This window comes from Nuphar pumila, chromosome 14 (assembly GCF_984573655.1).
Source record: "Nuphar pumila chromosome 14, dmNupPumi1.hap1.1, whole genome shotgun sequence".
NCBI classification, from domain to species: Eukaryota; Viridiplantae; Streptophyta; class Magnoliopsida; order Nymphaeales; family Nymphaeaceae; genus Nuphar; species Nuphar pumila.
The window spans coordinates 90,069,513-90,141,601 of NC_143262.1; the positions used below are offsets into that span (position 1 = coordinate 90,069,513).

Here is a 72,089-nt window from a genome sequence, read left to right on the forward strand (position 1 = left end):
CACTTTTTCTTGTATCAGTTGGTGCAACCAAGCACCCCGTTTGAGGTGATTTCCATTTCCGTGCCCGTTGATTGAAGATTATGATATGCAAGCAATCCAAAAGGCCGAAATAGCAACCACAGATCAAGGAATTGACAAATGTTTCGACGGGCGCATGAGCAGCAAAATAAAAGTCCACCGTACCATAAGCTTTTCTATTTTTTAGTCGGTTTTTACTCAAAGAGTTGTTGCCCTGGTTTTCCTTGTCATTTGGACAAACTACTGTTTTGAATCCACAAAGGATCAAGGGTGTTCGTTTCCCATCTTCCAAGTATTACCCTTCACTAATTTTCTTCTGTACTTTTTTTTCTGCATTCTCATTTTATTGCTCATTATCTCAAAATTCAATTCCGGAACCTTGTTTGCCTTTGTCCTTGCACACTCTCGCAAAGAACCAAATTCAAAGTTGAAATAAAATCTCTGTCAATTCCTCTTTCATTTTTATAGCAAAAAAAAAAAAAAACTGACAGGAAAATAAATCGTAACATTGAGATGAGCAAAAGGCTCCTTGAACAAAGATTACAAACATAACCAACATTCTTCAACTAGACATCCCTCCAGCCAGGGCCTCCACAGAGATGCATGAACATGCCTGAAAAGAATTATATTACAGTGATGACTGAGAAATAGTTGTAATACCAAATTTTGTAGCAGCTGAAGCCTATGTAGCAGAGAAGACTTTCATAAATGCAAGATGGATGAATACATGGCAAAGTTGACTTCCCTCATTTCTAAGCTCAATTTTGTTCAAGCGCAACCGACAAATGCACATATCTCACTCCTCAATTATGTCAGATGGAGATGATCAAAGATGTGACAAAGGCATCATGGTGAAGGTTGAACTGCAAATAGTATCAGGGGATGAGGACAGTAGTGAAGATGGGTATCTGTGGGACATAGCTCCTTAGTAACCTTACATTAAAATTTAGGCCAAAATTGTTACAATTTCCAAGATGATTGGTCTTGAGATGCAACACAGCTCTCTTCATTCACGGGACAGAAGCTGCTGCCATCAAAAAAGGATGGTGAGGAGGTTACATGTTTTATTGCATTTCAACTGCAAATCACAGAAACAAGCAAACAATATTAAGAGAAAAAAGATTACCACATGACAAAAACCTTGAAAAAGGAAAGAGATACTTGGGACTAACAAGATATCCCATACAATCCCGATTAGTTACCCTATCCTCTCTGTATCACGCTGGGTGGTGGCTCTTCCTCTGGAACCTGAGGAAATATCACAATGACACCAAATATGTAAGTAAGCATTTAGCATATTGATAGTCACAAGTGAATGAAGCAAATGAGCCAAGTGGTATCATTGCTCTCAATAGCAGAGCCCCCACATCCGCTTTATGGAAATCTAAAATTGATACTCACACTAATATATTTCCAATAATTGAGAACATGTTTTAGAATTTGACCAATGTAGCATCACTAGGTACCTTCTGATATTTAAGACAAATATTCTTGCGTGGGTTCCCAAGAGGTCTTCCTTTCCAAGACGTGTGTTTATATTCACTTGTTTAAATGGAAAGAAGAAAACAAAAATGCATGCTTGAATAATTAATAAAAGAATCATTAGATTGAATAAATCTCAGTTTTTGAAGTATGAACTAGTTTGCCAGAAGATTGAACAAGAGCTTTTTTATCACTTCAATAACCAAAGTACAGGTTGTCCAGTTAAGTGATGTCCAAATAGACAAAATACCACTTATTCTAGAAATATGAAAATATGATTGCACACATTAAGAAAGCATATCAAAGGCAAGAAATGACATTTTCGATGTATTTTCATATTTCTTTTATTCTGTTATTTAACTATGGTTCTTCTATTCTTCCTTTCTTTCCTACATTTTGATAATCATTCTACCTTTTGAATTATTCTGAAATTTTCCTTTTCCAAAAGCTGAGATTTTCCCTAGATTTGTCTATAAAATAAAAATTATCCCAATAAATTGCCTCACTGACACATTGCCAAGATAATACTGGTGACTGATCCAAACACCTGTGTTACCCATGTATGACAGATACACTTGCAATTCAGAATTCCATTAACACATTTTTTTCCTGTTGCTGAGAAAACTGATAGGAAGCACACTGAGCTAAAACAGTGTTCATTTTAGCAATCAAGCATTCAAGCTACTAATCTACAAACATATTTACCTCTCCAACTTCCCAGTCCTCCTTTAACCAAATACTCAAATCCCTAGAAACAGTCGCCATGTCTTGGCTTCCGCTGCAGATAGAATCAGTGAAAAATAGTCACAAGTGCAGAAAGCTCTTCCATTCCATGTAAACTAAAATTCAGGTCATGTAGATATACATGCAACAATAACAGGAATAGTAAAAATGACAAAAACAGTACTAGATTTATAACTTACGAAGATGAAAATTTTGGAGTTGCTTGCCTAAAGTCAGCAAATCCATTATTAGCGATGGATATCCCATTGCCGGAAAATGGTGATGAAATTGAAGGAAATGGGCCACTGGTAGGTAAGGTTGATGCACTTCCAAATGGCTGAGTTGGACTTTGAGTTACAAATGGTCCTGCAGTAGCAAAAATAAGTATCTGGAAGACACATTTCCATATTCAAATTCTAAATCCCAAACTTGATGTTAAACAGCACAAAGATGGCCAGAATGATAATGTTAATCATCAACATAACAAAATGTGAAAGAAGCAGAAAAAAGAAAAGTAGGCGCCAGAAATTCCTGTCTATACCTCATCTCATATACCAGAAGCCAGTCACAAATAACAACTCATGAGGATACTTTTTTACATCTAACAATAGGGAGCCAGTCCAGTGGATAAATAATAGAGAAACTACCTGAGAGATGGCAGGTGCAGCAATACTTTCCCTTTTCTACATGCATTTTGATATTCAAGCTTAGGACAGCTCCCAGCTGGATTTAAACCCGAGACCTGTCAATTAAGATACTGCCCCTCTTATCTGGTCCAGTTATCTTATTAGACATGGTACTTTACAAAACTCCAATTAAATATGGCTATCCATCCCCTTATTTGTTGCGCTATTAGGAGCTGGTGGTTCAGAGTGAAGGGGGAAAACAGTAGGGATGGATCAGAGAGAGAGAGAGAGATGGAACTTGTTAATGGAGGGTGGTTGAAACATGTGTCTTCTCTTTTAGTAGGAGAGAAGAATCCTCTCACAATTCTTCAGAATTCTTCTTGACAAAAAGAAAATAACAGACCCTCCCCTCTCCCTTAATTAGACCAATCCCTAACTAGCCTTAAGACCCCCAAACCAAACTGATGTGAGCTGGGCCTAACTTGCACAAGCTTATTCGACTAAACTCAACCCATTTGCAATAGAAGTAGCTCCCATGAGCTGCCTTAATCCCAAGACTATACCCTTCTTCTTTTGGGAGGGGGGTGAGTTGGAAATGATTATTTAGTCAACTTGACAATAAAAAATATCTAGGCTTAATATATCAAACCATAAAACCTATTTGAAATAAATAGAAGAGGTTCCCTTGCAAAATTACCAACTTGCAAATACATGCTATGTTGAGAACCAACAATTTAAGTCCAAGATCTAGTCCCTTCAAGTCTGCAAGTTTCACACCATTATTAGGTTCAGCACAAAATTTGTACTGAGCTTCTGTTTGATTCATGAAGAATGCTTAGCTTCAATCTTAACCATCCTTTGGTTGTTCTAATCAAGTACAAGCTTGTAATAAAATTAATAATAGCAACTAGGGTGAACAAATTCTTTTGAGCTTTCTACTAAGGGTAGCTTAACCTAAGCATTCTCTGAAGTTGCAGCACTAAGAATTTATCCGACCATAAAACACCAGCCAGCTTTCATGTTATGGCAGTACCAGCTAAATAGAGAAATTGGATGGCTCAACCTATGATTTATATGGTTAAAGCTGCCATAATTAGCCATACAAAATTCTTACTGATTGATTGTCGCTTTAAATACAAAATATCTATGACAACACAGCTATCAAAACACATGGTGGCAAGTCTTCCATATCATGGCAATTCCAGCTGAATAAAGAAAACAAATAACTTGATCGACAATTTTTCTATAGCCAAAAGCACCATCATCAACAACACATTTTAAATAGCCGTGGATCAAACAATGGGAAACCAACTATGTTTGACTTGAAATATGCAGAAAACTGAAACTTCAATCATCAGCCTCATGTCATAAAAACAAGCACTGGTGGTGTCAACAGTATGGTTGTTAATGTAAAGTAGAGACTTCAAACAATAACGTTAACAAATGTACAAAGAGCCACTATGGGCACACTCACAAAGACCACTAAGGGCACACACCAAAGAAGGCTCACAATATAAAAATAATAATATTTTTATTAATTCACAAAAGTATGCAAGATGAATACTTACAAGGAGGGGGAGATCCCCTATATATACTACAAGAGAGAGGGACTACTAGCCGTTGGAGCTTGTCCAATGGCTAGATTATCCAGCCGTTGGACTAGCTCCAATGGCTAGTTAACTTTGAGTTTACCAAAATAAAAAATAACAAAGATAAAAAATTACAAGAATACAAAATATATACAATATATATAATGTATATATGTATACATGTACATGTATACACATAAGTATGTATACATATAGATACACATATATAGTATATATACATTATATATGTACATTTTAACAGTTCAATGTACCAAACCAATATTACCTGATGCTGTATTACTCATATTGAAACCAAAAGATGTTTGAGCAGAAATGCCAAATGGACTAGGTTGAACAAACATGTTACTTCCCATGATCCTGCCAAATGGAAAAACAAATTATGAAAATGTTAAAATGATGAAGCAACTAAAGAACCCATAATCTAAATGAGCATCCTCTAAAGCAATGTTGCAATCATAGTCACAGATATCGGCTCTATTTTCAAAATATCGCGATATTATCACGTTCTAAATTCAGCAAACGATAATATAGGTAAAATATAGTGATATTTTGAAAATATCGCCAAATTGATATTATTGCAATATTATCAATTAGTTTTACTTTTCTTATTTATTTTTTACATTTTAAATATGCTTTTCTTTTTTTCTTTTGCATTTTTTACTTATTTCATTTATTATTTATGTATTTTTTGTCTAAACAATATATTTTCTTATTTTTGTTATTTTTAAATTTTTTAAGCCCTAAGATTTTTCCGAGATTTATCACAAAACCTATAATATCACGAGAAATAGCCTCGCCGAGATATAGCAGATATCGATATTTGTGACTATGGTTGCAATTATCGTATCGGAACCCATACAAGAAAGGTTGGTGCTATGGGTGCATCATACTGTATTGTATCGTATCGTAAGATACGAAAAAAGCCTCCATTTAAAAAATCAAAAAATAAAAAAGTACACCAAAATCAGAATTCTTCTCAAAAAACAAATAATTTTGGACAAAATCATAGAATGAAATAGAAAGAAAAAAAAATCAAATTTAAGCATTATGAACAGTTAAACATAAACATGTACTACTATAACATGTGAAATGATATTGTAACAAACTAACTAACAAAACAAAAGATTTACTATTAAAACTGACATTAGATAATAAACAAAAGAAAAAGGTTTTGAATAAACAAACTATAACAATCACATAATTCAAATTTAAAATAACTATAAAAATTAAAAATATGACCACAAAGAGAAATAAAATACATTTAAGTAGTCAAAATTGATCATGAATAAATATATAACAATTTTCAAATATAAAAGCTATAATTACGATGTTATAACATTATATCCATTACATATATCAAAAGAGTCTAAAATTAAACATTAAAAAGTACAAAAAGAAGTAATGTCATTTCATTAGTAAGCATTAAAAAAAAGTTTCATAAGTTGGGTGTACGGCAGTGGGCAGGGGGGACCTCAAGGGTTTTACCTAGGGGTGGTAATCGGGTCGGGTTGGCGGGTCGTGTCGGCGGGTTGGCGGGTCAGCATACCTCAACACGAACCCGACCCGTTTATTAAACGGGTCGGCTGTGGCAAACACGAACCCGACCCATTTATTAAACGGTTAACCCGTTTCATAAATGGGTCGGGTCGGGTAAACAGGTTGGCGGGCGGGTCGGGTACGAGTAAACGGACGGGTCGGGGTCGGGTAAACGGGTTGGCGGGGCGGGTTTAGGTAAACGGGTTGACCCGCCCGCCTAACCCGTTTATTAAACGGGTCAGCCGGGTTGGCGGGTTGGCATACCCCTAACACGAACTCGACCCGTTTAATAAACTGGTTAGGCAGGTCGACTCGTTTACGACACAAACCCGTTTAAGCCAAACCCGAACCCGGCTAAGAAGCGGGTTGGCGGGTCGTGTCAGATTTTGCCACCCCTAGTTTTACCAACCGGAGGCCAGCCAATGTGAGGTTGGTGATGGGGGGTTTTCCCCTTGGATTATCCAAAAAAATAATAATAACCAAAATAAGCACAAAAGTTGAATAATGTGTGTTCTTCCATAATAATACTTCTCTCATTTCTTGACTTCACTAATCACAACAAATAAAAAAATATCTTTTTGTTCCCATAGGTTATGAAATAAGTGAATAGGACTCTACTAAAGCCTTATTTATATAAAAAGATGTCACTAAAAGTGAAAAGAAACCAAAATAAATTACCCAAAAAATTTTGACAAAAAAATATGAAAAAGGTTGTATTTTACAATATGGCATGTATCATATGATTGAAAAGAAGTCGTCATTATGTATATGCAGGACCCGACCCGATCTATATACTGGATCGGGTCCAGACCCAATCAATGTATAATGTAAATTACAATGTTATTAAGGGGTATTTTTGTACCCTAGAATTACATACTCAATATATTAATAGATTCACAAGGTCTGACGCCCTCTCTCTCTCTCTCTCTCTCTCTCTCTCTCTCTCTCTCTCTCTCTCTCTCTCTCTCGATGACAGGTCTCTGTAGAGATCAAGGACCCCTTTCTCACATGGTATCAGAGCAGCGTGACGTCTGGGAGTGAAGAGCTGCCTCGTTTTCATCCCATCAACATGAAAGTCGATAGGCGCGTGGATCTGACTAAGTCTGGGTGTGAAAAGCTCAATTTTGGTTTCACGGTGACAGGCACGTGAATATGTGAAAAACTCGACCTCCTGTGTTTCTCGGTCACAGGTCGTTCTTCTCTCTTTGTCAACTTATTCACCTTTAATCTGAAATCATACCTCTGTTTTTACTTCGGATCATTGTGGTTCTTATGTTTTTCTACAATCTGTGCTTCTGAAATCTCTGATAACCTCTACTGTTTCGTGGGTTCTGAAATCACTTTTGATCGCATTTTCTGAAATCGCATTATTCTTTTTCTGTTTTTCTCTTTCTGTTTGCCGAGTACAACCACGTGAAATTGATCCAACACGTGAACTTGTTTCTCCTGCTTTTTTGTTAGCCGAGACATGCTTCTACTATATGTTAGTCGAGTGCTCTGTTAGCCGAATCCAGCCACGTGAAATTGATTCTTTCTGTTAGCGAAGCCCAGCCACGTGATTTTGATCAAACACGTGAAGCTGATTAGCCGAGCCCTCTATTTTGTCTCTCATACCTAAGTGTCAATTCAGGTTTTCTCTCAAATGGATTTCACTCATGTGCAGTCATGTCTGTCCTCCAGCTTTCTCGATCAACTAGTCTCTGAAAAACAGAATAACTCAAATTTCTTAACCTGGAAAGGACAGATCATCCCATTTATAAAGAGTCAGGACCTCTCTGGTCATCTAGATGGATCGGTTCCACCGCCTCCAGAATTCATTTCGCAGGAAAAAGCGGACGATAAAGGAGAACAATCTATTGTTCTTCATAAGAATCCAAAATATGTTGCTTGGATGAAGAGGGATCAATCGCTAGTGGCATACATCACTTCAACTCTCTCACATAAGGTCCTTGTTGCCCTTCCTGATGATTGTTCGGCCAAAGAACTGTGGGACAAGTTAGTTCAAACATATTCACAAATTTCTGAGGCAAGAATTATGTTTCTTAAGCGAGAATTTCAAATGCTGAAGAAAGATTTCATGTCTATTATGGAATACCTGAACAAAATGAAAGGCATCACAGACCAGCTGGCTATTGTTGGGTGTCTTGTCAGTGAAAAATATAAAGTGCAACAAACCTTGAGTGGATTAGGGTCAAACCATCATGTTATGACGACAACCTTACTATGTTTACCAGAACTTCCAAAGTTTAAAAATCTTCGTGCGAAATTATTACAATATGAAATGACTTAAAGGATCTTCTGAAGATTCTCATGGACATTCAGGAACCCAAGATGTGCTAGTTACGGGAATGAGTTATGGTCAAGGACGAGGAAGTTTCTTTCGAGGAAAGGAAGGCCAAGGGAGAAATACCTATGGAGGTCGTGGTATACTTCCAACACCCAATATACAAGGACAAAGACCCATTCCCACCTATTTTCTATGCAACAAGAAAGGGCACATTAAAGCAAATTGCTGGTTTAATCCTCAAAACAAAGGGAAAGCCCTACAAGCAAAGACTAGGAAGGATGGAGAAGTAAAGGAGTTGTTGGCAGCCTTGGCAGTATTGAATATGAAGCAAAATGACAAAGGCATTTGGTATGTAGACTCCGGAGCAGCTACTCATGTCACGGGTGATGTAGGTAAACTCTTGACTCTTACACCTTATGTTGGTAAGAATAGCATAGTCACAGGAGATGGATCTCATCACTCTATCTCACATATTGGAAATGCCATTATACCCATGTCAAAGTCCTCTCTTAATCTTCCAAGTGTCATCCATGCACCTAATATTCAAAAGAACATTGTTTCTGTCTCAAAACTTGTTGTTGATGTTAATGCTTCAGTTGAATTTAATCCCTCTTCTGTTTATGTCAAGGATCTTCGCACGAGGAAGACATTTGCTAAAGGAAAACGATGGGGCAACATGTACATCTTTCAAGAAGATCCTTCCTCTGTTCATTCCGACTATTCATCCTTGAAGTCTCACCAACGTCAATTCTTTGATCCTGATTTTGTGTTTACTATTTCTGAATGTAATAGGCCAAGACTTTGGCACAGTCGTCTTGGCCATTGTGGTCGCCATTTTATTGAAAAACTTGTCTTGAATAATCTCATTCCTAAGTCCATTCTGAGTTCAGAGGTCATTGATACAAAGTGTTCTAGTTGTCATTTATGTAAGAGTCATGTTTTACCATTCGCTTCCATTAATAAAAGAGCTTCAAGGCCATTTGAGGTCATTTGTTCAGATGTCTGGGGTCCTGCCCCAATTACTTCTCTTTCTGGTAGTAAATATTATCTTATTTTCATTGATAGTTACTCGCGTTATACTTTGATATTTTTTATGAAGCACAAATCAGAAGTCTTTGGATTGTTCCAGAGATTTCATTCTTTTGTTCAAAATCATTTCTCTACCAACATTCTCAATTTCCAGTGTGATGGAGGAGGTGAATTCTCCTCGAATGACTTTGTTAGTTTCCTTCAACATAATGGGATAAAGAGAAGAGTGTCTTGCCCGCATACACCTCAACAAAATGGGATTGCTGAGAGGAAGCATCGACATATTGTTGAGACTGCAATGAGCATGATGCACGGGAACAATCTCCATGTATCATTATGGACTGAGGCTTTTCACTCCACAGTTCATGTGATAAATCGACTGCCCATGAGTATCTTAGAAAATAAGTCACCATATTTATCTCTATTTGGCATACAAACTGATTATCATGAATTACGTGTGTTTGGGTTTGTTTGCTATGTTCACATTGACAGCTCACTAAGGCACAAGTTCAAAGATACAGCCTTAAAATGCAGGTTTATAGGATATGCAGAAGACTACAAAGGGTACAGGTGCTATGATCCCCTGAGTAAGAGTGCCAAAATATCGAGAAATGCTATGTCACATGGGTGCGGGTGCGGGTGCGGGTGCGGGTGCGGGTGCGACACGGGTGCGGCGCAATTCCAAAAAATTTGGACACGGGGACTCGGCTATATATATATATATATATATTAAAAAATATATATTATAAATATATATATTTTAAATATTATAATTATATATATAACAATAAATTAACACATAAAGATTGTAAATTTTAAAGCAAAAAAAAAGCAATTCTTAACAACACAAACTTACCAAAATATAACACATAAAGAAGCTTGTGAGTGTGATAAACAACAAAACTTATCATAAATCTGCCTCATCGTCTGAATTAGAAGGAAGAACAGGATCGAGGTAGTCCATGTTGAGAGTATGTAAATTATGTTCTCCCTCCAAGTCAAAATCTTCTGGATTTACATCCCAATTCTTGGATGGTCCACAACTGCATCAAAAAATCACTATATTAGTATCTAACTTAAAACTTTGAATACAAATATGAAATATTTAAATACAAACTTTGAATACAAAGAAAAAAAAGTACCTATACTCTTCTTTGGTGCGGCGAGAAATTAATCGTAGATTTGAGTGAACATATACCAAATCCTCTGCTCTTTTACTAGTGAGTTTGTTTCTTTTAATGTTGTGAATTTGAGCATATGTACTCCAATTTCTTTCACAACAAGATGATGTAGCAGGTTGGGATAACAACTTCATTGCAAGACGTTGCAGATTTGGTGTCTCTGATCCATATGTTGCCCAACAATTAAGGGGATCTTCCTCGTCCCTTGCCACAAGTGCTGCTAAAGAATCAAATCTTCCAGTAGAAAACTTGTCAAACTCACTATTTACAACCTTAAACATGTGAGGATCATTAAAAACTCTTCCCAAATATATCATTCTATTTCTTGATATCTCAGGATCTTCATTTGGAGAAACACGACCAACACCTGCTGTCAACCATTTTTTTGCATAGTATTTTGGATTGAGAGAATGTGCCATGCAAGGGTGTATTGCTTTTATCCCATCTTCTCACTAAAACTGAATGTACATGATTGTAAAATTCTGAATCATCAAGTGCAATATCTTTCTTCTCATGTTTAAAAATGATACTTTGAACTTTTTCAATCATATTGTCCCACATTTCATAAATTCTATGAAGCATGGGTACATCTCTGTCAACTTCTCTCAGCATTTCCCAAATAGGCTCTGTAAATTCAACAAAATATGTAATTTTATCCCACCAAAAATCATCACAGATGCATTTTTTGATAGCTTGAGCCTTGACATCATCTTCAGTACGATAAAAATCCCAATCTTGATCAGCCTTGACATCATCTTGTATTGTTTTATTGCTTTCCATCTTTCTTTTCTTTAAAAGCTCTTCTTGTGTATCACTAGCAGTAGGAAAAGACAAATTAATCGAATCGCTTTTCATCTCTGCAATTTTCTTCTTTTCAGCTTCCTCTTGTTCTTTTTTTAATTGCTTTAACATGTCTTTGTCAACCCCAGAACATGCCCTAATTCCTTGACCACGAATATGCAAAAGATGTGCTTTCACACGCGTATAAGAACCTGTGAAAACAGTCTTACATAGATTACAATGAAACTGCACATTCCCACCACCACCACTACTAGCTTTTATCCCTTTTGTCACAAGTCTCCAAAGTGGTTGAGAAACATCTAATTCAGGGTTAGAACTTGAACCAAATGTATTGACACTACCGCTAGAACTCGCCATTATATCTGAAAAGTGAAAACTGAAAAGAAAATAATTAAATAAGTAAATAAAATAAAGTTAATAAAACAGGGAATATTGGAGGGGCCGAGCCCCTCTTCTGCGAGCAGAGGGTGCAGGGAGGGGGGGCGAGCCCCTCCTCTGCGAGCAGAGGGTGCAGGGAGGGGCCGAGCCCCTCCTCTGCGAGCAGAGGGTGCAGGGAGGGGCCGAGCCCCTCCCCTGCGAGCAGAGGGTGCAGGGAGGGGGGCCGAGCCCCTCTTCTGCGTGCAAAGGGTGCAGGGAGGGGGGCCGAGCCCCTCCTCTGCGAGCAGATGGTGCAGGGAGGGGCCGAGCCCCTCCCCTGCGAGCAGAGGGTGCAGGGAGGGGCCGAGCCCCTTCCCTGCGAGCAGAGGGTGCAGGGAGGGGCCGAGCCCCTCCCCTGCGAGCCGAGGGTGCAGGGAGGGGGGCCGAGCCCCTCCCCTGCGAGCAGATGGTGCAGGGAGGGGAGCCGAGCCCCTCCTCTGCGAGCAGATGGTGCAGGGAGGGGCCGAGCCCCTCCCCTGCGAGCAGAGGGTGCAGGGAGGGGCCGAGCCCCTCCCCTGCGAGCAGAGGATGCAGGGAGGGGGGCCGAGCCCCTCCCCTGCGAATCGAGGGTGCAGGGAGGGGGGCCGAGCCCCTCCCCTGCGAGCAGAGGCTGCAGGGAGGGGCCGAGCCCCTCCCCTGCGAGCAGAGGGTGCAGGGAGGGGCCGAGCCCCTCCCCTGCGAGCCGAGGGTGCAGGGAGGGGGGCCGAGCCCCTCCCCTGCGAGCAGATGGTGCAGGGAGGGGGGCCGAGCCCCTCCTCTGCGAGCAGATGGTGCAGGGAGGGGCCGAGCCCCTCCCCTGCGAGCAGAGGGTGCAGGGAGGGGGGCCGAGCCCCTCCCCTGCGAATCGAGGGTGCAGGGAGGGGGGCCGAGCCCCTCCCCTGCGAGCAGAGGGTGCAGGGAGGGGCCGAGCCCCTCCCCTGCGAGCAGAGGGTGCAGGAAGGGGGGCCGAGCCCCTCCTCTGCGAGCAGAGGGTGCAGGGAGGGAGGCTACGAGCAGGGTCGACATACCTGACGGAGGAGGAACCGGTGGCTGCCTGTCGCCGGAGTTCGGATCGCCGGCGTGGTTGCAGGAGAAAGCTGCAGGGGCTGAGGGGGAGAGGCAAAATCGAGAGGGTAAGCCCCTCTCCCTGTCGATAAACCCCTTTTAGGGTTCGGCTGCCAAAAAAAAATTGGATCTGGGTCGGGTTTGGACCCGACCCGACCCGGATCCAAAACAAAATTGAAAACTCGAACTGGACAATTTTGGACTCGGTCAAAGTTGACCGAGTCCAAAATGTGGTCGGACTCGGCCCGGACTCGTTGACCGAGTCCGGGCCGAGTCCAAAGCCGCACCCGAGTCCGTGCGTGTCGACGCGGGTGCGGCAACCCTTTAGCCGAGTCCGTGTGACATAGGAGAAATGTAGTTTTCGATGAAATGAACTTTGATGAGCAACCTGCTAATTCAAGCCTTCATGTTGATAACTCAAGCCCCATCGTTGAGGTATACTACCCATGGTTAAATTCAGAACTCTTTTCCAATGGTAAAGCAGACTGACCAACAAACTGCAGTCAGAAGGAGACACATGAGGAATCAGGCAATGAAACTCAAACGGAAGAGACTGTTACACAAGACTTGGAGCCAACAAGGTATAAGGGTGTTGTGTACACTCGGCGAGACAAAGAGCCCTCATTCATTCCTTGTACAACTACAAATCCATCTAATCCCGCTTCACAGATGATGGATATCAGAAGATCCTCACGGATTTGACATTCGCTTGACAGGTGGGTAAGTTATAAAAAAATTTCATTGGATTTTCAATTATTCTTGACATCCATAAGTAAAGAGGATGAGCCCCTCATGTTCTATCAAGCTGCGAGCTCTAGAAGATGGGTAGAAGCAATGAATGAAGAAATGGAGGCCTTACATGAATGTGGGACATGGGAGATTGTACCTAGACCACTAAACAGAAATGTTGTTGGGTCAAAATGGGTGTACAAGATAAAGTATAAACCAGATGGGAGCATCGAAAGGTACAAGGCTAGACTTGTAGCAAAGGGATTCACACAAGAGGAAGGACAGGACTTTGATTAAACTTTTAGTCCTGTAGATAAAATGGGGACCATTCGCATCGTGTTGAGTCTAGCCATTGAACATGGATGGACATCGAGCCAGATGGATGTAAAAAATGCATTTCTGCACGGGGATTTAAAAGAGGAGGTCTACATGGAACAACCTACTAGATATGCAGAACGAGACACCAAAAAATATGTATGAAAGTTAAAGAGAGCACGCTATAGTTTAAAACAAGCTTCTCGTTCCTGGTTCGACAACTTTTCTCTAGAGATACAAAAGCATGGCTTCTCTCGATCCCTTCTAGATCACTCATTATTTATTCACAATGAACAAGGCGTCACTATTCTTCTATTGATATATGTAGATGACATCATCATCACAGGGAACTGTAAAAGTCACATTGAGCAGGTGAAGAAGTTATTAAATCAAAGATTTAAGATGAAAGATTTGGGAGAGCTGCGATATTTTCTTGGGGTAGAAGTTGATAAAAGAAGTGATGCACTCACACTTACTCAACACAAATACACGTTGGACATTCTCAGCAGAGCAGGCATGACAGATTGTAAGCCGTTAACAACTCCAAGTGTCATTCATCAGAAACTGAGTTCAAAAGAAGGGGATATATATGGAGATCCCACTAAGTATCGCAGCTTAGTTGGCATGTTGCAATACCTGACTTTTACTAGACCTGATATAGTGTACTCGGTTAATCAGGTATCCCAGTTTATGCATGAACCTCGTATGTCACATATGGAGGCAGTCAAACGAATACTTCATTACCTGAAGGGTACAGTTGGTGATGGGCTGGTATACAAGAAAAGAGAATTAGATCCAGGCGGGGGCCATGAGATCGTCATTTATGTTAATGCTGATTGGGCGGGTGATCCAGATGAACGACGATCAATATCTGGTTATTGCAGCTTCATTGGATCAAACTTGGTATCCTGGAACAGTAGAAAACAAAAGGCGGTTGCTAGGTCAAGCACTGAGGCTGAATACAGATCGATGGTTGCTGCCACGGCTGAGGCTACATGGATAAGACATCTCCTAACAAAAATGGGAGAACTGATTGTTCAGTCACTGCTATTGTGTGACAATCAAAGTGCCATCAACATGTTCTTCAATCCCATCCATCATAGTCGAGCAAAGCATATTGAAATAGATCAACATTTTATTAGGAAAAAGGTTGAAGATAAAGAGATTGAGCCCATGTATGTGCCAACTGAAGAACAAGTTGTTGACATTCTCACTAAAGGGTTGACAAATGACAGATTTTGGTTTCTGAAAGGCAAGTTGTTCATGGTTCAGAACCATGCACAACTTGAGGGGGGCTGAAAAGAAGACGTCATTATGTATATGTAGGACCCGACCTGATCTATATACTGGATCGGGTCCAGACCCAATCAATGTATATGTTATTAAGGGGTATTTATGTACCCTAGAATTACATACTCAATATATTAATAGACTGAAAGGCGCAGCCACAAGGTCTCTCTCTCTCTCTCTCTCTCTCAGGTCTGTGTAGAGATCAAGGACCCCTTTCTCACAATGATATGGTACGATAATTGTGATACGGTCTAATACATTGTGTTTTTTATTAGGGGGTATCATAAGTGTTGAGAAATGTAATACATGTATCACTATTGTGCGTGATACCTCTCTCTCATGTACGCTTTATTATTTATAGGGTATTCTTGTGAATAATCCTTGCAAACAGTCAAGTTTTCAAATAACTTGATACTTCAAATACTCAAGACACAAAATAAATGAACAGTGTTTATAAGCTTTACACAACAAAAGAAGTGCAATAAATGCACAATGTTTATAAGCTTCACACCACAAAAGAAGTGCAATAAATGCATAGTGTATATAAGCTTAAGGAGACAACTCCTTACAGAAATACATTCCTTGAATGAGCTCACATAGCCCTTATTTATAAGCACTTAAAGAGACGTTGGGCTATTTCCAACGGCTCTTATTAGAGACACTGGGAATTAGCCCAACATCTACCTTTGAAACTGTGTACGACAGTCCACTCTGACTGTGTACAGAAGTATTACATAAAAGAACAAAAATAAGAAATGAAAAAAATTACAAAAATAAGAAAAAATAAAGAGGAATTACAATCATATTCAAAAACATGAATATGCATAAAATGTAAAAATGACTAAAATACCCCTACAAGTATCTTCTTTTATATATATAAAATATATATAAAAAATACATTGTCTTATGAATTACAATTTAACACCCCCCCCCCTCAAACTTAGGGCAAGATGACCGAAAGTTTGCCAAGGAGGAAATTGAACTGCGGAGCACACAAAGCTTTGGTGAAGAAATCTGCCAACTGATATTCTGAAGTTACAAATGGAAGATCTCTAACTCCTTTCAGATACACTTCCCGAACATAGTGACAGTCCATCTCAATGTGTTTAATCCGCTCATGAAAAGTATGATTTTTTGCAATGTATATTGCACTCTTGTTATCACAGTATAGCTTGGTGGGCCCTTCTATTGAGATCCTCATGTCTTCTAATAGTTGATGAATCCATACAATTTTCATGGTAGTAGTCGTCATGGCACGATATTCAGCTTATGTTGAGGATAGAGACACTTTTTGTTGCTTCTTATATCTCCAAAAATCAGTGAGTCTCCTAAAAACACACAAAAACCAGTGATGGAGTGACGGTTATTTGTGTCACCTCCCCAGTCAGAGTCAGTATAAGCAATTAATTTTAATTCAGAAGAAGAGGATAAGCATACTCCCTTGTTTAGTGTGCCCTTTATGTATCTCACAATCCGCAAGATGGCACTCATGTGAACTGATGTTGTTGCATGTTGGAACTGACTTATAGTATGAACTGCATGAGAGATATCTGGTCTAGTAATACTCAGATACATCAAAGATCCCACAAGCTGTCTGTAGGGGTTGGGATCGGAGAGAGGAATACCATCATCAATCTTCATTTTGGCTCCTACTATAGCAGGAGTTTCACAAACCTTATCATCCATAATACCTGACCTGTCAATAATCTCAGAAGCAAGCTTAGTTTGAGATAAAAAATACCCTCTATGAGTATGCTACTTCAATGCCCAAAAAATAAGTTAGAAATCCCAAATCAGACATTTCAAACCTGATTTTATGTTTTTAACCTCTTTAGAATAACTTTCGGTTATAAACATATCATCCACATATAAGAGCAGAATGACAATCCCTGCATTAGTTTTTCTAACAAATAAGGCAGTGTCAGTGAAACAGAAAGAAAAACCATTTTCTAACATTTCGGAGTTAAATCTATCATACCAAGCCTTGGGGGCTTGTTTTAAACCATAAAGTGTTTTTCGAAGGCGAAGCACTTTCCCTTTAGGAGTCTTCATTCCTAGTGGAGCATCTATATACACATCTTCATTCAGATCACCATTTAGGAAGGCGTTTTTAACATCCATTTGATAGATGTTCCATTTGTTGATTGAGACAATGGTAATGAGACATCGGACAGTGACCATTCGGGCCACAGGGGCAAAAGTTTCTTCATAGTCAATCTCGTATTCTTGACTATATCACTTTGCAACTAATCGAGCCTTATATCTCTCAAGAGATCCATCGCTCTTAGTTTTTACCTTAAATACCCATCTACACCCTATTGTTTTCTTACCCTTAGGAAGATCTTGGAACTCCCTGTTAATATATATATATATATATATATATATATATATATATATATATATATATATATATATATATATATATACATTCGTATATATATAAGTATATATATACATATATGTATATATATACATATTCCTTTTAGTAAAATACCCGATAGGGGTATTCTTGTAAAACTGCAAAATGTACTTTTTATATTTTTGCTTTTTCTTTTTCCTTTTTTCCTTTTTTTCTTTTTCTTTTTTGCTTTTTGTTTGAACCACAAGGGGCCCCACTCTTGTAGTTGTTGGGGCCCCAACGGTCAGATTTCTGACCGTTGGGGGCTCCCAACGACTACAAGAGTGGGCCCCCTTGTGTTCCCTTCTTGTGCTCTCCTCCTCTATAAATAGAGGAGGTGTTCCCCTCTTGAATGTATGGGTTTTTACACCCTTCTCTTCCTTTCTTCAATAAATCCAACTTATGACTTTAAGTCATTTTCTATATTTGTGAGTTGTGTGTGTGCACATTTGGTGTTTGTGTTCTTGGCTCTAGTAGTCACTCTTAAAGAGTGACCTTTTGCTCTATTGGTGCTTCCGCCTCTTGTCATTACACTCCCAAGTCTTTGCCCTGTTAAGAGCTGAAAGCTCACATTCCATTGCTTTCAGTCATTCATCATTCTTTTTGGCTTCTTCGAAGTTTCTGGGTTCTATATAGGAATGAATGGCGCTAAGGCAGGCTCTATGTTTAGGAGTAAACGAATCATATGAAATAAACCTAGAAGGCATCTTTCTACTTCTCTCAGTTCTTCGTAGGTTTTCATCATTTGTTGAATTGGACCCACTAGGTTCACTGAATTTTTCAATTGCACTCCTAAAATTGTTTCAACTCCGCCTGTGTAGTTATACACTGCCGGTCCCAAGCCCGGATAAAGGAGGAGGGTTGCGGTAGGCCTGTGACAGCCAGCATAAAAACTTTGTCATATCCTATGAAAATGAACCAATATGAGAATTTCGTTGGGGCGTTCCCTACTGAGCGACGCGCTGTACTCTCTAGGCCCGGAGGCAGTGATAAATGTGCAAGGGTTGCTAGGTCGTCGCCCAGAAGCGACGCGTCACACCGGCGCCCGGGTGTGGTGTCAAATAGGCAAGGGTTCCCTCACTTTGTTGGACGGGTGGGGGTAAAGAAGTTAGTCCAAGACCATAAAATTAGGTTAGCCACTTGGAACATAGGGTCTTTAACTGGTAAGTTGGTAGAGTTAGTAGATGTTATGTGTAGGAGAAAGATTGATATTTTATGTCTTCAAGAGACCAAATGGGTAGGTGAGAAAGCTAAAGTGATAGAACCTTGGGGATATAAGATTTGGTATACAGGAATAAATAGGAATAGGAATGGAGTAGGGATTGTTATGAGTCGTCAGTTTATAGATAATGTAGTTGAGGTCCGTAGGAAGGGTGATAGAATTTTACTTATTAAATTAGTATTAGGTACGGATATTATTAATATTATTAGTGTTTATGCACCTCAAGTAGGTTTAGATGATTCCATTAAGCATCAATTTTGGGAAGATTTAGATGGAGTAGTACAAGAGACATCCTATGGAGAAAAGCTTTTCATCGGCGGTGACCTTAATGGACATGTAGGCATTAGTAGGGATGGATTTGAGAATATCCATGGAGGCTATGGTATAGGAGAAAGAAATGAAAATGGAGAAAGGATTTTAGATTTTTGTTTGTCCTATGATATGATCTTGGAGACTTCTCCATTCCTTTTCATGAGATAAATCGTGACTTCATGCGCAAGATTCAAAAGAAAGAAATTGCAGAGGCTTTGAAGAAAATGAAATCAAGAAGGGCAGTTGGCCCAGATGGTATACCTATCGAGGCTTGGAAATGCTTGGGAGAGAAAGGTTTAGAATGGTTGACAAATCTTTTTAACTTGATTTGGCGAACAAATAAGATGCCTAATGAGTGGAGGAAGAGTACTTTGGTGCCTTTATATAAGAATAAGGGTGATATACAAGATTGCACAAACTATCGTGGTATAAAACTCATGAGTCATACTATGAAACTTTGGGAGAGGGTGATTGAGTCTAGGTTGAGGAAGGTTGTCATGATATCGGAGAATCAATTTGGTTTTATGCCTGGAAGATCAACTATGGAAGCTATACATCTTCTTAGACAACTTATTGAAAGATATAGAGAGAGGAACAAAGATTTGCATATGGTTTTTATTGATTTAGAGAAGGCATACGATAGAGTACCTAGGGACGTTCTCTGGTGGACAATGATGAAGAAAGGTGTTTCTCTCAAGTACATTAGTATAATTAAAGATATGTATGAAGGAGTAGTAACCAATGTCCGCACTTGTGGAGGGGTGACAACCAATTTTCCGATAACGGTTGGGTTACATCAAGGATCTGCTTTAAGCCCTTTCCTATTTGCGATAGTGATCGATGAGCTTACGAGATCAATTCAAGAAAATGTACCGTGGTGTATGTTGTTTGCTGATGATATTGTTTTGATTGATGAGTCTAGAGCTGGGGTTAATGCTAAGTTAGAATTATGGAGACAGACATTGGAAGCTAGAGGTTTTAAGTTGAGTAAGAGTAAGACTGAATATATGGAATGTCGGTTTAGTAAGCAACGAAGTAGTGATGGGAGTGTAGTGAAGCTTGGTGAGCAAGATATACCGGTGAATGATTATTTCAAATATTTGGGATCCATCATTCAAAAGTATGGAGAAATTGATGGAGATGTAAATCATAGGATAAAGGTTGGGTGGATGAAATGGAAAAGTGCTACTGGAGTGCTGTGCGATCGTAGAATGCCATTGCGGTTGAAGGGAAAGTTTCATAGGACGACTATTAGACCCGCTTTACTATATGGTACGGAATGTTGGGCTGCCAAGAGACATCATATTCAAAAAATGAGTGTAGCTGAGATGCGGATGCTTAGATGGATGTGTGGAAATACAATAAAAGATAAGATTCGGAACGAAGAGATACGTAAGAAGGTAGGTGTTGCACCCATTGAAAATAAGATGCGAGAGAATCGTTTACGGTGGTTTGGACATATTCGGCGAAGGCCTAATGATGCTCCAGTTAGAAGGTTGGAGAAATGGGAAAATATATTAGTTAAAAGAGGTCGGGGTAGGCCTAGGAAGACTTGGATGGAGATGATAGAAAAGGATATGAATGCTTTGAACCTCACCGAGGACATGGCGTTGGATAGAAATGATTGGAGGAAAAGGATTCATGTGGAAGACCCAAAATGAATTTCTTTTTTGGTTCATATCGCTGACCCCAATTGTTTTGGGATGAAGGCGTAGTTGTTGTTGTTGTTGTTGTACTCCTAAAATTGTTTCTATCTCTATGGGTACATATTATAGGATCTCTCAATGCTCCTTCATTTCTATGTTGGGAGATAGGTAGATGGAAAGAGCCATCTTCTTTATCATTGACGTCATTATGAATGAAATGGGCATCACTATCATCATGTGCTAACATTTCAAATAAAAAAGAGTAATCCATGTTTTATTCAAAGCGTTCACTCCTTTCAAAACCATTAACATTTTTCAGAAAACTCACATTTCTGTAAACATATAGCTTGTCATTCTTAATATCATAACGAAACCCTTTTGGGGTTTCAGAATATCCAAGAAAAGCGCAGGCAATGGCTTTTGGTGAAAGCTTGTCGTTCTTATCAGTAAGAACGAAACATTTACAACCGAAAATTCTCAACCAACTATAGTCAGGCTCTTTGGTATACAATTTTTCAAAAAGCAAGATATTGTTCAAGTTTTTAGAAGGTAGCTGATTTATCAGATAGACAGATGCTAAAGCCGCTTCAGCCCAAAAACCTTTTGGGATGTTTTGAGAAACAAGTAATATTCGAGTTGTCTCAATTGCTTCCTTTCGGCTAATCCATTTTGTTGAGAGGTTTTCGGACAAGATCTTTGGTGAAGAATGCCATGACTTTCAAGATAATTTTTAAATTCACTTGAAAGGTATTCTCCACCAGAGTCAGTTCTAAAAATTTTTAGATTCTCGTTAAATTGATTTTTAATCATTATATGATAGGTTTTAAAAATCGAAAAAACTGCATATTTGTGTTTAAGAAAATAAATCCAACAATATCTCGTGTAGTCGTCAACAAAAATGACATAATATGCAAAGCCTCCTTTTGATAGGACGGGTGCAGGTCTCATAGATCCGAATGGATAATTTCAAAAGGTCTTGTTGTAAACATAGATCTTTGACAAAGAGGCTTTTTTTATTTTCCCAAGAATACAGTCGTTACAAGTGAAATCACTTTACATAGACTTTTAACAAAAGGTAAATAAGAAATTTTTGCAATATTTGGATGTCCAAGTCTCTTGTGCCACACATTAATATCCTTTTGTTGGACAACATTACAAAACAGGTTCTTTGGAATTTGAAGGGAATCGACATAGTATAGATCGCCCTTCCTAGAGCCTTCCCCAATCAATCTCCCGGGCCGGCGATCATGTATCCAACATTTGTTAGATGAAAACTTTATATCACACCCATGATCCGAGAGTTGAGAAACGAAAAGCAAATTTAAGTTTAATTTGGGTATAAATCTAATTTTTGGAATAAAGAACCCTTGTTTTTCAAAATTTTCTATTCCTTTTACTTCAAGAGATGTTTCATCCGCGGTTGAAACAAAAGATGGAGAGGGAGTTTTTGAGTATTCGGAAAAAGAACTAAAACTTGGGGTCATATGAAAAGAAGCACCCGAATCTAAAAGCCAAGAGGTCTTACCGGGAGGAGAAGAGGTTGACACGGCGGCTCCGAAAATAGCCCCTTTTAGAAGAGGTTTAAGTGCATCCACGATTTGTTGCAATGATAGAGCTCCATTTGAAAATGACGAGCACTCTTCCTTTTGAGGTTGGGATGTAGTAGCCACAGCAAGTAACTTTTTTCACTTTGGGCAAATAGGCTTGATACGCCCCGATTCCTTATAAAAATGGCATAAAAGCTTGCTATAATCCTTCTTCCCTCCTTGACCACTTGAGTTTTGATTCTTGAAGTGAGGAGGCTTGTAGGTCCTTAAGTTGTTCCCTGGTCGTGAGACGGCATTAACTCCTTCATTTTCTTCATTATTGGAAGGTGTAGTTAGAACACTTGGGTTATTCTTGCTTATACCCATACGAGTCTCTTCCCCACTTAGTTTAATAATTACATCTCCAAGAGAGGGGAAAGTGAAGGCGGATAAAAGAGAAGACCGGATTTGTTCGAATTCAGGCCTAAGCCTATTCAAAAAATTAAAAAATATATCTTCTTCTAATTGTTTATGACAAAGCTCTATAGCTTCTCCACTCCACTTGGGTTCGAGCATAGCAAGCTCATCCCAAATAAAGAGAGATCGGCAAAATACTCCCTTATAGTCATCTCTCCTTGATGAAGAGTTAGCGCCCTCTTTTAGAGGTAATATTTATGGGATAAGTCCCTAGAGGTGTACATCTTCTCAAGGTACTTCCACGCTTGAGAAGCCTTCTTAAACTTGATAATATTGGCATTAATTCTTGTTTCTATGGATGAGAAAATCCATGAGAGGATTTTAAAATTCCTCATCTCCCATTCTTCATGTTTTTTGGTGTAGTCTTCAAGAGCCTTAGCTCTTTCTTCGCTTTCAAGGATTTTTATTTCTCCTTTCTCCATCAAGATTATCTTTGGCTCCGGTTCAGGAATCGAGCCTTGGACATAGCCCCAAAGCCCTTTCCTTTTAATATGAGCCTCCATATTTCCGGCCCAAACATGATAGTTGGTCCTGTTGAGTTTGAAGTCGAGAGAAAAATGAGTCTTTTTCACCCATTAGAGAGGAGAGATGATGAAAAAGAATACGTACCACAAAGGATTTTTAGACCTTTTTTGATAGAAGAGTCTTCTAAAATATTGGATGAACAAGAAGATCCACTCCGATCACTAAAAAATCAAAGGCACGCTTTTCGAGAAACCCAAAAAAGTGAGAATCCACCATGTGAATAATCCTTGCAAACAATCAAGTTTTCAAATAACTTGATACTTCAAGTATTCAAGACACAAAATAAATGCACAGTATTTATAAGCTTTACACAACAAAAGAAGTGCCATAAATGCACACTGTTTATAAGCTTTACACCACAAAAGAAGTGCAATAAATGCACAGTGTATATAAGCTTAAGGAGACAACTCCTTATTGTAATACATTCCTTAAATGGGCTCACATAGCCCCTTATTTATAAGCACTTAAAAAGACGTTGGGCTATTCCTAACGGCTCTTATTAGAGACGTTGGGAATTAGCCCAACGTCTACCTTTTAAACTGTGTACGACAGTCCACTCTGACTGTGTACAGAAATATTACATAAAAGAACAAAAATAAGAAATGAAAAAAATTACAAAAATAAGAAAAAATAAAGAGGAATTACAATCATATTCAAAAACATGAATATCGTAAAATGTAAAAATGACTAAAATACCCCTACAACTAAAGAAATATATATTTTATATATATAAGTAGATGGATTCATGTACATATATATGTATATGTATCTTCTTTTATATATATAAAATATATATAAAAAATACATTGTCTTATGAATTACAATTTAACAATTCTTGTATTTTTCCATTCTGTTGTAAAGTCAACAGTTTTTGTCTGTTAGTGAGGAGTAGGGGAGTTGGCTCCCATATATTGTTGTAATTCTCCCTTGTTTAGAATTAATGAAGTTTCTAGTTTCCTTGCTCTTTTGTGTCTACTCTCCATGGATGCCTCTATGAGGGTGCGTTTGACAGCAAGTAGAAATTATCCGTGATAAATTATTACAAGATAATTTATTATGAAGAAACTTTATCATGATAAAAAAAATCTTTTTTCTGTGTTAGCGATATTATGATACAATACTTATAATGCTGCTCTAAAGTAATAAAACAAAACATTCATTTTTTTTGCACTAAAGTGGGCTAAAGTTAAATAATAAACAGAATTGCAAAAGCAGCGAGTCTAGATTGTCTTGCACACTTTATACCCTGAATTGGTCGAAACACCAACTTGATTAACTGGATGAGGCAAATTCTGAAATCCAGGCACGGATGCATTTGAAGTTGTTCCAGTGAAAAAAATTGGGGAACCATGCCCATGACTTTGTGGCATCACGTATGGCTTCTGAAGGAAGTCGTCAAATTCGGCTATCTTGTTTTTCAGCAAATTCCTCTCCCTCTCAATCTGCATCACACCATATGGCAATAAAGACACCACAACAACAAATTGCATTTGACAACCATAATAGAAACAAAATGAAAGTTGGCTTGCTTAATATGTCTTGCAAAAGTAAATAATTATGCCAAATAACACTCACCCAAAATAGACAATTTACTAACATGCATATCTTCTAGAAGTACATAATTATGCCAAACATGAATTGCTTATAATTAAATTCCATGAAGGGAGAAAGCCAATGCCCTTCAATGCTCATCATCAAACTTATCATGGCCTAATGTTTTATTATGTTTTAGCATGGTATAAAATAAAAGTTTATTTCCCTTCGTGCACCCAATCAGGTGACTTGGTCAATCCAAGTTTAGTGCAATTGTCTTAGGAACTCTCTTTCATCAACACCATATACACACACAGAGAGATCATTAGTTAGAAACAATCCATTTCTTCATATTTTCATGATTTCTTTTTTTTTATCAAGCCCTATAGATATGATTTATATAGTTCATTTAGTCAAAAACAAGTTTTAGATCCCCCGATCACATTATATAAATACATTTTTTAAGGGCTTCATATTTCAATGGTCCGCGATGTGTCCAAGTTTCATGATTGACAAAATCATGTTTCTATACCAAAACCACTCCATCCAAAGTGCATTTCCTAGCAAATGGATCATGTTGATCGCATCTGTGGGATCAAATTGATCAAATAAAGCTTGCACCTATGAATTTCAGCTAGAGAGTATGGTACTCTAGAGTGTAGCCAATATTTTCCCACACACACACAGCCTTCTTGTTTAGTAAGTGGTGCTTGTTGCTTGTTTAGTAAGTGGTATCAGAGCCATCACGGTCTTTTGGGGTATAGAGTATGCTAATTTCTTGAGATATATCAGGCTCAAGGCTTCCTTGTCATGGGAGCTCTATTTTTGCCAGCTTAGCCAAGAAGGTGTCAAGGGAACTTTGTTGAGAGTTGTTATACCCATTGATAGGCTACTGGTATTATGGCAAGAAGATTAATGCAAGCTTTATTCATTTGATCTTGTGAAAGTACTGATAATATACCTTATGTTAGATCCATGTCTTCTGGAAATTCATCAACTATATATTTTGAAAATATTAAAAAAAGTATTACAAATTGGAAAATCCCTAAATGCCAATAAAAGAAATATACCAACAGGCAACTTTCAATTTCCAATCAGATTATTATAGTAAAACAATAGAGAAAACTTTGCCCATATCTGAGACTCAAGTGTTTTTATAATTATTTAATAAAAAAGTTTTAGAAGTCATGACATCTAATCCTTAACCCTTAAAGGGTTAAACACAACTATATTGGTGAACTTAATAGATTACAGAAATCTAAAATATAACTCTTTGCCTGGTTTAGTAGAAGCTTTCTTTAATAGCTTTCCAAACTTTTCGATAGCCCTATCTGATCTTCATTTATCTAAGGTCCTAACCCTAGACCTACAAACTTTTAGGTTTAACATGGAACCCGGATCAATTAATATTTGTGTCCTACCGAGTATATGACAAAAAAATGTCTACCTTAACAATAGAAGTAAAAGAATATACTCCAAAGGGTTTAACAACTTACTCTCAAATAGATCCTAAAAATAATTATATATTACCTAAAGAAAGAAGGTGGGAAGATAATCAAACTCCAAGAAGTATAGACGGTATCAGATGTTCCACACAACCTTTATAACAAACTGAGGTAGAAAGAACTATAGAAGCCCCAAAGGGTGTTGTACATATAAGGTTTGCCTATAAAAGAGAAATAGCAGTAACGCTGGCAAGGGCTTCAACCTCCTCTATTCTTACGACTTAAAGAGAAAAGAGGAAAGCAGCCCATGAAGCCAATATAGTATATGCCACCTAAGAAGAATGATATGAGCCCTCAACATCTATGTCTGACTTTAAAGTGAATGCAATAATAGAAGAATTTTGATATTTGATAAAAAACTTTTAATAGAAAACCTAAACAGGCAAGAAAAAAAAGAAAAATGGTTTTTTAAGCACTATAATGAAAAGTCTAGAACCATAATTAGGGAAAAAAGGTATGAGCAAATGAAAAAAGAGAGAAGAAATGTTGTGTTCGTTGAATGGTTTAAACCAAAGTTGCCAGTTGAGGAAGCGGGAGCGGGAAGCGAGGCACTTTCAAAAATGTAGGAAGCGGGGAAGCGTGGGACCACTTAGAAGAAAATTATGAACCGTCTCGGAAGCGACCTAGAAAGCGAACCGGAAGCGACCTAGGAAGCGAACCGAAAGCGAGGGGGAAGCGAAAAAAATGAAAAAAATGGGGAAGTGTGGGGGAAGCGTGCTTCCCATAAAAGGGAAGCGAGGGGGAAGCGTGCTTCCCATAAAAGGGAAGCGTGCTTCCCAAAAAAGGGGGACGCTTCCCCTCACGCTTCGGAAGCGCGCTTCCCCTTTACCCTAGGCGCTTCCGGTAACTCTGGTTTAAACAATATTATATATCTTCCTTATTAAAGATCTTAGAAGGCTCAAAGTATACAGAACTCCTAGGGCATGTTTGGAAGCGAGAAAGATGTAGGAAAAGGGATGCAAAATGGAAAAATCCGTATAAAATCCTTACGGATTTTCCGACCCTTCCAAACGAGAGAGACTTTTTCGTTGAGAGAGTTTTTCTAAAAAGTACACTTTTTGATAGGAAACATCCCTCCATGGGGTGGTAGAGGAATGTTTCCTACCAAGAAAAAATTTATTTTTATACTCCCCACCACCACCATCCATCTCACCATCACCGCCACCACCCCTCTTCTCTCATTTTTCACATTTTTCCACTCTGTTTTGATAGGAAACATTCCTCCATGGGGGTGGTGGAGGAATGTTTCCTACCAAGAGAAAATTTATTTTTATACTCCCCACCACCCATCTCACCACCACCACCCTCTTCCTCTCTCATTTTTCATATTTTTCCACTCTGTTTTTCTCATGCTACACAAACAAGGGAAAAACTTTCTTTGTGCTTTTTGACTTGGCTCCTAGGTTGAAAAACATTTTTGATGCAGAGCAAATCTGAAACGTCCCAGACGTCACAGACCCAACAGCAGCATGAAGAATGCTCCGGGTCCCAGACCAGACCCGAGACCCGGGTCCACCTACAGCTTTTAAAAGGCCCAATCTATGGTTGCGTGCGAACATAGAAGATGGGATCACCGCAGCTTTTGGTTTTTCGTAGTTTTTTTATTACCTTTCCAGCATTCCCTTTTTCAGCATTTTTCGATTTGTCGTTTTTGTATCCACTTGTTTCTTTTTCTGAATTTATTTCATTGTTAGATTGACTGTTATTGCAAAATAAATATCAACCACCGTGCATTCACGGTGGTCTTCATTATCAACCTCAGCATATCACACGACTGAAACAATCGTGAATCCCTTTCTTCAGCACCCATGTGCGTTGTTGCAAGCCACCTACGTTGCGTCGCGTGCACCACGATACCCTCACTGCATCAAAATGGTATCAAAGCTCAGCCCCTCTTCCTTGGTCAACGGCATGTCGCAAGAAGCGAGGGACGATCCTACAAGCGGGAAGGCGTGAGAGGAGACTGACAACGAAGATCCGATGATGCGGATGATGGACATGTTGACAACGATCCAGGAAGATCTGCTATGCCTAGACAAGGAGGTAGCCGGTCTGTCGAAACGCGTGGATGGGATCGAGGCACGGATGGTCGTTCTTGAATCACCGGTGGATGCGCATGCAATGCAAATGAACCAGCCAGGCGAGCGTGTGATTAACCCTGCGGATCCTGCAGCCACCGGTCCAGCCCAATTGACGTTCCAATGTGTGGCGCGACGAGAGGGCGTTGAAGAGGCCCTACACAGGGATGCGGGTCACGGCAACCTCTCGCAACCGGTACCCTTTTCTCACCCAGGCATGCTCACAACTATCGATTCCGAAGTGGGGGTCGTCCAGTCGAACCCAGTGTTCGCTGACGGACCCTCCAACTATGGAGTGAATGCACAGGCCCGACCTCGAGCCACGACCCCAGGTCCGCAGGCCAGACCCAGTCTACCAGGTCTGAGCATGGCCCAGGGTCAGGATGTTGGCGCCGCAGCGTCGGCCAGGCTGGGGGCGATCAGGTCCAATTTCCCGAGACAGCGCGTGGGGGCGCTGCTGCAGCCCACCAGCGAGCAGGGGGTCACGGACCCTTGTGGATGGGTCTGAACCCGAGAGGGTCCGGCCCAAAACTAGGTGTAGCGGGGCCCAGACCCGGGACCGGGGACCACCCTTTGGGACCCCGGGATCGGGTCCTAGCCTCGAACCCCTTTGTCCAACCTACTCAGTTGGGCCCAGTTCGGGGTTTGTCCCGGATCTGGCCCAACCCAACCGTTTTGACCCTAGCATGAGATCCGAGACCAACCCAGGCCTGCATCGGACCCGGACGGAGCTCTCGTTTTACTTTGAGCCGGGTCAAAACCAGACCCATAATCATATGGATCGTGGATCGAGTTCAAACCAAGCCTTTTACCCCCTCAACTCGATCACAGATCCAACCTATCCAAATCTGAGTCCGACGATTACTTTAGGGTCACACCCGATCCAAAACCAATCGGGTTCAAATTCAAATTACAATCAACACCAAATCCAAAAACCCCACCCAAACCCAAATCCAACTCAAATCTGAACCCATTATTCTACCCAAATCCAAACCCCTATTCCAATCCAAAATCCAACCCCTATACCCTATCTACATCCAACCCCAAACTACTATCCGAACCCAAACCCTAACCCAAACCTATCATCCAAATCCAAACCTTAACTCTATTACATACCCAGTCTATCCCCCTTTGTTGGGACCACCTCCCCCACCAGATCCTCAGCAGCAATTTCAACCAGTTCTTCCTCCTGCTCGGAACCGACTGAAACACGCCTCCAGTAGCAACAGTACTGGTACAGCGTGAGCCGACGTGCCTAGAGCGCCAGTCACAGGGTGATAGAGATCGACGCCCTCAGCAGGTCACGAGGCACATGCTGATGATAATAGACAACGAAGAGTTTTATGAACAGCAGAACCCACTGACTTTGCAGGATGTCGAGACCTTAATAATCATTTTGAAGGAGGCTTTGTGGCATCTCCTGTGGGTGGTTCCTATAAAGAACTCTACAGGACAGAAATCTACTGCGAATCTTTCCAGTCACAAGCGACTTTCGATTGAATTTATTGACCAAAGAGTTAGTATTGTGACATCTGAGCTTTTGGCACAGTTGCAAGATTGGAATAGCATGCGGCAGTTTATATCACCTGATGACTTTCATGCTCACGAAGCAATCAGCGAAAATTTCTTTCCTCAGGTTGTAAGTGAAAACACGAGAGCCAACAACATATTAAAGCAATCTCCTTTTCTGGTGTCATTTACGAGCAGAGTCAGAATTTACACTTCACAGTTGGGAGCTATACTGCAATCAAATGGGGCTCATGCTGTTTTCACTAGACACTGATTTACAATAAGACGTGATCAAATTGTTGAACATGCATTTAGTCAATTGAGCCTGTTGTCTGAAAAGGATCTTAAGGGAATGATCCGGGTGACATTTGTCAATGAATTGGGAGTCAATGAGGCTGGCGTAGTTGGAGGAGGGGTTTGTAAGGATTTTATGGAAAACATAACCAGAGCTGCTCTTGATGTGCAATATGGCCTATTTAAGGAAACCTATGATCACATGTTATATCCAAACCCTGCCTCAGGAATGATACATGAACAACACCTCCAGTACTTTCGGTTTCTTGGAACTATCCTTGGAAAGGCAATGTTCGAGGGTATTCTTGTCAAAATACCGTTTGTGACTTTCTTGAGCAAGTTGAAGCAGAAGCATAACTACTTCAATGGCATGCCTTCTTTGGACCCAGAATGGTACCAACACCTCCTTTTCTTGAAGCATTATAAAGGCGACATTTCTGAGTTAGGGTTGTATTTCGTAGTCGTAAATAATAAGTACGGTAAGCAAACTGAAGAAGAGCTCCTTTCAGGTAGACAAGATTTACAGCAGCTCATACAGCCAGATTGGATAGAGATATTCAAGGAGCATGAACTCCAGCTCCTTATTTCAAGATCACTTGATGGTATGGATGTTGATGACTTATGCTCAACTGCACATTATGTTGGTGGATATCATGAGGAGCATCCTCACATTGAGATGTTTCGGGAAGGCCTAAGGGGCTTCTCACAAGAGCACCAAAAGAAATTTTTGAAGTTTGTTACTAGATGCTCTCGTGGACCCCTTCCTGGATTCAAGTATTTGGAACCAAGATCTTATATACAAAGGCCCACTACTGAAGGTGTGTTGATCTATATGCATACTGTGGTGACAATAAGTCGTCAGAGTCAACTTCTTTCCAACCAAGAGAGAATGATGCAGAGCAGGTCCGGAACGTCCCAGACGTCACAGACCCAACAACAGCATGAAGAATGCTTCGGGTCCCATCCGGGTCCAGACCGGACCCAAGACCCGGGTCCACCTACAGCCTTTAAAAGGCCCAGTCTAGGGTTGCATGCGGATAGAGGAGATGGGATAACCGCAGCTTTTGGTTTTTTGAAGTTTTCTGATTACCTTTCCAGCATTCCCTTTTTCAACATTTTTCGATTTATCATTTTCGTATCCATTTGTTTCTTTTTCTGAATTCATTTCATTGTTAGATTGATTGTTATTGCAAAATAAATATCAACCATTGTGCATTCACGGTGGTCTTCATTATCAACCTCAGCATATCACACGACTGAAACAGCCGTGAATCCCTTTCTTCAACACCCGTGTGCGTTGTTGCAAGCCACCCATGTTGCGTCGCGTGCACCACGATACCCTCACTGCATCAATTTTTGAGAGGAGGGTTTGACCTCATCTCAGCCCTCCATCTCACACTTTTAATCTTAGCCACACATCTACCTCAAACCCTAGGCTAACTCTATAAATATGTGCCAAAAAGGTGAAGAGGGGTCATTTTCTCTTCCATTTTCGAAAATCCCTCTCCCTCTTTGCTCTCTCGCCCTACCACGATTTTTCCTTGGAGCATTTTTTAGGCTTGAGTGTGATTTCAATCTCCTTTCTCTTCTCTAGTGTGTAGGCTGAGGTATCATTAAGGGACTTCACTCCACACGATTTTGAGGAGGAGGTTTCTCTTGTCTTGTGCTTGTAATCTTGTGGAGTGATCTTCAAAAATTTAAGTAAACCTAACAATAACTTTGTTCATGCTTTAACCATCACCCACAAGTATACATGTATTTACATTGTAATACATGTAGGTATGAGCATGGATATGCATGGAAAAAACCCATGTACATACTTCTAGATGCTATAAAAAACTCTCATAGGCAAAACTTTCTTTTCCTATGAGTGTTTTTCTCTCTTCCAAACGTGCCCTTAATGCTTCAAAGCAAAAAGGTCTGAAAAACTACTAAAGGAGTAAAAATTGAATCCTCACATCCTCCATTAGACAACATAATAAGAGAGACTAAAGCTTGTCGCTTTAAAATGATCACTAAATCAGAACCGCCAAATCTGATTAAAACAGATCATAATCAACACCTAATAGACAAATAAAATTATACCAATATTTTATTACATTTAGTGGGTAAAAAAACAAATAGGGATAGAAAGTGCCTTTTTCAGTCTGATTAGACAAAGGAAAGGTACACATGACCTCTTCTACCTAAATAAACACCTAGCTCGAAAAGAGCTAGTGTTTCTATATTCAAACAACCAAAACTAGACCCTAACAAAAATATAGGATCTAAATATTCAGATGATATGCTGAACGATCTACTAACAAGGCCCACCAATTTAACAATAAATGAGTCTTTGTCAGGCAAGTTTTGTACAGACTCGGTAAACAACCTCTCTGAGTTAGAAAACTCATCAAACATTGAAAAAGAGAGGAAACCCCTTGAATACTCGTAAGAATCTTCTCAAGAAGAATCACTAGGCTTAGGGCCATTCAGATACAGAAACAACAAACCTAATTATAACATAATTCTCAAGACAACTTAGGGGATGGTGTGACAATTATCCCACCAATGGACTAAAAATTGTCATATTAACTAAGGCTAAAGAACACCTAGAAGGAAGACTAGTACCTAATTGTCAATCTGATGCTACTTTTATCTTAGTACATAATCTATTATATTATTTTGTCAGAGAAATAGGTTATATCTATAAAAAAATAAGAATTCAACTTATTAACCTAAGGTGTAAAACAATTTCTGATTTTAGACAGTATAAAGATACTTTTTTGTCCAAACTTACCAGCTCTCTAATCCAATCAATGATTTTTGGAAGGAAAATTTTATTTGTGGATTGCCACTTTTATTTGCTGAAAAGGTAAGAACCCAATTAAGAAGTGAGGCAAAGAATGGAGTCATTCCTTACTTAAGATAAGCAGATATTTAAGGGCTTCGAAATTTAACGGCCCATGATGTGTCCAAAATCAAATTTTCATGATTGATAAAATTATGTTTTTATATCAAAACCACTCCATCCAAAGTGCATTTCCTAGTAAATGGCCCATGTTGAATACATATGTGGGGACAATTGATCAAATACAGCTTGCACCTATAAATTTCAGACAGAATATGGTACTCTAAAGTGTAGCTAATATTTTCCCATACAAAAATATATATATATGAGAAAATAATCGTACTACCCCTAAAAATAATGCTATTTCATAGAATAGCCGGAAGATATCACAATATTATTCGAATATCCACTTGCTCGATTTTCGCTGAATATGGGGGCATTTTTTATGACTTTACCCTTCCGCTAAAACAAGAAACAACAAAACACACTTTCTGCGAAACTGAGATTCGCCTATACGGTTTTAGCGAAACTCAACACTTCAGCGAAACTCAACCGCTAGCAAAACTAAGTTTTGCCTATAAGTTTTAGCGAAACTCAACTTCGTCAGCGAAACTCAGTTGCAATAGAATAACGAATAAAATGCATCTAAATTCTAAAATATCCAATAAATGAAGAGTATATGAAAAATAAAAGAGATCATCTTGTTAGATAATTAGAGTTCAGACTGCCAAGAGAGAGAGAGAGCTGCAATGGAAGGCCAAAAGTCTGAAGCCCTATGTCACATGGGTGCGGGTGCGGGTGCGGGGATTCGGCACTTCAAAAAAACCCGGGTGCGGGGGTGCGGCAGGGCAAAAATGTAAATATATATATAGTGTATATGTATGAATGTATGGTAGCTGTTAAGGTTCATGACATTTATGCATGTTAGCACGTTCACCACAATTTTATGCCCCTAACAAATTTAAAAATTGATATGGTGATTGTGTATTAATTGTCACAATTATGGACATTTTAGTAATTTTTATCAGGAAAACATATTAATAATTGTGCATTTTGAATGCACAGCTAATAAGTGTGTAACTTATTTTTACACAAAATTGCAAAAATAGCTACTGGTGTCCATTAACGCATGGAACCGCCAAGTCATTTTTAAACTAATAGGGTGTATTTTATGGTCATGTGTTAACACCTGCAGATGGCTATGGAAGTCAACACACTTATTAACTTCCTAGATTGATCCCTCTTCATGAGAAGCCTTTTGTTTTATGTTTGCAGAGGCATTGATTTTTTTAGATGTATATTTGAATGTGTGCCCAACTTGCTTTTTACCATTTTTTTATCTTATATGGTTGTCCCCAAAGATGAAAGTGATGAGTTGTGGAGCCTGATTCATTGCTTTTGCCCTTGCAGGAAGGGGGGTCCGGGGGCTCCCCCCGGCGCGGGTCCCGCCCCTGGCGGGGGGTTATAGGGGGGCAGCGCCACCCCACCCCACCCCACCCCAGATTTTTTTTTAATTCCGCAGCCCATTTCATAGGGCAATTTTTTTTTAAATCCAAAAAAAAAATGGACATAAATGACCCTGGGAGCGGTCAACGCACCCAGGGTCGGGTTGACCGCACCCGCGTCGAGTCACGTCGACACGGGTGCGGCACCCTGCTAGCCGAATCCCTGTTACATAGCTGAAGCCCAACCTTGATTGTTTAACTCTCAATTAACATCCCATGCAACGAAGACTCAATGTTGGCAAGGCGCAGGTCACGAAGCCATGCTTGCCCTATTCTCAAAGTTGCATGGCATAGGAAAAACCTAAGCATTAATGATAAAAAAGAACTAAATAGGCAAATTTACAGTCTTTACTTCTTGTTGGTTTCCTTCTTAAAAAAAAACTTTTAAAAACCAGATTCATTAAATGTCTCAACTTGAACGGTTTAGGCCGAGTTTGACTGATTTAGAGTGAGTTGGGCGATTCAGGCCGAGTTGACAATTAGTTTAGGCAAAAAAATTGTCATTCTCAATTGGTGACTCATTTGGTACTTAATTCGGAATGAGTCAATGGAGTTGACTCGACGCGTTTGCCAACCATGGTAGTGGTAGTGGTAGTGGTAGTGGTGGTGGTGGTGGTGGTGGTGGTGGTGGTGGTAATGGTGGTGATGGATGGTAGTGGTGGTAATGGTGATGATGGTAATGGTCGTGATAATGGTGATGGTGGTAATGGTGACGGTGGCAATGGTGGTGATGGCAACAGTGATGGATGGTGACGGTGGTAATGGTGGTGATGGCATGGTTGCCAGTCGAGGAAGCGGGAGCGGGAGCGGGAAGCGATACGGGAAGCGGGAGCGAGAAGCAAGGCACTTTCAAAAATTTAGGAAGCGGGAAACGTGGGACTACTTAGAAGCGAATCACGAACCGTCTCGGAAGCGACCTAGGAAAAAGAAAAAATAAAAATAAAATGGAAAAAAAATAGAAGTGTGGGGGGAGCGCGCTTCCCAAAAAAAGAGGATGCTTCCCTCACGCGTTTTGGAAGCGCGACGCTTTGCACTTCCGAAACGCGTATCGGGGAAGCGCGCTTCCCCTACTGTAGGGGCGCTTCCGGTAACTCTGGATGGTGGTGGTGGTGGTGGTGCTGGTGGTGGTGTTGGTGCTGGTGGTGATGATAATGGTGGAGAAGTGGTGGTAGTGATACTGGTGGTGGTGGTGATGGTAGACAAGTGGTGGTGGTGGTGGTGATGATGGGGGGTATAGTGAAAGAAAAGTAGTTGTAAAAAAAAAAAGTCTCAGTAACTAAGATTTGTTAGTTTTGTGGCAACTAAAGTGAGCTTCACTATTTCGATGTATAGGCGAATCTCAAATCGAGTTTTGCTAAAATGGTGAGTTTCGCTAAACTATATAGGTGAATCTCAGTTTCACTAGCGACAAGTTTCGCTGAAATGGTGAGTTTCATTAAAACTGTATAGGTGAATCTCAATTTCGCTAAAATAGTGAGTTTCGCTAAAACTATATAGGTGAATCTCAATTTCATTGAAATAGTGAGTTTCGCTAAAACTGCATAGGCGAATCTCAGTTTCGCTGAAATGGTGAGTTTCGTTAAGGGTAAAATCGTTAGAAATGCCATCATATTCAGCGGAAATCGAGCGGGTGGGTATTCGAGGAATATTGAGATATCTTGCGGCTATTTTGTGAAATAGCATTATTCTTAGGGGTAGTACAGTCATTTTCTGTGTATATGTGTGTATATATATATATATATATATTAAAGAGCTATTGATCACAACATAAGATGTCTTCACATAATATTGATTCAATATTTCAGGCTGTAACTCTCAGGCATCAACTTTTACTTTTTTAGTTTCTTTCCTTCTTTTCTTGAACATAAATAATTTCTCAAATGCATTTATAGAAAATTATGCAACACTTTATGCATATGAAGACCTTTTTCTGTTGGTTCCATTTGCTCAACCAAATAGCATTTAACTCAAAATGAGAACACTAAAAATATCTAACCTCCTCTACTTACAATGAGTTGTAGAGGGAGACCCTGGTGGGCATCATCATAAGCTGTTGCTCGCAATTCTTCATAACTTATATCACCAACAATGTCACACAGGAGACTGAAAACAAAGCATCATAGTTTTAGTTGGTTGTTAAGGAGTCATACAAAGAATCAGAAATCATAGTCTTAGATGCAAACCACTGCACTCAGATGGAAATGTACATACATCACCATAGAAAATTATTTTCAGACACACACGTGCTCACTCACTCTCTTGCACACACACGAATATATGTGTGTATTTGTGTGCTTAGTTGATTTAATGGGTGAAGCATGTTCTTGTCTGAGCTTCAGAATATTACTGAACAAATCGGAGGGAACTCACGACTTCCAGTGGCTATAGCAGGTAAGCTTCCAAAGAGGTTGTTCGCTCTTATAATCTTCAATAATTAGACGTTTGCATTCTGCAGGATCTGTACACCTAAAAGTTCATAATTCAACACACTGATATGGTCAATTATTAATGCATTAGTCTAAATATGACAGCCATCAACTACCAAGGTGGAAATGCATAACATTACAAGCGAACTCACGTGTGAGTAACCACCTGCGGCTGAGAGTCTGATTGTCGAGATTGTGTCGTGCTAGCTGAATTCAATGGAGAAAATCGATTCCACTTGTTTTCAAATGGCTGAGTAAGACAAAGATACATATTGTTACAAACACCTTGAAAGAAACAGCAGCTCACCTTTGGGTCTCCACAATCCAAAAGACCACAAAAACCAGAAGGAACATGCTGCTGTAACTGACTGATGAGCTTTTGCCAAAACATGAAGCAAAAAGGATTGGCAAGGATAGTTATCTAGTTAACATCGAGGCAAAGAAACACAAAAGAGTGATGCAACATATGCAATGGCAAACCTTCTGACTCTGATTCTTTGCACCAAAGCCAGCTCCACCCCTTGTTTGTGGAGCGGCCTTTACACCAAATCCGTAAGGATTAGGCTCTGTTTGCTGCTGAACCGTATGAAGAAATTTACAACGTGCACCATACTGACAACTGAATAAATAATAGTCATGATTAGAAAAATTGGACCTTTAATTACATTATACAATTTGTCACATGTAAAAAAAAGGCAGCAAAGTGTACAGCATCACGTGTCATGCGTCCAACTAAAGGTTATAGTCTTTCAATGCACAAAAGAAAAAAAAAAACCTACAATCATCATTCACAACAGCCTGGTCCAACAAAAAGGAAAACCACTTAAGGGTATTCTGGAGCTTAAATGTTCACACATTATAACAAAAAGTAAATGTATGTTAATTACGAAAAATCATCGGAAGATACAAAATCTCGAACAAGAGCAAATAAATAAAAAGATGGTCGCTATTATGAAATATCAGCCCCCAGAATGACAGGCTTCTGAGTAACAGTGCTTAGACTATATAGATATTTGATAAATGCTTTGGAGTCCACAGATTGTTGTACTACCACATGTCCTTCAGTAAGCATAATAACCAGAATCCACAAATCATTCATAATGCAGATAGGTTCCTCATCTGGCACAACAGACAATGTTGGTTCTCTTCGAAATTTTCTTCACCTTATCACTAGTGATATTCATATAGACAAGTAGTGAAGTTTCCTTCAAACCAGAAAAGACTGTATTTAGAGGGTGAACTTGATGGTTACGATCTAATTCCTATGTTGGCATAAGCAGTTCAATTTTTTTTTTATAAATTACAGATTCTTGAAAAAGTCAAAAAATTAAAATCTAGAGCATGAGAATTTTAGCAAGAAATGGAAATGGAAACATGAATAAGGAGTATCATATAACTCCTTGATCTTTCGTCCAATAAGCAGAACATCTCTCTAGACACAATAACGGTCATGAATGAGTAAAATAGTGATCTCTTAACTCTTTCCACATATGATCAGGAAATGTCATGTAACATTTAGTAGTTTTTAAAGAAAATGCAACTACAATTCCACACTTCCTGCAGAACACCCAAGAATAGAAGAATATGTAGCTGTCCGTGAGTGATTAAATCCAAGTGTCTCACTGACTCAATGCAATGATATTCAAGTAAAATCTTAATGTCATATTTCTATAAATTGTACCCAGCTCATAGAGGGGCATCCTAACATTAATAGGTTGAGCAGTTTAAGACAATCCTACATCATAGCTGCATATCAATGTCAGAAATTGTAAATTTTCAATAGATTTGGAGAAAAGAAAAGAACTGTATGTGTGTGTGTGTGTGTTCATACACATACAACAAAACAAACAATCGCCAAGAATGCACCAGTAGGTAACATTCAGAAAACAGATTTTTACATCAAGATCACTCAAAAAGCATATTGTGCATTAAATGAACCATCAGAATCACATATATGAAGTTGATCACTTAACCCAATCGGATCAATGAGTTTTTATCTAAACTATCAGATGATGCTACTGATAGATGACACCAAATATAAAGGGAGACTTGTATGGTAGATAAAGTGATCATCAACAAGACTTAGCTTGAAAGCGAACATTTAATAAATTATCACATAAGAATGTTTGAGCGTCTTTGTTGCAAATTTAGGACTCTTTTTTCGTGTGTCAGTTTTCAACTGAGCATTTCTTTTTGCTGTGGGCATCCATGTGCATGCATTAGATTTGGACTTGTGCAATCTCATAAAACTTCCACTTATATTAATGCAAAATAACTAAATAATGGAAAGCCACATAATAAGATCATATGATTCTCTATGCATAGTACTCTTTTTTAAAGACTATGTATAGTACTTACCCTTAGAAACAAACTTATTGCAGATCACACACTGTCAGTTAGATATACAACAAACATAGCATGATGGAAGTTTCAACCACTACCTGACTTTCTTCATCACCCTCTATTGGGTAGTTCAACTAACTCTAACCATAGTCACAAATATAGGCGATATTTTGAAAATATAGAGTGAAAATATCACTGTAAATTCATAAAACGATATTACATGTGTCTCATGATATTATTGCGATAATATTACAATATTATCAGTTAATTTTATGTGTATCTTGTTCTCTATATCTTATCTATGTTTTTCTTCTTCCTTTTATATTTTTTACTTATTTTTTTTATTATCTAAACATGTTATCTTCTTATTTCTACTATTTTTATATTTTTAAAAAAATTTAAACAGTAATTTTTTCCAAAATTTTCCCCAAACTGATATTTGCGATAATGCCTCTAACCCACAGTTACCGGAAGCTTCTTAGGTAGGTGGAAAGCTTGCTTCGGAAGCCCAATACTCCTCGCATCTGAAACTTCATGTGAATCTTGATTCCTCCATGCTTCTTATGTACTTCCCACAGGCATGGTCTATGCTTCTTATATGTTTCTCTCACATTTTTTTCATGTTTTTCATGTATTTTCTATCACGCTTTCACTCACTTTTCATGTACTTTCTTTAAATTGGTAACCATCATTATTAGATTTTAACAAAAATTTAACTCTTCTACTGAAAAATCATGAAATATAAGAATGATCAATTTTATTTTAGTTTTTATTTGTTTCTTGTTCGATTCTTATTCAGTTACCATATTGCTTCATTTTTTATTCATATTTTACTTTCAAATTGATACTTCGCTTCCCACTTCCTATAAGTTTTAAAATGACTTGTTTCTCACTTCCGCTTCCTAGTTTGGCAACAACCCAACCACCAGGACCTCATCTTAGTTTTCTATAAAAAATATCCATTGTTGAATAAGCTTCCTGTTATCTCATCTTATTCCACTATCATTTTTTGACATTTATCATTAATGTTCTTTTACATTTAACCCACAATAAATTTCTAAAATTCCTTTATAGTTTATACCCTGTTTTGGATCCAAGAGATTATAGAATTCACTTCATAGTTGTATTAATCCTTGATTAGGTAGTTTGGCATTTCCAGTTCATCTTTTATTGGTTCATAACTTCTAAAATCACTTTTTCTTCCATTTTCTTCATTTTTTATTTTTATTTTCTGCTAGTAGACATTTTAGTTAAAAGCATCACCTAAGCGTTGGTGCCCCCTATGAACTAGGCGAGACTAGTCGAGCGCTTAGGGACTCCTTAGAGACCCACAAAAATATGATTATTTAAAAATAAGTCATAAAAATCATAACATTAAGAAAAAATAACAAATTAAATATTTTAAGTATACAACCTAGACATGATTATATGTTTTAAACATTTTCATAAGCAAATATAAAATAACAACGTTGGAGTCCCTCATCGAAGCATTCGCCTAGGAAGCTATGCACTCCTAGGCGGTAGACTTGCACCTAGGTCACCTAGGTGGACCAGGTGCAATTTTAACTACTAAGGACATTTATGATTTATGCCCACTTCAATACCCCAACCACCTCATTCGTAAACTACCCAAGACAACCGATCATGATGATTGTATGTTCCTTTGAATTCCCCAAGCACCTCATTTGTAAACTGGCCAAGACAACTGATCATAACGACTTTTTTTGTTCTTCCAAAATAATAAATTTGCCTAGTTTGGCATGTCAGTCCACAATAACAACATATCTCTAGCAAATTCCTTCACCTCATACGACTCTCTCAATTTTGTGGATATCAGCAGCTGGAGTCAATGACATTTATCAAAACATATTTAGAACATTATCATTGTAAATGTCAACAACAGAAGAACACTAAGTTAATGTGAGTGACACAACTCCAAACCAGTAGCCAAGGTATAATATTTATAATCACATGAATGAATATATATGATAATCATATAATCAAATATATAACCTAAGAATTAAGTATGTCCCACATATAACAGCAGCCAAGGATCTTGCATCTATAAAGAGGGAAAGGTGCAATTCAGGGGCAGCTCAAGAGAAGTTGAGGCCCTAGGCATATTTCATTGGAGGCTCATATTTCTCCATATTTTTTTTTCATTTGAGGCCCTCAGCATGAGGCACATGCATGTGCCATGTTTCATTGGAGGCCCTCAACATGTGAAATATAAGCGTTATATATTTTTTCATTTGAGGCCCTAGGCGTTGGCCTCAAATATCAAAGAGGCCAACCGGCCCGCTCATGTTATACATCATTCAAGATGAGGCTTTAAAGACAAATGCCTCAACGGATAGGTACAGTCAGCTCCACATGGGTATCCTACTTCATGCCAATCGTGGGAAGCCTACGGTAGCTCAAGCTTAGCACCATGATCTTTTTTCTTCCATGAAGGAAAGGGAAACCACCCTCTGGATAAGAGGCCTAGTCGTGCTGGCTAAGCCTGAAGTACTTACGGTCACTGCCCCGACGGTGTAAACCCGTGGCGCACCCCTTGACCCTAGGGAGTAGCCAAGCTTCGGCCGAGAAAGGGCTTATCCCCGACCACCCACCTAGCGGTCAAGGCCCCTCCACTGCGCCAAACACCTTGGGGCTTTAGCACCATGATCTTGGCTGCAGAAATTTAAGCACATCGTTACCACAGCGAGTTTTTTACCATACCAATGTATACGATTCAAATCTCACCAATTTCTCATTGTGGGTTCTCTTCCCTTGTCTTTTCCCCATCTTTTCCCTATCAACTGCAAGTGTTAGGCCAATAAGCCCCACGTAAATCTTCAAGATTTTAGGCCAATGCCTCTGGTGCTTCACATACTGTATTCTACGCAGCATTCTCAAATCCCAATTGTGGGCCTCCAAATTCATGGTTTCGTCTATTCATGAACAAAAACATGGTCTCCAGCCACCAAATAACACAAAAGAGAACCATACTAGCATGAAAAAAGAGCAACCCATCTCGCAACTCTAACCAAAAACACCGAAAACAAGATACCCATCTACTGAAACACCAAGATGCATAAATCACACGGAAATTACCACTATTATGGGAACATAGAAAAAAAAGTGTGGGCGAAGTAGGAGAAGAACACGAACCTTCCACGCTGGAAATTCCTGCAGAGTTCTTGCCTTTTGTACATTTCTCTCTCTTCTCTGAAATTTCTCCGGAGGTGGGTGCAGAGGTATCCGCTTCTATGGTGACAAGAGAACGCTAAGACTCGGCGTTCTCACGCAATCGACCACGACCATCGTCGCCCATTCCCGCAGAATTTAAAGGTTGGAGAGAAAATGTATGTGGTTTTCAGAAAGTTGGGTTAGACTACAACAACAAACAACAACAACAACTACGCCTTCATCCCAAAACAATTGGGGTCAGCCATATGAACCAAAAAAGAAATTCATTTTGGGTCTTCCACATGAATCATTTTCCTCCAATCATTTCTATCCAACGCCATGTCCTCGGTGAGGTTCAAAGCATTCATATCCTTTCCTATCATCTCCATCCAAGCCTTCCTAGGCCTACCCCGACCTCTTTTAACTAATATATTTTCCCATTTCTCCAACCTTCTAACTGGAGCATCATTAGGCCTTCGCCGAATATGTCCAAACCACCGTAAACGATTCTCTCGCATCTTATTTTCAATGGGTGCAACACCTACCTTCTTACGTATCTCTTCGTTCCGAATCTTATCTTTTATTGTATTTCCACACATTCATCTAAGCATCCGCATCTCAGCTACACTCATTTGGTAGACTGAGGGAGTAAATATATATCACAAACCCCACCTGTTGCCCAGAAGGGTGCCGCTCATTTGGTAGGGCGCCTTGTTACTGTCACCAAGTTGTCGGGACGTCACAAATTCTAAACCACGAGCGGCATCCCTCGTCGCTCATGCCTAAAATGAAAATTCCACGCGGTGTTCCGGCGCGGCCGCGGCGTCCCGCGCAATGTGCTGAACGCCGATTGATGCGCCGTTCCAAACATGATTCGGACAGAAATCTCGCATCTCGCTGGGAACAGACAATTCTAACAAATGTTGGACGGTGGCGTTCCGTGCGTCCGCCGCATCCATGTATATAATATTTTGGTTCTACCCTCCCCTGTTACAAAAGTAACAGGAACGAGGAGAACGAAATTTCCTCAACCGGCATGCCTCTTTTGCTCTACTTTCTCTCCTTGTGACTCATTGGACGGGAGCCTATGGAAGACAAGCAACGAGCGGCTCGTGCTCCCGACCGACCAGTCAGCGGAACGGAGGGAGCGCACAGCCGGGTGGACTGAATCGGCCAGATTTCCCATCTTATCGACTCTGAGACCCCCTCTCACTGTTGTTCCTTCTTGCGCGAGCCAGGGGTACCCCTACGATCCGACCCCGAACCCACCGGAGACATGGAGGAAGTGGTCGCTCTTATTGTTCCTAGTGCCGATGAAGCACATGAAAGAGGGAAAGCCGCCGTCGGTCGACATTTCCTACTATTCATTTTTTGGACACTTATTCAAGAATCCAATCGTTGTTGTCCCCATAGCAGCTAAGAGTCAGGGTTGGTCCTTCAGTACTCCTATTAGTGTAATATCATGTATTTTCATACTTGGTCATTTTTAGGTTTTTAAAAAAATTGGCTAAGTATAAAACAAAAACAATTTGATTCTCAATTTTTGGTTGATGCTTTTTAGTGTGGGCTTAGCATAGGTCTCATCAACTAGGCCTAAACGAGCCACTTAAAGTGTGAAAAAAAAGTTTAATTTTTTACTTTTAAATTCAAGCAAAATTCAAGTTATTTTAAGGCAAAATTCAAAATTTGATATTTGTATAATATGTTGTTGGATGCATCTCGAAATTCTGAGCGCAACGACATTCTAGTTTTCTAAATTCGAGTTCTGGTTGGCCCAAAAATCATATTTTTTTAAAAATTGAGCAGTTTGACAGTTCAAATCCGAATTTTGATCATACCGGATTTAATAGATTTGATCCAAATTAAGGTGAATTTAGACTCTATCCAAGGCCCATATTAATTTGGATTTGATCCAGCTCAAGACCCATTTGAATTTTTTAGCTGGATTTGGATCTTGGATTCAGATCCAGATCTAAGTTCATGCCTAACGATTTTTTTCAACTTTAAATTCATCAAAAACCTTTAAATTAGGGTTTATTAATGTTAAGAAACCTTTCAAGTTAATTTGGCAATTTTTGAAAGCTTCTAAAATTTTATTTATTATTTAATATTAATTAATTAATTAATTAATTAATTTAATATAATTCTAAAAATTTATTCTGAGGGTTGTTTAAGACTCTTAATAAAGCCCTTAAACACACTTAGAAACATCTAAGAAGGTTTGAGAATCAAAGAGTTTCACTTAAAATAAAATTTTGAAAAAGTCAAACTTTAGAGTTCTGAAATTTTCGAAAAACTCTAAGAGAGAAGAGAGTTTCAGCTGAGAGTGCACTCTCTTCTTCAGTTTATCCAGAGCTCTATAAATAGATAATAAAAAAAAGCGAAAAGAGAAAGAGAAAAGGAAAAAGAAAGATGAGAGAGAATGAGAGAAAAATAAAGGAAGAAGAGGAGGAGTTTGGGCTTCTTCAACCATCTACCCATGTTTTTCAACTTTCACCATCTTTTTTCTTCAAGTTTTTATTCATGGTATAGGTTTTCTCTCATGAAATAAGTGAGAAATTGATATAAATTAGATTTTCATGCAATAATTTGATGAAAATTCATATAAATAGTGTTTATATCTATGTTTTTGCAAAAACACATGGAGGATGAAGCGTAGATCTTCCTTTATGATAGTATTCTTGATTCTTTTTATCTTTTCAATAAAACAAAATTTTGTACATGCTAAAACAAAATTTGTATTTAGGATAGAAGTGTTTGTATAGAGTTTCTTTCTTAATGAACATCGATTTTCATGGATGTGTTTGTGATTCTTTTCATTTTTTTTTCTCAAATAAAATTATGTAGATGCTTTATTTTGATAAAAAAAAATTTTATTATAATAAATATGGTTTTATGAGCTTGATTCTAAGTGGATTCGATTATTATGCTTTATCTAATGGGTTAGAGTCATGGAATGCACGTAGGCTTATGAAAGCACCTTTATTTCAATATAAGTTTGCATAAGAATGATAAAGGTCAATGCATCCTTAATCTCATTTTTATATGAATGCATACCCAGGTTAATACTAGTGTGCCATAAAAATGTCATGAAAATTCAGCATAAACAAGTCTATGCATTTAGGAAAATGTGAATGTGCACATGTTCTTAAATGTGAATATGCATATACAGGTTTATTTTGTATGTCTACTTGTCTAAGCACAGTTGACCGGAAAACTGTATGTACTTGTATGGTAAACCTAGAGTATGCATGTATTTGAAAGCCCTGAAAAAAAAATATGTAGTGCATTACTGTGTTCTTTTTTTTGTATTGGATAAGGCCCAGTTTATGGCAGTCCTAGAGGGCTGTTTGGGCGCAACCAAGCTTGGCAGCACTTGTCAGGTGCTGCCAGACTGAGCCAACCTATCGCAGGCCCTGTTGGGCCTACCCGGCAAGCAGAACCGAGCCCAGCACGTCGATTCTGCCAGACATTCTGGGCAGCAGGCTATTTCAAAAAATAAATAAAGTTTTTAAAACATATTGTTTTTTTGTAGTTATTAAGCCAAAAAGTATTAATGTTCACAGTATTGTCATTTTACATGCAATGAGATTTATGTTATCCATATAGAATACAGTTAAGACTTCTTGGACAATGTACATTAAACCTTAAAGTGGTTGGACTGATACAGGCCTGGCAGTCCCCTGCCAGACCTAGTCCGGGGTTTGCCCAGGTCACCTAGCTGACTAAGCTCGGTTGGGCTTGACTTGAACCCCAGCCTACAGGGTCAGTTAAGGCAACTGGTCAAAAAAAAAAAAGGAATTTTTGAAACAAAAAGTTTCAAAAATAAAAGCTTTATTTTGGACAGGCGGGTAGCTTGTTTGGGTTCAGCTGGGTCGGAGTTGAACCCCAATTGACGGGGTCGGCTAGGCTAGATCGACCTACTTCAAAATATGAATTTTGACACATTCTAAAATTTGAATTGAATATGTATATAAATTTTCAATTTTTTTTTATGTTCATGTAATTTGATTTTAATACGTGTTGTAAATGAAAACTTTCACATGCTTTGAATTTATGTGACATGCTTAAGTATTATGCAATATGAAATTTGTTTCAAATGCATATGTATACACGAACTAATGTGTGTTTCGCATGTACATAAATGTGTGAATTGTTCACTTGTTTCAAATTAAAATGATTCATGATTGAGAGCATGTTTATGGAATGGTCACATGAAAGTACATGCACATGAATAGTGAACACATGCATATGAATATTGTTGTTCTATGCACATCTTTAAATCGACATTCATCATTGTGCATCAAAAGGCATTGATATGAAAAGAATGCATTGACATGTTCCTTTAGATTTTTGTATATGAATGCATATATGATCAAAATGGATCATCATAGGTTGTGGAAGCCTTGAGCCAGTGTGCTCCTTACTTTACTTGTTTATACATTGCAAAAACCATATTTGATATTGTGGTTTTAATTACACTATTCTATTGTTGCCACAGGTGGTAGACTGTGAAGAGCTATGCTTGTTAACTTTCGAGCTTATGTTTGCATTTTGATTTAAAATTTATGAAATTGATATTAATAACAAGATAAGAAAGAGAACAATATAATTAACAGTCTCTTGATGTTTCTTCTACAAAAAGGTAATCTTGTGCTTAGCGGTTTGGGAACCGTGAGGATACAAAAATTCTGTGTATGTTGTTGTTGCCCCAGAACTCGATATTGGGGTTCTTCTCCTAGCCATTGTTTTAGGAAGAATTTGTCATTTTGCTTGGAGGTGGTGTGTAGAGACAACTGTTGTTTTGGTATAGCAAGAAAAGTGATACTTGTGGATGGGTGGTCCCTGGTGTCCCCGACATTAAATGGGTGGTCTAATATTCTAAAGGTAATTTCGGTCGAGAGCTAAGTTTGGAACTCAGTAATAAAATATAACTTGTGTGCTAAGTTACCCTAGGAACCTAACTTGACATCATAGATTTTACCCGTTTGGTGTATCTACGGGCATCAATGATAATAAAAAGAGAAACTTAAATTGTGTAAATCAAATAGAGACATGCATATGAAAAGAGTACTTTGGTAAAAGATAATAATTTATTCATGTATATGCATAATCCTTCTATGTACTAGATCATGCATATTTAATTGTTCTTTTAGTTGTGATGTATGGATAAATACATGCGTGCTCTCTGTTGCATGATAGCATGTCTTTAATGTATAATTAATGTTTCTTGTTAATATTAATTGTTATCTCCTGTTTAGCATTTGTTCTCTGTTACTTACATGATTGTTTAAATTATAAAATTGACATAAATGCATTCATCTAAGTTATTGCATGAATCTTATCTGTATTATTTATGCTTATTTATTTCATTAAAAGAATTCATATGTAAAATTTCTTGAATTCTGATGCCCTACTTTTTGTGTTTTTCGCAGCCTTAGATGCCTACTGGGAAGGACTTGCTTTTGAGAGAAGCTACATGTGGACTACACGATTGCCTGGCAGATTCTTTTGGACAGCGTGATTCTTCTTTTTGCTTTATTTATATTTTATTTATTTATGTCTCAGACTCTATGCATTTGAATAAATAAAGTTTGGTTTGGTATGAAAGATGGGTATAAGATCCCTTGTGGTGGTGGTTGTGTTTAACTGTAAGGCCCCAGGTCTTTAGGATTATTTTCACACTTATTTAAAAAAAAATTTATGCACTTTTTAAGGGGTATGAGATGAGGTCGTTATAGGTTTGGTATGAGTGCACATCACAAAATCTTATATTCTATCATATTTTGTACCAAAAATCTATGTTGGTAATTGAGTCATGTCCAAGAATGTCAACAAGTTGTGCTTCATGCTCTAGAGCAGTCTCCTTCACTGGTACAACTATGAGGTACTTTTATGAAAGTATGTGAATTTCTTATGTATTTATAGTTTAATTCTTATTTTTTTTGTAATATGAATTAAGAAATTTTGATGTGCTGGTATAATGATATTTATTATAAATGTGTGGGATCCATCCTAAGAGGGTAAGATCGATCAAGGTAGACTATTAAATTTTTGTGATAGGCGTATTACCATACCCGCGCTTTGACTTCTGTCAGTGCTCTCGCAGATTGGCAGGAGGAGAGAGACTTCATGATGCATGCCCTCCACACATTGATAGAGACCGTAACGACGCAGGTGGAATAGACGATACAGGTAGTACAAGCGGCACGCGCTGCACAGGCAGCCACCTACATCCATCCCTTTGAGGTTGTTTCGAACCTCGGTGGGGCTTCATACAAACGATTCATGAAGTTGGATTCACAAACTTTTTTGGGGAAATGTCGATTCAGAGGAAGCCAAGAGCTAGGTCGAGGAGACTGAGCGGGCATTTGACGTGTTACCTATCCCTAAGAATAGAAAGGCCGCTTTTGGCACGTATCGTCTAAAGGACGATGCTAAGAAGTGGTGGGACACCCTGTGAAGGGTAAAGTTTGTCGATGTAGGCATGATTCCTTGGGAGGTTTTTAAGGGGGAGTTTTTGGACACATATTTTCCCTTCTACGCTGAGGAGCAGATGCAACAGAGGTTCCTCAACTTGACTCAGAGGAACATGACTCTGGTGGACTACACCACTAGATTTCAGAGTCTTGAGAGGTACCGCCCGAGCCTATTCAAAAATGAGAAGGCGAAGGCGATGAAGTATGTGCGTGGGTTGAAGAACGGACTCCGAGTTTGGGTGTTAGGAGGCCGACCTACTACATTGGCAGAGGTGATTGAGACTACAGCGGTCCTGAACGTGGAATGAGAGAGCAGACTCAGAAGGGACGACCTCAGCAGAAGCAACAATAGGAAAAGTCCCAACTAGTGTGTTGTAGATGCAACAAAAACCATCATTCGGGTTTTCGTCTGATGTTCAGGGGGGTTTGCTTCCAGTGCCAACAGCCTGGGCACATTGCTCCCTACTGTCCAAATAAGCCAGCAACTCAAGGAGGACAACATCAACAACAATCACCACAACAACAACAATATAGGCCTCAGGTGCAAGCAGGGCCAGTAAAGGACCAACGAGAGAGTTTATGCTGTTACGGCTACTACGCAGGGTGATCAGACTTGTGTGATCGAAGGCATCTTCTTAGTCGCCGATCATTATACACGTGTGATGTTTGATTCTGGTGCTACCTACATCTTTTCGGTATGTTCTAATTTTGAGGACAAATTTCTTTTAAGAGGGTAGGAATGTAATATTATGTATTTTCATACTTGGTCATTTTTAGGTTTTTCAAAAATTTGGCCAAGTATAGAAGAAAAATCGTTTGATTCTCAATTTTTGGCCGATGCTTTTGAGTGTGGGCTTGGCTCAGGTCTCATCAACTAGGTCTAAACAAGCCACTTAAAATGTGAGAAAAAGTTTAATTTTTGACTTTTAAATTCGAGCAAATTCAAGTAAAATTCAAGTTATTTTCAGGCAAAATTCAGAATTTTATATTCGTGTAATATATCGTTGGATGTGTCTTAGAATTCTGAAAGCAATGACACTTTACTTTTTTGAATTCAAGTTTCGGTTGGCCCAGAAATCACATTTTTTTAAAAATTAAGTAGTTTGTCAGTTCAGATCCAGATTTGGATCAGACCGAATATGATGAATTTGGACTCTATTTATGACCAGTACGTATTAATCTAAATTTGATCCAGATCAAGACCCATTTAAATTTTTTAGACGGATTTGGATCTTAGATCCGGATCTAGATCAAAATCCATGCCCAATGTTTTTTTCCAACTTTAAATTTATCAAAAACCTTTAATTTGGGGTTTATTAATGTTAAGATGCCTCCCAAGTTAATTTAATAATTTTTTAAAGCTTCTAGAAATTTATTTATTATTTAATATTAATTAATTAATTTAATATAATTCCAAAATGTTATATTGAGGGTTGTTTCAGACTCTTAATAGATCCCTTAAACACGCCTAGAAACATCTAAGAAGGTTTGAGAATCAAGGAGTTCCACATAAAATAAAATTTTGAAAAAGTCAAACTTTAGAGTTTCAAATTTTTTGGAAAACTCTAAGAGAGAAGAGAGTTTCAGCTCAAACTACACTTCTTCTCCAACCCATCTAGAGAAAAGAGAGAGGAAAGAGAAAGGGAAAAAGAAAGAGGAGAGAGAACGAGAGGAAGAAGAGGAGGAGTTTGAGCTTCTCCAACCATCTACCCACATTTTTTAACTTTCACCATCGTTTTTCTTCAAGTTTTTATTCATGATATGAGTTTTCTCTCTTAAAACAAGTGAGAAATTGATATAGATTGGATTTCCATGCAATAATTTGATGAAAATCCATGGAAATAGTGTCTATATATATGTTTTTGCAAAAGCACATGAAGGATGATGCATAGATCTTCCTCCATGGTAGTATTCTCGATTCTTTTTGTCTTTTCAATAAAACAAAATTTTGTACATGCTAAAACAAAAAATTTATTTAGGGTAAAAGTGTTTGTATAGAGTTTCTTTCTTGGTGAACATCGATTTCCATGGATGTGTGTGTGATTCTTTTCATTTTTTTTCTCAAATAAAATTATGTACATGCTTAGTTTTGATAAAACAAAATTTTTATTATGATAAACATGGTTTTATGAGCTTGATTCTAAGTGGATTTGATTCCCATGCTTTATCTAATGGGTTAGAGTCATGGAGTGCACGTAGGCTTATCAAAGCACGCCTATTTTAATATAAGTTTGCATAAGCATGATATAGGTCAATGCATCCTTGATCTCATTTTTATATAAATGCATACCCAGGTTAATACTAGTGTGCCATAAAAAATGTCAAAAAAAAAAAAAGCATAAACAAGTCTATGCATTTAGGCAAATGCGAATGTGCACATGTTCTTGAATGTAAATATGCATATATAGGTTTATTTTATATGTCTACTTGCCTAAGCACAGTTGAGCGGAAGACTGCACGTACTTGTATGGTAAACTTAGAATATGCATATATTTGAAAGCCCTGAAAAAAAATTATGTAGTGCATTACTGTGTTCTTTTTTTTTTTACTAGGTAAGACCCAGTTTATGGCAGTCCTAGTGGGCTGTTTGGGCGCAGCCAAGCCTGGCAACACTTGTTGGGTGTTGCCAGACTGAGCCAACCTGTTGCAGGCCCTGTTGGGCCTACCCGACTGGCATAACCGAGCCCAGCAGATTGGTTCTGCCAAACCTTCTAGGCAGCAGGTTGTTTAAAAAATAAAAAATAAAGTTTTTAAAACATTTTTTTTTTTTGTGTTGTTTTGGGCTGATTGCCAGTCTCTGGCAGGGTGCATAGGCCATGAGCTGGGGTCTGTGCACTACCTGTTAGGCCTGAGCTGGCTTGGCATCCCGGGGGGGGGGGGGGGGGGGGCAGTGCTGGATGGGCCCTTTCTCGCTCAATCCAATCGAGTGGGCCCAGTCCAGCCACTCGACTGGACTGGGACATGCTTATATGGTTATATATGTGTTCATGGGTAAAAGTACTATTCCATAAGCAATATAGCAAAAAGCAACAAACTATAACAACCAATATAGAAGTAGAATATAAGTCTATGGCCTTCTTGAATACTAAAGCTATAGCGATTTGACATTTGTTTAATTTGTGAGATCATAGTATATGAAAATTTATTATATACTACAACAATCAAAGTGCTATCAAGTTGCACTTACCCCTGTACATCATAAAAAAAAAAAAAAAATACATACAAACAAATTATTATTTCATAATAGAAAATCTAAAAGATAAAAAGATAAAAGCATATTTCATTAGGATGAAACTGAATAACAGATATATTCACTAAGGAGCTCAACAATCTCTGGCCTTGATTTCTTAAAGACAAGTGTCCTTGATAGGAAACCATGCATGGGTTGAAGGAGCTAACGAGAAATGACATGCTGCTTAAGCCAAAAAGTATTAATGTTCACAGTATTGCAATTTTATATGCAATGAGATTTATGTTATCAATATAGAATACAGTTAAGGCATCTTGGACAATGTACATTAAACCTTAAAGTGGTTGGACTGATACAGGCCCGGCAGTCCCCTGCCAGGCCTAGTCCGGGGTTTGCCCAGGTCACCTAGCTGACTAAGTTCGGCTGGGCATGACTTGAACCCCAACCTACAGGGTCGGTTTGGGCAACTGGTCAAAAAAAAAAAGGAAGAATTTTTGAAAGAAAAAGTTTTAAAAACAAAAGCTTTGTTTTGGACAGACGGGTAGCCTGTTTGGGTTCAGCTAGGTCGAGGTTGAACCCCAATTGACGGGGTCGGCTAGGCTAGACCAGCCTACTTCAAAATATAAATTTTGACACATTTTGAAATTCGAATTGAATATGTATATAAATTTTTAGATTTTTTTTATGTCCATGTAATTTGATTTTAATACGTGTTGTAAATGAAAACTTTCACATGCATTGAATTTATGTGACATGCTTAAGTATTATGCAATATGAAATTTGTTTCAAATGCATATGTATACATGAACTAATGTGTGTTTCACATGTACATAAATGCATGAATTGTTCACTTGTTCCAAATTGAAATGATTCATGAATGAGAGCATGTTTGTGCAATGGTCACATGAAAGTACATACACATGAATATTGAACACATGCACATAAATATTGAACACATGCATATGAATATTGTTATTCTATGCACATCTCTAAATTGGCATTCATGATTGTGCATCGAAAGACATGTGATATGAAAAGATTGCATTGACATGTTCTTTAAGATTTTTGCATATGAATGCATAGATGATCAAGACGGATCATCATAGGCTGTTGAAGCCTTGAGCCGAGGTGCTTCTTGCTTTACTTTTTTATGCATTGCAAATATCATATTTGATATTGTGGTTTTAATTGCACTGTTCTATTGTTGCTACGGGTGGTAGACCGTGAAGAGCTGCGCTTATTGACTTGGGAGCTTATGTTTGCATATTGATTTGCAAATTTATGGAATTGATATTAATAACAAGATAAGAAAGAAAACCGTGTAATTAATGGTCCCTTGTTGTTCCTTCTACAAAAATATAATCTTGGGCTTAGTGGTTTGGGAACCGTAAGGATACAAAAACTCTGTGTGCGTTGTTGTTGCCCCTGAACCCAACATTATGGTTCTTCTTCTGGCCACAATTTTAGGAGGAATCTACCACTTTGCCTGGGGGTGGTGTGTAGACACAACTGTTGTTTTGGTATACCAAGAAAAGTGATACTTGTGGATGGGTGGTCTGTGGTGTTTCCGACATTAGATGGACAGTCTAATGTTCCGAAGGCAGTTTTGGTCGATGGCTAAGTTTGGAATCCGATAATAAAATACAACTTGTGTGCTAAGTTACCTTGAGAACCTAACTTGACCTCGAAGATTTTACCCGTTTGGTGTATCTGTGGTCATCAGTAATAATAAAAAAAAAACTTAAATTGTGTAAATCTAATAGGGACATGCATATGAAAAGAGTACTTTGGTAAAATATAATAATTTATTCATGCATATGCATAGAAATCATGCATAATCCTGCTATGCATTAAATCATGCATATTTAATTGTTCTCTTAGTTGTGATGTATGGATAAATACATGATACATGCTCTTTATTGCATGATAACATGTGTTTAATGTATAATTAATGTTCCCTGTTAATATTAATTGTTCTCTCCTGTTAGCATTTGTTCTCTTTTACTTACATGATTTTTTAAATTATGAAATTGACATAAATAAATCCGTCTAAGTTATTGCATGAATCTTATCTGTATTCTTTATATTTATTTGTTTAATTAAAAATATTCATGCATAGAATTTCTTGGATTCTAACACCTTACTTTTTGTATTTTTTGCAGCCTCAGATGCCTAGTGGGAAAGACTTGCTTTTGAAAGGAGCTATAAGTGGACAACATGATTGTCTGACAGTTTCTTTTGGACAACGTGATTCTTATTCTTGCTTTATTTTCATTTTATTTGCTTATGTCTCATACTCTATGCATTTGAATAAATAAAGTTTGGTTTGGTTTGGTATGAAAGATAAGTATAAGATTTCTTGTGGTGGTGGTTGTATTTAACTGTAAGGCTTCAGGTCTCTGGGATTGTTTCCGCACTTGTTACATTTTTTTTTTGCACTTTTTAAGAGGTATGAGTTGGGGTCATTACAATTATCATTTTTTGACAGGCGACAATGGTAAAAGGTCGGTTGCCTGTGTAGAGGTTGAAATTTTCTCCTTTACAAAAATATTTTCCTTTTTTAATACTTTTTTACTAATTTCACTGCTCTTTAACAAATATCGCAAGATTTATGAAAATCTCTTGATAATATCATGAGAAGTTGCCTAAAAGTTTAAAATGGCAATTTCTTGTGAGATTTTCAAAATATCGCGAGATTTATGACAAAAACATAAATACTTGATTTAAACGTGATATTTATGTTTTAAGCGGCTATTTATCATGAAAAAATCATGTATTTTTTAAAATAAAATTTATTAATATTTTCTTATAAAAATAAATTTTTTATTTTTTTATTATTGATATTTTGCCAAAAAATGCAAGTTTTATGAAAAAAATTCAATTTTTCATAACTTTTTGACAAACAAGATTTTTCCAAAAAAAACGTTCGTCAATATGTTTCACTGGACATTTTGCGCTTACTAAAATTCCACCCTTTAATTTCGTAATTAGATCCATATCTGGGCAAAAAACCATAATAAGCTTGTTAAATTATGTAAAATGGTGGACAGATTGGGTCATATGATCCAAAATGAAGAAATTCGACCCATTTTCCATGACTGTCCAAGTTGTCCGCACATCATCATCAAACAACGAACATTTGAAACATAACATTTGAGAACGATCCAAACAAACGTTGGACTTGAAACAATTGTTACAAAATGAACATAACCAATGTTATGTTCCATTCTTTTTGTTTTAAGTCCAACAAATGTCCTTTGTTTGATGAGGAAAAAATGAAGAAGAAGAAACACTAATCAATGAAAAAAATACTTAATAAAAAAGACACCTTAATCAATAAAATCAAACAAAAACCCTTACTCTAAGAGAACCCTTATATATGAAAACCTAAAAATGCCTTAAAAAGAAAATTAATTCAAACCAAAATTGAAAAAGAAGAAGAAAGAATAAAGAAGAAGAAAGAAAAAGAAGAATAAGAAAGAAAAAAACAGGAAGAAAGAAGAGAAGAAGAAGAAAGTAAAGAGAAAACCTCGCCGCCGGCCTCATCCCCAGCGACCTCACATTGCCTCGTCGACCTCTCGACACTGGCCTCATCCCCGACGTCGGTAACCCCCTGACTGCCAAGAGAGAGAGAGAGAGAGAGAGACCCTTACCCCCCCCCCCCCCCCCCCCCCCCCCCGATTTTTTTTTAACGTGTTCCCCACATCTTATTCTTTTTGTAACAGGGAGAGGGGTGTTACAAAAATAACTTTTTAAGGATTCAGCGGACACCATTCCGAGCATCCACCACATTCAATGTTTGTTACAATTACCATCCCCCACGTCCATTTTGTCCCATTTCGGGCGGGGGACAATGATTCAAACACACCCTAAGGGTTTTACCAACCGGAGGCCAGCCAAGGCATGGTCGGTGATGGGGTTTTCCCCCTTGGATTATCCAAAAAAACCACCTGTTAAAAAATATTTAGGTGCTAAAAATTCTTTTTTAAAAGTATAATTCCTTTAGAAAAAATTTATTTTATCTTAACAAGTAATTGTATTTTTAAAAGTATCATTACTACTTTTGAGAGTGTTTTTTACTTTTAACCATTTAAATTAATCAAATAAATAACATTTTAATAAAATTTCATATTAGATAAGCTCTTTTACAAATTGATCGCATCATGCTGGCCCCAAGTGGTGCAACTGGCTCACCATAATACTCGAGACACACGAGCACGATCCATGTTTTATTCTATATCACAAAAACACTTCAACACAAGGACACTAACACCGGTTCGACTTATAATTTTTGAGAAAAGGACACGAAGGTCATATTTAAAACAAACAAACAATAAAACCATTTTTGATATTTTAATGTTAAAATTATATTTTTTTATTAAAAAACCTTCAGGCATTAAAAATAATATTAAAAAATATATATATTTTTTAGGCAAGCTGGGGTTAAGACCCTGACCGATTATACCACAATACCATTGAGATTTGAACTTGCAACGTCCCTACACAAGGTGACGTGCACTAGCAGCTCCTACCAGACAAGCGGTTGGTATTAAAATGTTATCTTTACATGCTACTGTCTGTCTGCTTGTATCGCCAGCGGTGTGCGACCAAAATGGCGTCCCTATGACCCAGGATCGATTGATACTGACACCAAAATAAGAACCCAAATGGGTCCAAATATCTAACCCAAGGAGAAGGCTCAAACCGGTCAGCTAGGATGTATGTTTTTACCCAGTCATCTTTAAGCTCAAGTTTTTGAATGAGCTCAAGCTGAATAACGGTGTTATAATAAAATTTATGTATTTCTTTTTTATGTTGGCTCAGCTTGCCATGGTGGTCGTTTTGGTGGTGCAAAACTCTAATAACTGGATCTGGCACTCCACTGTTAGATCCGAGAAAAATGAATATCCAGAGCAGGACTATTTTTCAAAAGTTAGATATGGTGTCGGGTCAAGCATGCCCCCTACTATCCATATCCAAGTTATTTACGCCCATAGTGCAAACTAAACAATGCTTAGTTGAGAATGCCCTCTGAATGCAATGGCCAGTGGCGAGAGACTAGAGACATGAAACCAGTTTGGACTTAACACCAAGAGGTCAGGGATCAGGTTCCCAGTCAAGGCGTGCTACTACAAGGGAATGCATTTAATCCAACAAATAAAAGTTGGCAAACTTGGAAAATAAAAACCCGAGTGGTAGTGGGCTTGAGGAGAAGGTGTTGATCCCTTCATCGCAGGTCCGACTCCCACCGGGTGTGCAGGTGCCTTTCACTGGTGGACTCCATAGGAGGGCTTGGGTGTTGGTGACCCCACCCGGAGATTACCTTCTTAGGTAGGGAACTTTGTCATAAAAAAAAGGCAACCACCATTTTAAAGCCAAAGCAGTGTGACTCTGCTCTCTTGATTCATGCAGTGAAAGTGAAACAAAACCTTGGTATAAAATTTTTTTTAAAGGAAAGCTGGGGTTAGGCGGACCCCTACCATTTATACAACTATACCATTGGGTTTTGAACCTGCAAAGTCCCAACACAAGGCGACACGCACTAGCTGCTCTTATCAGACAAGGTATAAATTAGTGACATTGGATCCTCTGTTTTTTTGGTCTACGTCAAGAGAAAAACCTCCATCACTGACTGCATATTGGCAGGGCCGGCGAGGTCCCCCATGTCCACTTAGGAGTATGCCCGATCTTCTAACAAGAGATGCTCCCCGTGGTGTTTCAAACCCGTGAGACTTGTTCTTCACCGTAATCTTGTTCAAGGCACGGTAATCCACACATAACCGTTTAGAGTCATCATGTTTCATCTAGAAAAGGACCGGAGCATCAAATAGGGCTTTTGATAGACGAACAATGCCTGCGTCCAATATCTCATCTAGTTGCCTGCGCAGTTCCTTCAATTCAGCTGGCCCCATACGGTATGAAACCATTGCAGGAGGCTTCGCCATGTGAAGTGACAAACAGTAGTCGCCCCTAACCAGTAAGGTGGAGCCCTTGTGAGAAAACAGCAAACCATAGTGACAAACGTTTTTGTGCATAGATACCGTGATATGCACAATGGAAAACCTGACACCATGTGATCTTTTGGTAGGAGCAATGTGTGCAAGTCACCATGTGATGGAACGTTGCAAGTTTGAACCCTACTGGTATATGAGTAACTGAATAACTGCAGGTAGTATGAACAGACTTCTGGCCTGTCTGAGTTAGCTAAACCCTATTTGAAAAAGGAAGAGGAGCCCTAATTCCCCAGCTCCGTTATGAAAAAAAAATATGAAAAACCTGTCAGACTCGTGCATTTTTTATCCAACAACATTCACTCGAATGGAATTCTAATTCCTGCGAAACAGAACCTTTACTGTAATTCTATTGATCACCATCAACGTGTGTGATCTTCCACGGGAAAGAAAATCTCTCTCTCTCTCTCTCTTATGAATGCACACACACAGCTTGGTGGCAGTTTCCTTCAGCATTAACACAAGCATGTAAAACTAAATACTAGAGAATTTACTGTAATTCTATTGATCACCATCAACTAATCCATATTAGGAAATAGTATACCCTGGGCTACAAGCAGTCTTGGAAAATTAATGGATTAGAGAAGGCAATGAAAAAATAATGTTGAATTCAATCAAAATCTCATCACTGTCGAAGTGAGGTTCAGTAAAGGCACCAGGGCACTTGGGGCAAACTTCCTTGCAAATAGATAGCAAGTAGAAGTGACTTCATTGTTATAAATGCAATCTGTGCCGTTGTTCTGTATGGATCTGATGAAACTTGCTGTTATATTAGCTCCTTCAAACATTACCGGATGTGGTCCGCCTCTCGACCAGTCCACCCATGTGACACTCCGGTTAGAATTCAGTGAACCATAGAACATGTTAAGATAAGTTGGTATATAGTGCTCATCCGGGTAACAGGATGGCTTGCAGTACTTGCGGAAGAGAGAATAGTATTTGGTGTCTGAAATGATACTGATGGCCACTTGCCTATTGACCTCAAACCACTGAGAACCCTTCCTCCACTCACTGATCATGATATCAGGCGACATCCTCCGGCTATAACGGCCACGGCCATAACGAGATGGGTCATCATAAGATTCCACAAAGCTATGCTTTGATGAGATCAGGTAGTCGTACACGGTGGCAAAACCATAAATAGGAATGCAGCTCTCCGAGAGTAGAACGAACCTCTCATTCGAAAAATCAAGTAATGCGTTTGCTAAAAGCCTCTTTTCACCATCTACCATGTTCACAGACCCCCACTGAACTTTCTGAAAAGAAGAAAGACAAAAACAATGTTATGTTAATAATCCCCAACAGCTTCTTGCATAGGTGAATTTTGAGAAAGAAATCATTCATCCTGCATAAATCCAACAAACTGTGATAGAAGACACATTTCAGAGATACCCAGCGTTTTTCCAAATCACCAACTAGTAAAGCGATTGAAACATAGCTATTTGCCATGAAATGCCATTAATCACCTCTTTTTATGTCAACAAACCACTGACAGGTCGGCAAGGTTACTGTATATGCTGCAATATATGACAATATAGGTCGAGAGAAAAATGTTCTAATATCATGTGCTGATTAGGACAAGTTCTAACTCTCTCTAGTGATGGACAAGGGAGTAAAGGACTCTCTCTCTCAATCTCTCGGATCACCTACTCCTGCTTCCTGCTCTATATTTTTGTTTCTGGTGCTGGAAAAAGGAAAAAGCAAATAACAGGCAAGGGTGAGGGACTATGGGCATAAAATCCAAATTACCCTTTAAATGAGTCCTTGTCATCACGAAGCACAATAGTATCCAGTCATACACCTCAACCTACTCCATGCACAACCTAGAAATTTAGAGCATACACATATTTAGGATCCAAATCCACATCTCATAATCTACTTTTTTTTAATGGCTAGTCAAGTTGGAGCTTGGCAAAGCCTCATGTTAAGGTTAAAGACAGTTTTCAGAAACTATAAAAACTGTACTTTTGCACCAAATATTATTTTCATGCCCCCTGGCCTATCACAGACAACTAGATTTTATCTCTATAATTTTAGTAATTATCCCAAGAACGTGTTTGGCAACTAATGAATCTAAAATGAAATCTATTGCAGTGGATATGTCAAAATAGATATCTGGAACCAACCTTTGTATACCTTAATTGCCCCTATGTCTGAGAGCTATAGCCAGAAGACCTTATGCAGTCAAAAGTATGTTTATAAATATAACCATGGGTATGAAGTATTTTGAAAGATACAAAAATATTTATGAATAGTAAGTTGACTAGATAACAAAGATACCAACTTAAATCCAGAGTTGGAATATTTAATAAAATGTTTTTAATAATAAATACTACAATTAACATAATCTCAGACATGGTTAGCAGTAGGCTGAGCGGCTTGAAAATGTGAATACCAGCAAAAGAAAAAACACAAAAACAAAACAAAACAAACTTGACCATTGGAACTGCACCATCCAAATGATCGAAGCCTTTACTTTTATGGTAAGATGGAAAAGGATAACACAACCTCAGAAGCAATAGACCAGGAGCTTTAACATCACGTAATACAGCAAAATAAATTACAGCACACAATCCAGTTTCACAAAACAAACCAAGCATGTTGTATCTTAAGCTACACTAGAAATCTTGTTCTCTGATATTTTTGAAAGGAAAAATGACATGAAATTTATAAGAAATAGTTTTCTGAAAATAGGAGGAAACTGTAACTTAAAAAAATAAAAGGACTAGACCTTAAGAAAGAAAGAAAAAGTATTAAAAAAGCAAATAAACTGCAATATATTGAAAATAGGCAATAGATAAAATTTGTCATGATTCTAATGAGATTATCCCATCCTGTGAAATTATCATGATAAATTTACAATTTTTAAGACCATGTTTTGCTATTTACTTTGTGAAGTTAAGCACAAAGCACAAACCTGGGAAGTAAACCCCCAAGATGCTGTACCATCAAACTAGCACAGCAAAAAAACAAAAGAAAATATACACAAGTAAATTCAAAATAAACAATCAAGATCATAAAAAATAATTTGAAGTCAAGTACATGGTGGAGACTATGTCCAACATATGTTTGACAGTGTTCATGAAGTGTTGTGGTGGTCTCAAGTGTCAGTATGACAAGATGCAAAGTACATTAACGGATCACAGTTGTTTCTCCTAAAAGAAAACCAATGAACGTAAGGATGCATTGAAGGGATCCACTCAGCAGCTTTAAACAAGAGGATGCACCTAAACACCCCAAAAAGTTTCAAGCAAAGAGGTTAAGTACCATCTACCAAATAAGCATGGAATAACAAGTCTGGTCTTCTGCATTTCCATTGAAGAGTTTAAGAACAAGATCAACCATTTTAAGTTCTGCAAAACTGGTAACTAAAGCAACAGGACACTATATAGTGATCCTCAAGACCATGATGTTCAATGCATTCTTTCAGACAAGCAAACTGAAGCAAAGTACACAATTGAGATCTATACCTTACTCGGAATCTGGCGACCAAAGAAAACAGAGGACACGGAGACGTTGAGCTCATAGTCTGGAGGAGTATGAACATAAATGGAGTACAGCTCTTTGTTTTGTCCTCTGAAGAACTTCTCCCACAATGGCGAAAGCTGAAGCGGTCCCTTCGTCAAAAACATGAAGGCCACCTTGGGCTTCCTCCTGAAAGGGTACTCCTCCTTCTTCGGCACCATCGACGCCCTCCACAGGAGTTCTTCGTCGCTCATACCGTGGGACGATTTCTTCGGCCTAACGAAATTCTCCACGCTCCAACAATCCTCCTCCCTAACGACCTCCTCTTTACACCTATTCTCTACAAAATGGGGTGGCTGAAAGAAATCACTCCGGCCGACGTAGCGCGTTACGTGCGCGCTCCCCACCAACCCGAGGATCATACCGGAGAAGAAGACGACCAGGATCGAAACTATCTGAACTACCCCCACAGACCACTCCTTGCGGAATCCCTGCAACCGCAGCGGATAATCGAGCACGGCGATCGCAAACTTGTCGTCGTCCATCTTGTTCTTCGTCGTCGCCTTCATCGCCGTCCCTCTCGAATCCGATTTGAATTCAATTCAACGACCCCCCAATTCCTCTACATTATCTTCCGAGGAAGAAGGCTCCCAATTCCGATTCAAACCATTAAGAAAACAACCATCAAAACGGCACGAACACTCTCTTCCTCCCAACCGAAGCCAATTAACCACCGGAACAACGAAAAAAACGAAACTTTTTGCCCTAAAACGAGGAAATTCCTCCTGATAAACCTGAATCCAGTTTTCTCAGAACCAAATCGATCAGAACACGAAAAATCTCGATCCTCCGGATCAGAAAATGAGATGGGGGGGATCACAAAAGGAAGAAAAAAAACCCAACACCGTCTCCGATCGCAATCGACGATTGAAAGGAGATAACAGAATATCCAGAAAACATATCCACCACCGATCAGCGAAACAGCCACTCTTCTCTTCTCATCAAGTTTCCGGGAAAGAGACGTTGGGATACCACCCCAAACGCGAAGCCCCACAAAATCCGGAAACCAAGCGTCCCCCCAAATCCCGAAAACCCCGCCGATATCCGGAATACAGATTATCCCAAAAAACACACCCAACGAGGGGATCTGATAGCGGAGAGGGGAAACCCTAACCCTAGAAAATAATGGCGATTGCTACTCCCAAACGTCCCTACGCAGAAGTTCAGAAGGACGAAAAGGAGAGAGATCGGACGTCGATGGTTCGAATCCGACGGGCGCCCGGAGAAACTGGAAAAAATAATTCCCTCGGATTCTTTCCTTTTTTTCAGCTTTTAAAGGAAAGAAGGAAAAAGGGGGGAAAAGAAAAGGAAAAAGAAAGGGGGAATTCTCTGCGTTTTCTCTTTTCGTTGACGAAAATGACTTTTCATAGATTATCAAGATAATTTTCACATTGGCACCTAAGTTTTTGTCATAATTCTATAATCTACCTAACGGTTTGAAATGTTTTTTGGACAATTGTTTAGTATGGTTAATAAAGAAATCACGGATGGATTTTAATTTTTAAGGTTACATTTATAGAAAATCTTGAACATGAACCGTAAAATATTATTGAAATTCAATGCCTTCTTGTGAGCCCAAAAATCAATGGCCTTTTTCTTTTTTCTTTTTTTTACAAGGAAAATAAAAACACCCCCAAAATAAGAGACCTTTTTTTTCCCAAAGGCAAGCTGGGTTAGGCAGACCCCTACCACTTATACAAGTATACCATTGGGTTTTGAACCCACAATCCTACCAAAATAAGAGACCTAGTCAAGCTACACTATGCCCACCAATTTATGGTTGTTCCTCCGATGAACTCGTAGCGCACCCCTCACCCCAAGAAATTGCATTACATTAGCTATAATGCTAGGGGCTGACGTTCACAATATTTGAACCTATACCCCATGCCTAACAACCTAAGCCATGCCAAACCCCCTTTGGGCCCTCCTCCATTTTTTCCTATGAATATGCGAGAAATTTTCTTATGTGGAATACAAACACACCCTTAATTTATAAGCCGCTCTGAACTCAAATTTGTATTTGAATTGAATATTGTTTTCTTAATTGCTAAAATGATATTATTAGCCTATAAGGGCGAGGGGTGGCAAAACCTAACACGACCCGCCAACCGGACCCGCCAACCCGCCTCTTAGGCGGGTTCGGGTTTGGAAAAAATGAACCCGTTTAATAAACGGGTCGACCCGCCTAACCCGTTTATTAAACGGGTCGGGTTCATGTTAGGGGTATGCCAACCCGCCTGACCCGTTTAATAAACAGGTTAGGCGAGTGGGTCAACCCGCCAACCCGACCCACGGACCTGAGAACCGGTTTACCCTACCCAACCCATTTAGTTGTGTCGGGTTACCCGTTTATTAAACGGGCCGGGTTTGTGTTTGCCACAGCCGACCCGTTTAATAAATGGGTCGGGTTTGGGTTGAGGTATGCTGACCCGCCAACCCGTCGGGTCGACCCACCAACCCGACACGATTGCCACCCCTAATAAGGGCTTTGCACATTTAGTAGGGGCGACTTGTGAATGTCACCAAGTCTATGAGATGTCACAAGTTTGATGGCATCATTACTCCAATGTTTAAGTTGGGTATATTCCCTAGTGGGCATAGAGACCTCAATGGTTTTACCAACCTGAGACCAGCCAATGTGTGGTCGATTATAGGTTTTTTCCCTTTAAATTATCTAAAATAATGATATTATTAATATTATTGTCCTATTTGTAATAGAAAAAAAATTTGTTTTTGATCAACAAAAAACTAATAAACAAGAGTTTGTATTTTTCATGAATTTTTTTAAATCCCAGTCGGTCTTTTCTATTCATCTAAAAGGTTAGGTGCCCGATACAATTTTTTTTTTAACACGCACTTCATTTCTTTTATTTTTCCTTTATACATTAAAAAGTCGCAGAAAAGCAGGCAAATGAGTGACTGTTCGTTTGACAGACTGAACCGGTTAGGGTTGCATTGAATAAAGATTTGGTCTAGTGCGGATCCCCTGGTTCCCCCCAATGGGTTGACCCGCAACTATAAAGCCTACTGCTTCTCCCAATGCCACCAGGTCACCATGAGTGAGACTCCGATCATAACAAAATCGACAGATCCAAGATGCACTTCAACAAGTGAAGGGAGTTCAAATAACTATTAGCTGCGTTTACAACCACAAAACCCACTCCAATGTTGCTCAGTACAAGTGGAACCCACCCAGTGTTTTACAGGATCCGCTCTCCTTAAGACCGGGCTGAGAGGTCTGTGTCATTGGAGCATAGTTGTGAAATGGGTTCTTGCATTAAACAACCATGATAGGCCTAGAGCCGATGTCGAGCCTTGTCTCAAGCCAGGCGAGCGCATAACACCAATATCGGTGAGGTTCAAGGGTCGTCTTGTGTTTGTTTCCATCAAGATTCTTAACGAAGCATGCCGAGGCTAGCTCGTGTTGAATTCAAAGATTGACTGGCACGGTCTTCTTTGAGGCCTTGGTGCACCAAAGCTAGTCAAAGCTATTGTTAGGCTTGGCCAGTTAACAAGCCTACCAACTACTACCGGATGGAACTTAGTCTGTCTAGCTTTAGTTCAGTTGAGCCTAGAACAAAGTAGGTTGAGTTCATTTGACCATGTTTGGATAAGTCCTACAAACTGGATCAATGTGTTACTTACAGACTATCAATTTCTCTTACAGACTAGGATGAGTCCATTGAACTCACTGAAGTTGATCGCCTGCTGATCTAAGTCAAGGTCTTGTATGAACATCAGTGTCTTTAGGTCTTCACGGTCCGAGCAATGTTCTTAAAATCGATTCACTAGGTGAATCAGTTTCTTAAAAAAAACAAAGAATCAAATTGATTAATTTTTTAATCAAGCGACAGTGCCGCACCATATGTATCCAGGGAATGCCGGCCGTCGGAGTGGCCATGGACCAGAAAAAAAAAACTCCACCGGTTCAAGTGCCGGTGAGAACCCTGCTTGGCTATCCAACCCTAACCCACGGACTGCCCTCCTATCCTGGCTAAAGAGAGTAGCTTAATCACATAAACTTTTGTACTTGTTGAGTCTAACAGGAGCGAGGTTTACTTGTATACTTCTGTTGGGCTAGATGCCAATATAGTTCATAAAGATGATATTTTAAAAGAATGTTAATAAAGTATCATCTAAAATAGGGATGTAAACGGTTCGGGTGCAACCCAATACCTGACCCGAATCAGAGTCCATACTTCATGAAAAAAAGCTGCACCCCTCTCCATCAAAGGGTACATTCAGTTACCAACAGGGTGCACGTTGCAGGTTCAAAAACCCAGTGGTACTTTGATTAATAACTGGTGGGGGTCTGCCTAACCCCAGCTTGCCTTTCAAAAAAAAAGAATACATTCAGTTTTGACCATGAAAAAAAATGTGCACCTGCATGTTTTGAACTGGTGCTGTTTGGGGAACTTGGTGACATATACAATATCCTTTGCTAAATGAATGGAGCGAGAGCTTAAAGCAGCAGCTCGCAACCATAAGTAAGAGCCTGTTTGGAATCTCGGCGCTGGGATGGGCGTTTATGCATTTGGTATTTCTGAGGCAAAATCTTGGTCAAAAGCCTATGGTGGTCCTGTTTGGGATCTTGGTGCTAGGGGTGACAATCGGGTCGGGTTGGCGGGTCAGCATACCTCAACACGAACCCGACCCGTTTATTAAACGGGTTTCGAGATATTAGGACTGATCAGAGTGAACTTTGTGCTTGACTCAGATGGGAGGTCACATCTAGAGCTCGTCAAAAGTGGCCAGGAACAACGATAGATTGGTTCGTGAGAAATCACATCAACGTCTAGAGGATCTGATTTTCTTTTCTAGGGAAGCATTCCAGAGAGCTCCGATGAGGCTGCTCTCGAGCTCTAGCGATGCTCTGGTCTGCCGATTATAGGGAAGGAGAGGGAAAGGGAGAGAGGAGAAAGAGAGGGAGGCGAGTGCGAAAGGGGGGGGGGGGGGGAAGGAGCTGGCTGGGTCAAGGGAAAGAGAGGCAAATTGAGTACCATTATTGTGCCGATGGAAGAGGGTCATGGAAGTTTGATGTGAGCAGGGGCTTCCTCCGGCGTGCAAGCGGTGGGATCTCCTGCAGTGGCATGAGTGGTGGGTTGGCTGTAGAGATGGAGCAACGTTAGAGAGGGAGGGAGAGAAATGAGAGTCAAAGAAGAAGATGAGATTGGGGCCTACACATTTCCACCTTCACACCAGAGAGAGAAGAGAACAAGAAATGAGAGAGAGCGAGAGAGAGATTGAACCCTGAAAGGCAAGCATCTTTTGGGGATTTCGTACATTTTTTTAATAACTTTTTTTATTCAAAAAAATGACAAAAAATTAGCACTTAATGGAAACGTTAAGCGCTAAGTGTCATTCATCCGAAGACTACAATGATAGCTTGGGATTTTAGCATGAGCAAAAGGCTCATATTCAGCATCACCTGATCTGCTTCCCTATATATGATGTGCTAGCGATCATAACCAAATATATACACTATGTTCTGGACTAAGCTTTTTGAACGAGGCATGTGAAGTGCGAAGCTCTATTGAGTGAAAAATACATTGAGTATAGGAATGTGCGGTATGCGTTAACTTGATCGATGCATGTGAAGATAATATGGAATGCGATAGGCAACAATATCGTTGTTGGTGCGACAATGTGTGACGACACAGACGTAGAGCGTTATTTGATTAAACACTGTTAGTGGATAAGAGGATGTTGCCTTTTTGGATTTGGTTAAGGTCCTCTCGATTTGGATGAGTTTTTCATGTGTAGCATTTGGATGCACGAGAGTGCGTGTGAGTTAGTATTAATTCTCTCAAGAATCACTTTAGGTGGTTTCAATCGAGTATATATAGTGACTCGGAGCTAGGCGAGTGAATGCCTAAGAGCCGATGAACGAGTCTTAGTGATGCTCTCCGTTATGGCATACAATCATTAATTGATTTTTGAACGGAGGATCACAAGGTCTTGTCTCTTTTGTAACGAGGTTATGCTTGAGCGTGCCCATGGGGTTGCGATACGTTCCATGACATACAAACTTAAGGCATCTTAGTGCTTGCTAGTCGATATGAGACAATTATTTACATAAGTGGCATGGATCAGATAGAATACACATTTGAAGATGTGTTTGATCAACTTTCGCTAGGCAGTTGTGCACGACGTACTACACATGACTAATGAAATGATTCAGCACATAAAAAAATGTTGGTGCACAACCTTTGACCGTTAAGTTGGCCAGACTGAGCAGTCTCATGCATTGTGGGTTTGCGAAAAATTATATGCCCATGAGACACCAATTCCCCATACTTGAAAAATCAAATTGTCGAGTCAGCGAATCCGATGTAAACAGTTTGATTCGATTAAATCTAATATGCATATGTCGTGTAAAACCAAACTTGTAAATGTTAATCTCTTTTAGGCTTTGGTAGGAGCATCAACTGCACATCACCTTGTGTTGGGCCGTTGCAAGTTCAAAACCCAATGTTATAGTAGTATAACTGGTAAGGATCTGATTAACCCTAGCTTGACTTTCACAAAAAGAAGATGAAAACACCATTTCCATATGGTGCTAAGATGCAGTTTCAAGGATGGAGTTGCCGAAGTTATTTTTTTTGTCGATGGTATTGAAAGTTGGAGTTGCCAGTGTTCTCGCAACACTACTGCTCCCAAACCGCAAAGAGCATAAAAATACTGGGAAACCACAATACCCCACCAGTTCAAGGCTCCCAATCAGAGCCTTAATGTTGCTTGTAATATAGAAACTCATCCATTACACCTAAAGTCAATTGTGTTGCAGTACCAATTCATAATTTAATTCCATTTGAATCCTTGACCTGGTTCCTGCAAAATGCTGATCTTAGTGTTAGTAGGATCACAGTTAGAAAGGTTACGATCCACCTAGAACCCGATCCAACTCGATAATTTATAGATCCAAACCCAACCCATTTTCTGCTCAGGTCAAAGCTATAAGCCAATTGCATGTCTTGCTTCATACATTCAGAATCCATCCTAAAGGGGTGTGCAGATGCATCCATTTAATCCAGAAAAAGTGGGAAAAAACTAGGAAATTTGCATTTTATCCTATAATGTAAAATCCTAATGATCCCGGTTTTGTTGATGAGTGGACATACAACAAATCAACAATTGATAACTTGTAGGGTATGGTCCAATTAGCCTAGGTTCTCATGACTAGGTCTTAAGTCTACCAGCAGGGTCTGGGCAGGTAGGCCCTGTATATGCTCCAAGTTTGAATCTTCTGCTATGGCTGGAAAACCAGTTGAACGCGACAAGCTTGAACTGTTCAAGCTTGGCTCATTCTTGTGGTGAGCCAAGTTGAGTTCAAGCTCATAATCAGTCCAAGTTAAACGAGGTGAATTCAAGCTGGCTTGTTTATAGAAAAAATACATTGTTTTAGAGCTGGAAGAAATTAGATTGCAAAAAAAATACATGTAAAATATATTTCATACTGCCTAAGAGTCAAGCCGAGTCAAGTACCTATTGTTCATATTCAGCTTCCCAAATCTATTTTACGAGTTTGAAGGAGCTCTTTGCAAGCCAAACATGAGACAAGCCAAGACAGCTTGGCTTGTTTCCCAGCGATACCTTCTATTAACCTACTAGACTCAAGTCCACCCTGGGGTTGGACTAAACCAACTAGGATCATTCTAGCCCAGATCAGACAACCAGATGTTAGGATTGCTAACCTAGCCCTGGGTCAACCTGGTTAATTAGCATATACTGCAAAGGTTGTCAAGAAAGTACCGAGTAGAGTTGATGCCTAGTTAGGTAGTGGTAGTGGGCCCAGGTCAGACTTAATTTTATTATAGTTGCAAATGGGTCTGATCTGGGTGACAAATGCTAGATTGGACTTTTAATGAATGGTCCGGTTCTAGACTAGCACAAAACTGGTAAAGCATGTAGGCTTTTCCTTAAAAAATACATAAAATTGTTCAGATCTGTCCTGGTTCTAAACCCGCTAATGCAACCTATTCTGGCTGACAATCGGACTGAACCCAACATTACTTGTTCATAATTTGACCTATTTATAAATCAAATATACTTGTTTTTATGAACCTTATCCACCTAATTTATATTCTTTCGAGTTAGAATTGGATAAATATCTGAATTGCTGATATATTTTGAAAATAAGTGTTTGCAAGTACTCAACAAGAACTGGGCAACCTCACACAAACAACAGAACTAACCGTCGTTCATCACAGGATGACAAAACTGACCGTCTTTCATTATTGGATGACATAACGTAACGCCGTCGACTACTGGATGACAAAACGTAATGTCATTCATTACAGGATGGCAGAGCGGAGTGTCGTCTGCTACCACACGTCAAAGCAAAATATCATCCGCTGCATCGAATGCCCAGATAGGCTTCGAGGCTTATTCTTATCTCATCCAACTGCCTTATACGTCTTCTAGGGTGGGAGGACTCTTCTTGGACGAGTCTTCCTTTCGAGAAAAAATATCCAAAAATCTAGAAACTTCATACCTACATGCTGGCCCTACAATAACAAGTCTACCTAAGCCTTGCCGGTACGTTGTCTCGATGCCATTGAAGAGTACTCATAAATACGCGAAGAGCAAATGAACAAAAATGTGCCTAAACGATAAAAAACATTAGAGTCTTAAAAGGTATTTTCTCATATCCCTAATCTATTTATTTTAATTTTATTTAATCTTTTGATTAAGTATTTATACACATTTTTATCTTTAATTTGCATATTGAAATCCACGACAACGGAATTCAAGCTAAGGAGATTGAGAAACTTGCCTCATCTTTACCTTCTTGCCAAGCAAAAGATAGTCGAAGCTTGCAATGGCATCTCCTACAATTTAAAAGAGGATTTCACGAATCAAGGTAAGACCCATCTTCCCAATTCAAATATTTTATCAATATTTTTTTACGATCATGATGGGACACCATACTTTAAAAATAAAAATCGTAACTAGAATTGCATGACAGGGAGGTTTTGAGCCCTAACGAGCTCTAAATCTCCATTTTTTGGATTTTATCTTTGTCCAAAAAGCAAACCTTGTTTTGTCATCCACTGAGAATTGGTAATTCATTGACTGCCCTCTACTGAGCTTGGGTCATTCGCTAACCGTTGTCTGTTACGTTTGGTCATCCAATGACAATCGTTCACTTAGCTTGCTTGGCCATCTACTGAACATCGTCTGCTATGTTTGGCCGTCTACTGAACATCGTCCGCTATATTTGGCCGTCTGCTGACCGTTGTTCGCTACGTTTGGTTGTTCGCTGATCGTCGTCCGTCGACCTTTAGTTGTCCAAACTTCGTCGTCCAACAACATTCTGTTGTACAAGCTCTGCCGTCCACTGACAGACAGTGTCATGTGTAGACCCTTACATCTGCAGGCTCTGTCGTCTACTTACAAATAATGTGAATTCACTTACTAAAGGTTTGCCACCCAAGGTCTTTGATGAGCATACTGCTAGAATGAGTGTTTTATCATTTTATAATATGCTGGTTTAGTAAGAGTTTGTATTTGGATATTCTATGATATAATAAAGTTAAAGTTTCAGTTTCATTCTGTACTCATTTGTTGCGATCTCACTAAAGTTTAAGGAAGGACCAGTTGAAAATAGGCATGTTTGATTATATTGCATGTAATTTTCATGTTTCACATTCATACTTGATCCATGTCATTTGGTTATGTCGATATATGTAATCATTGATGGGTCCAATTACGTTATTTGTAATGAAGATCACTTTGGTTCTATGTTGACATGATCAATGAACCAGATTGGTAGAGATATCAATTGATAAGATGGTATTTTTGAGCTCATAAGGTTATAATGTGTGATTACAAGGTTACGTATTGGCCCAAGCGGGAGATTGTTAGAAAAAATCATGTAGGCCTACATACTATGAATCACACATTATAAACTGTCTTAGTTTCAGGCCCACTTTAACGTGATCTGATTCGGTTGGGCCATGTGATATCTCATATGGTATGATACTCTTATGTGAAGAGACCTGTTCTATCTGTCTCCAACTCTATAATGGGTTGAATTGTTGACAAACTCTTAGTTGGATTCAAAATAGGTTATGGTCTCCAAACCTTATATAGTGGACCTCTCTTCAGACTCTCCATTATCAACAAGAGAAATCAGTCCCTCTCTCATAATGTTTAGAGAAAGAAAAATGACCACGTATACAAGTTTTGGAAGATCATACCTGTCAATGATTTACTGAAGCACTAATGGATTCAACTACGATTCTGTATTAAGATTCTGTTTGTATTTTTTTCTTCAACGATTTAGCATGAACATGTATATCAATCCTTTAATTTTCAGTGGATTTTTAAATCCAACATTCCGAACTCATTCACCACAACAAAACAATATAGTAGAAACAAAACATCGTTATGTGGTTGAGTCCGGGATGAGTACGCTTGCTTTTGCCTCTATGAAATCAAACTTTTGGTTGAATGCTTTTCGAACATCAGTTCATCTCATAATCCACCTACCT

The 72,089-nt window shown here is 38.9% G+C and overlaps 2 protein-coding genes and 1 pseudogene across 5 annotated transcripts; 1 reads left to right on the top strand and 2 right to left on the bottom strand.

Moving 5' to 3' along the window:
- Positions 1-532: 532 nt before the first annotated feature.
- Positions 533-42,511, bottom strand: LOC149817364 (Zinc finger C-x8-C-x5-C-x3-H type family protein). Of its 4 annotated transcripts, none has more exons than XR_016427684.1 (11): positions 42,371-42,511; positions 37,355-37,493; positions 37,027-37,124; positions 36,819-36,914; positions 36,458-36,551; positions 24,440-24,636; positions 4,725-4,816; positions 2,424-2,589; positions 2,206-2,278; positions 1,145-1,266; positions 533-1,042 (listed from the first exon to the last, which is right to left on the bottom strand). XR_016427684.1 is itself a non-coding variant. In XM_089987725.1 (11 exons), exons 1-10 carry the CDS (start codon positions 42,412-42,414, stop codon positions 1,222-1,224), a joined length of 1,044 nt encoding a protein of 347 aa, XP_089843851.1. In that variant the 5' UTR covers positions 42,415-42,511; the 3' UTR covers positions 533-1,096; position 1,221. The 4 variants fall into 4 exon arrangements, 2 of the variants coding, with proteins under 2 accessions (XP_089843851.1, XP_089843850.1); XR_016427683.1 differs by having other exon boundaries at positions 533-1,045; XM_089987725.1 differs by having other exon boundaries at positions 533-1,096; positions 1,221-1,266.
- On the top strand, positions 28,225-35,201 carry LOC149817365 (E3 ubiquitin-protein ligase UPL6 pseudogene; annotated as a pseudogene).
- A 16,036-nt stretch (positions 42,512-58,547) lies between the features above and the next one.
- On the bottom strand, positions 58,548-62,852 carry LOC149817366 (glycosyltransferase BC10-like). Its single transcript, XM_089987118.1, has 2 exons — positions 61,539-62,852; positions 58,548-59,324 (listed from the first exon to the last, which is right to left on the bottom strand). Exons 1-2 carry the CDS (start codon positions 62,100-62,102, stop codon positions 58,683-58,685), a joined length of 1,206 nt encoding a protein of 401 aa, XP_089843244.1. The 5' UTR covers positions 62,103-62,852; the 3' UTR covers positions 58,548-58,682.
- Between the last annotated feature and the right edge of the window lie 9,237 nt (positions 62,853-72,089).

What these genes read in the sequence shown, in the direction of transcription:
- LOC149817364 (XM_089987725.1), bottom strand. Translation starts at nt 42,414, where the DNA reads ATGTACAAAAGGCAAGAACTCTGCAGGAATTTCCAGCGTGGAAG. An exon ending in GTCTCCCTCTACAACTCATT is followed by an intron (nt 24,637 to 36,457) that starts GTAAGTAGAGGA and finishes GGTGTGATGCAG; the next exon opens with ATTGAGAGGGAGAGGAATTT. An exon ending in AGGACTGGGAAGTTGGAGAG is followed by an intron (nt 1,267 to 2,205) that starts GTAAATATGTTT and finishes ATATTTCCTCAG; the next exon opens with GTTCCAGAGGAAGAGCCACC.
- LOC149817366 (XM_089987118.1), bottom strand. Translation starts at nt 62,102, where the DNA reads ATGAAGGCGACGACGAAGAACAAGATGGACGACGACAAGTTTGCGATC. An exon ending in GTCGCCAGATTCCGAGTAAG is followed by an intron (nt 59,325 to 61,538) that starts GTATAGATCTCA and finishes TCTTCTTTTCAG; the next exon opens with AAAGTTCAGTGGGGGTCTGT.